The sequence below is a fragment of the Lepidochelys olivacea genome (genome assembly GCF_965140295.1).
Source record: "Lepidochelys olivacea isolate rLepOli2 genome assembly, chromosome: 24".
NCBI lineage: Eukaryota > Metazoa > Chordata > Testudines > Cheloniidae > Lepidochelys > Lepidochelys olivacea.
The window spans coordinates 18,348,312-18,419,856 of NC_140434.1; the positions used below are offsets into that span (position 1 = coordinate 18,348,312).

General features: G+C 49.9%; 2 pseudogenes across 2 annotated transcripts; both read right to left on the minus strand.

The window, feature by feature from the left end:
• Positions 1–8,060: 8,060 nt before the first annotated feature.
• Positions 8,061–27,945, minus strand: LOC311512495 (annotated as a pseudogene). The gene is made up of 9 exons: positions 27,852–27,945; positions 26,215–26,331; positions 25,705–25,854; positions 25,294–25,437; positions 23,019–23,212; positions 12,872–12,926; positions 12,361–12,513; positions 12,031–12,174; positions 8,061–8,221 (listed from the first exon to the last, which is right to left on the minus strand). The product of its transcript is annotated as an uncharacterized misc_RNA (transcript).
• Positions 27,946–59,843: 31,898 nt separating this feature from the next.
• Positions 59,844–64,697, minus strand: LOC311512496 (phospholipase A2 inhibitor and Ly6/PLAUR domain-containing protein-like; annotated as a pseudogene). Its single transcript has 5 exons — positions 64,604–64,697; positions 62,984–63,100; positions 62,474–62,626; positions 62,138–62,281; positions 59,844–60,004 (listed from the first exon to the last, which is right to left on the minus strand). The product of its transcript is annotated as a phospholipase A2 inhibitor and Ly6/PLAUR domain-containing protein-like (transcript).
• Between the last annotated feature and the right edge of the window lie 6,848 nt (positions 64,698–71,545).

Consider the following 71,545-nt stretch of genomic DNA (forward strand, 5'->3'; position numbering starts at 1 on the left):
GTCTCCTAGCGGGATTAGGAGAATATGCAGTCGCCTACCTTGATGACGTGGCCATATTTTCAGATTCCTGGGCAGAACACCTGGAACATCTACAAAAAGTCCTTGAGCGCATAAGGGAGGCAGGACTAACTGTTAAGGCTAAGAAGTGTCAAAGAGGCCTAAACAGTGTGACTTACCTTGGGCACCAGGTGGGTCAAGGAACTATCAGCCCCCTACAAGCCAAAGTGCATGCTATCCAAAAATGGTCTGTCCCAAAGTCAAAGAAACAGGTTCAATCCTTCTTAGGTTTGGCTGGTTATTACAGACGATTTGTACCGCAATAGAGCCAAATCGCCACCCCACTGAGAGACCTAACCAAAAAGAAACTGCCAAATGCCGTTCAGTGGACCAAAAAGTGTCAGGAGGCCTTTAACCAGCTTAAAGCGACACTCATGTCTGACCCTGTACTAAGGGCCCCAGACTTTGACAAACCGTTCCTAGTAACCACAGATGCGTCCGAGCGTGGTGTGGGAGCAGTTTTAATGCAGAAAGGACCGGATCAAGAATTCCACCCTGTAGTGTTTCTCAGCAAAAAACTGTCTGAGAGGGAAAACAACTGGTCAGTCAGTGGAAAAGAATGTTTCGCCATTGTCTACGTCCTGGAAAAGCTACGCCCATACTTTTGGGGACGGCGTTTCCACCTGCAAACCGACCATGCTGCAATACAGTGGCTTCATACCGCTACGGGAAATAACAAAATACTTCTTCGGTGGAGTTTAGCTCTCCAAGATTTTGATTTCGACATCCAACACATCTCAGGAGCTTCTCACAAAGTGGCTGATGCACTCTCCCGTGAAAGTTTCCCACAATCAACTGGTTAAAATCGTCCTTGAGATGTGGAAAAGATTGTTAGTCTTTATGTACTTGGTAGTATATTTAGAGGTGCATGTGTCTTATTAACTCTGTTTTTCCTAAAGCTCCAGGAAGAAATAACAAGGGAGCGTTTCACCCTAGCTGAGATTTGGGGGGCGTGTCATAAATATAAAGGGAAGGGTAAACCCCTTTAAAATCCCTCCTGGCCAGAGGAAAAATCCTCTCACCTGTAAAGGGTTAAGAAGCTAAAGGTAACCTCACTGGCACCTGACCAAAACGACCAATGAGGAGACAAGATATTTTCAAAAGCTGGGAGGAGGGAGAAAAACAAAGGGTCTGGCTCTGTCTGTATGCTGCTTTTGCCGGGGATAGAAAAGGAATGGAGTCTTCGTACTTTTAGTAAGTAATCTAGCTAGGTATATGTTAGATTATGATTTCTTTAATTGGCTGAGAAAAGAATTGCTTGCTGGGGGCTAAGATTCACGATGTGACGGAGAGACTGCTGAGACTCATCAAGGCCTCGGATCGCTACCCCTTCCTGCTTCTCCATGTGGGCACCAACTATACTGCCAAGAATGACCTTGAGCAGATCACTGCGGACTATGTGGCTCTGGGAAGAAGGATAAAGGAGTTTGAGGCGCAAGTGGTGTTCTCGTCCATCCTCCCCGTGGAAGGAAAAGGCCTGGTTCGGGACCGTCGAATCGTGGAAGTCAACGAATGGCTACGCAGGTGGTGTCGTAGAGAAGGCTTTGGATTCTTTGACCATGGGATGGTGTTCCATGAAGGAGGAGTGCTGGGCAGAGACGGGCTCCACCTTACGAAGAGAGGGAAGAATATCTTTGTGAGCAGCCTGGCTAACCTAGTGAGGAGGGCTTTAAACTAGGTTCACCGGGAGAAGGAGACCAAAGCCCTGAGGTAAGTGGGAAAGTGGGATACCGGGAGGAAGCACAGGCAGGAATGTCTGTGAGGGGAGGGCTCCTGCCTCACACTGAGAATGAGGGGCGATCAGCAGGTTATCTCAAGTGCTTATATACAAATGCACAAAGCCTTGGAAACAAGCAGGGAGAACTGGAGGTCCTGGCGATTTCAAGGAACTATGACGTGATTGGAATAACAGAACCTTGGTGGGATAACTCACATGACTGGAGTACTGTCATGGATGGTTAAAAGCTGTTCAGGAAGGACAGGCAGGGTAGAAAAGGTGGGGGAGTAGCACTGTATGGAAGGGAGCAGTATGACTGCTCAGAACTCCGGTACGAAACTACAGAAAAACCTGAGTGTCTCTGGATTAAGTTTAGAAGTGTGAGAAACAAGAGTGATGTAGTGGTGGGAGTCTGCTATAGACCACCAGAGCAGGGGGATGAGGTAGATGAGGCTTTCTTCCGGCAGCTCACAGAAGCTACTAAATCGCACTCCCTGGTTCTCATGGGTGACTTTAATTTTTCTGATATCTGCTGGGAGAGCAATACAGCGGTGCATAGACAATCCAGGAAGTTTTTGGAAAGCGTAAGAGACAATTTCCTGGTGCAAGTGCTAGAGGAGCCAACTAGGGGGGGCTCTTTTCTTGACCTGCTGCTCACAAACAGGGAAGAATTAGTAGGGGAAGCAAAAGTGGATGGGAATCTGGGAGGCAGTGACCAGGAGTTGGTTGAGTTCAGGATCCTGACACAGGGAAGAAAGGTAAGCAGCAGGATACGGACCCTGGACTTCAGGAAAGCAGACTTCGACTCCCTCAGGGAACGGATGGGTAGGTGAAGGGTTAATGTCTAGCTATTCCACCTGGAAGCAGGCGAGGCACACCCTGACTGTTTCCTAGGAGCAATGCACACATTGCTCTATCCAAGGACAAGGGCTAGATATGAACCCTGAGAACTTGATTGCTTGGACAGCAACTGTGGGAGGTTTCTTTAGCCTGGGCTCAAGGCCTGAGAACCAGGATTGTAGTAGATAGAGGATGGTAACTAAGCATATGAATCAACGTCATACATTCCTTTGTGTAGCAGTGTGTAATGCTTAGGGGGAGAAATATAATAAAAGGAGAAGGTGGAAGGCGGGGGGGCAGAACAGCCCATCTCCGCTGACCAGCCTGTTTGCTTGCATAAAGCTGTGTTCTGTCTCATCACTGAACCGCAACAGGTAGGATCCCCTGGGGGACTAACATGAAGGGGAAAGGAGTCCAGGAGAGCTGGCTGTATTTCAAGGAATCCCTGTTGAGTTACAGGGACAAACCATCCTGATGTGTCGAAAGAATAGTAAATATGGCAGGCGACCAGCTTGGCTTAATGGTGAAATCCAAGCAGATCTTAAACATAAAAAAGAAGCTCACAAGAAGTGGAAGGTTGGACATATGACCAGGGAAGAGTATAAAAATATTGCTCGGGCATGTAGGAATGAAATCAGGAGGGCCAAATCGCACCTGGAGCTGCAGCTAGCGAGAAATGTTAAGAGTAACAAGAAGGGTTTCTTCAGGTATGTTGGCAACAAGAAGAAAGCCAAGGAAAGTGTGGGCCCCTTAATGAATGAGGGAGGCAACCTAGTGACAGCGGATGTGGAAAAAGCTAATGTACTCAATGCTTTTTTTGCCTCTGTCTTCACGAACAAGGTCAGCTCCCAGACTGCTGCGCTGGGCATCACAGCATGGGGAGTAGATGGCCAGCCCTTTGTGGAGAAAGAGGTGGTTAGGGACTATTTAGAAAAGCTGGACGTGCACAAGTCCATGGGGCCGGACAAGTTGCATCCGAGAGTGCTGAAGGAATTGGCGGCTGTGATTGCAGAGCCATTGGCCATTATCTTTGAAAACTCGTGGCGAACCGGGGAAGTCCCGGATGACTGGAAAAAGGCTAATGTAGTGCCAATCTTTAAAAAAGGGAAGAAGGAGGATCCTGGGAACTACAGGCTAGTCAGCCTCACCTCAGTCCCCAGAAAAATCATGGAGCAGCTCCTCAAAGAATCAATCCTGAAACACTTACATGAGAGGAAAGTCATCAGGAACAGTCAGCACGGATTCACCAAGGGAAGGTCATGCCTGACTAATCTAATCGCCTTCTATGATGCGATTACTGGTTCTGTGGATGAAGGGAAAGCAGTGGATGTATTGTTTCTTGACTTTAGCAAAGCTTTTGGCACGGTCTCGCACAGTATTCTTGTCAGCAAGTTAAAGAAGTAAGGGCTGGATGAATGCAATATAAGGTGGGTAGAAAGTTGGCTAGATTGTCGGGCTCAAAGGGTAGTGATCAATGGCTCCATGTCTAGTTGGCAGCCGGTGTCAAGTGGAGTGCCCCTGGGGCCGGTTTTGTTCAATATCTTCATAAATGATCTGGAGGATGGTGTGGATTGCACTCTCAGCAAATTTGCTGATGATACTAAACTGGGAGGAATGGTAGATACGCTGGAGGGCAGGGATAGGATACAGAGGGACCTGGACAAATTGGAGGATTGGACCAAAAGAAATCTGATGAGGTTCAATAAGGATAAGTGCAGGGTCCTGCACTCAGGATGGAAGAACCCAATGCACCCAATTTGATTACCCTGGAAGGTATTTACCATCCTGATTTTACAGGGGTGATTCTTTCACCTTTTCTTTCATTCAAATTCTTCTTTTAAGAACCTGTTTGCTTTTTCATTGTTCTGAAGATCCAAGGGTTTGGGTCTGTGTTCACTTGTACAAATTGGGGAGGATTCTTATCAAGCCTTCCCCAGGACTTGGGGTGATATTTTGGGGGAAGACATATCCAAGTGGGCTCTTTCCCTGGTCTTTGTGTAAGACGCTTGGTGGTGGCAGCGTACGGTTCAAGGACAAGGCAAAGTTTGTACCTTGGGGAAGTTTTTAACCTAAGCTGGTAAGAATAAGCTGAGGGGGTCTTTCCTGCGGGTCCCCACATCTGTACCCTCGAGTTCAGAGTCGGGAAGGAACCCTGACAGGGCCACACTGGGTCAGACCAAAGGTCCATCTAACCCAGTATCCTGTCTTCCGACAGTGGCCAATGCCAGGTGCCCAGAGGGAATGAACAGAACAGGTAATCAAACATCAAGTGTTCCATCCCCTGTCATCCATTCCCAGCTTCTGGCAAACAGAGGCTAAGGACACCATCCCTACCCAGCCTGGCTAATAGCCATTGATGGCCCTATCCTCCATGAATTTATCTAGCTCTTTTTTGAACCCAGTTTACTTTTGGAATTTGCACATTCCTCTGGCAAGGAGTTCCACAGGTTGATGGTGCATTATGTGAAAAAACACTTCCCTTTGTTTTTTTAAACCTACTGCCTCTTAATTTCATTTGGTGGCCCCTAGTTCTTGTGTTATGAGAAGGAGTAAATAACACTTCCTTATCTACTTTCTCCACACCACTCATGATTTTCTAGACCTCTCTCCTATCCACCCTTGTCCGTCTCTTTTCCAAGCTGAAAAGTCCCACTCTTATGAATCTCTCCTCACGGAGCTGTTCCATCCCCCTAATAATTTTATGACCCTTTTCTGAATCTTTTCTGAATACAGTGGATGTATTGTTTCTTGACTTTAGCAAAGCTTTTGACACGGTCTCCCACAGTATTCTTGTCAGCAAGTTAAGGAAGTATGGGCTGGATGAATGCACTATAAGGTGGGTAGAAAGTTGGCTAGATTGTCGGGCTCAACGGGTAGTGATCTATGGCTCCATGTCTAGTTGGCAGCCGGTATCAAGTGGAGTGCCCCAGGGGTTGGTCCTGGGGCCGGTTTTGTTCAATATCTTCATAAATGATCTGGAGGATGGTGTGGATTGCACCCTCAGCAAATTTGCGGATGATACTAAACTGGGAGGAGTGGTAGATACGCTGGAGGGGAGGGATAGGATACAGAGGGACCTAGACAAATTGGAGGATTGGGCCAAAAGAAATCTGATGAGGTTCAATAAGGATAAGTGCAGGTTCCTGCACTTAGGACGGAGGAACCCAATGTACAGCTACAGACTACGGACCGAATGGCTAGGCAGCAGTTCTGCGGAAAAGGACCTAGGGGTAACAGTGGATGAGAAGCTGGATATGAGTCAGCAGTGTGCCCTTGTTGCCAAGAAGGCCAATGGCATTTTGGGATGTATAAGTAGGGGCATAGCGAGCAGATCGAGGGACGTGATCGTTCCCCTCTATTCGACATTGGTGAGGTCTCATCTGGAGTACTGTGTCCAGTTTTGGGCCCCACACTACAAGAAGGATGTGGATAAATTGGAGAGAGTCCAGCGAAGGGCAACAAAAATTATTTGGGGTCTGGAACACATGACTTATGAGGAGAGGCTGAGGGAGCTGGGATTGTTTAGCCTGCAGAAGAGAAGAATGAGGGGGAATTTGACAGCTGCTTTCAACTACCTGAAAGGGGGTTCCAAAGAGGATGGCTCTAGACTGTTCTCAATGGTAGCAGATGACAGAACGAGGAGTAATGGTCTCAAGTTGCAGTGGGGGAGGTTTAGATTGGATATTAGGAAAAACTTTTTCACTAAGAGGGTGGTGAAACACTGGAATGCGTTACCTAGGGAGGTGGTAGAATCTCCTTCCTTAGAGGTTTTTAAGGTCAGGCTTGACAAAGCCCTGGCTGGGATGATTTAACTGGGAATTGGTCCTGCTTCAAGAAGGGGGTTGGACTAGATGACCTTCTGGGGTCCCTTCCAATCCTGATATTCTATGATTCTATGATTCTATGATTTTCCAATTCCGATATCTCTTTTATACGCTGAGGTGACCACATCTCCACACAGTTTTCAAGAATGGGAGTAGCATGGATTTATATAGGGGCAATATGACATTTACTGTCTCATTATCTCTCCCTTTCTTAATGATTCCCAACATTCTGTTCTCTTTTTTGACATGCACTGCGTACTGTGAACTATCCACTGTGACTCCAAGATCTCTTTCTTGACTGGGAACAGCTAATTTAGACTCCATGTCTGGTTTTGGAAGCAAGTAGCTTTAAGTGAGGGGAAACTTGGGCTATGCAAGACACATCAGACTGCCACAAGGGGTACAGCGGTCTGGAAAGGTCGAGAGCCCCTGGCCGAGATCAAAGGCATGGCGAAGGTAGAACAGTGTGTTTGGAGTTTCAATTTCATGAAAACCAATGGGCCGTGGTATGGTTTTCCCTTCCCCGTCTGCTGTTTTCGCGGAGTAACAACCATTCACCCTGAGCACAGCCCTGGGACTCACTGACCCAGCAGAGACGGTGGAGGGATGCTAAGGAGGAACTTTCGCACCAGGAAAGTGCTGAGTCCAAAGGCAGGGGCCATCGTGTGTGCTGACTGCCGCGTTCCTCCCTCCCTCATCGAAGGCAAAGCCCACGTGGGTGGGGGCCCTGCCAGCTTGTTCTCTGGGAGAAGAAGCTGTAAGGATGGATTCAGGGAAGGATCCTGCCTCGCTGGGCTGGCTGGACTCTTACAGGGACCAGAACCAGATGCAAAGCAGGGATCCCCGGAGACGGTCTGGGGGCACCTGAAAAGACTTGGGAGAATGGCAGGTTCTTCCATCACCGCCACCGTTTGGAATTACAGAATGCGACTCATCTGGGCATGAATTTTACCGCCTTTAACCCCTTGTGACCCTCATTTCCTTTCCTTAGCTCACGAACCTTTAGCCAGTTTCCTACAGACCTGGCTGCCAGGGTTGCCTTTGGAGGAGGATCTGGGGTCCCGTGGCTCTGGGGTAAGTGACCGGTCTCCTGGGGCTGGGAACAACCTGGGTGGGCTGGTTTGGGGTGTACGTGACCTTTCCTCACAAAGTCCGGCTTGTCTGAGAGTATCTGAGGGGACTGGCTGTGACTCCGGGGTCAGACGGGGGCAGCGATCCAGGAGTTCACGCTGGGTGAAATCTGCTCACAGAGCACCACCGGTTGGGGGGATCTGCCCTGTTTCCTGACACCTTCCCTGAGCCCGGCACTCCCAGTGGAGCCGCTCCAGAGAGCGGGACGAACTGAGCCCTGCAAAATCAACCTAGAAGGACATTTCTCCCCTCCAGGGCGTTCCCGCCCGCCTGGACAGCTGGGTGAGCCACGGCCTCTCCTTCCCACAGCCCTCCTTCCCCAGGGAAGATCAGAGATCATGGGGGGTACTTTCCCCACAACTCGCTTTATTCAGCCAATGCACAAAAGGAACCCGCAATCTCCCCCAAAGAGAAGCAGCAGCCAGTGGCTGCTGAAGGGAGGTGCACTGCAGCCCGGCACGCAGCAGAAGGGAAGGACGCTAGTCCGGGACTCAGGGCTCCCCGATGCCTCCACCGGCCCTGGGAGCTGGGTAGCACTCGGCCCAGATCAACATCTCCACCATGCCCTGGGAGTATTTCTTCACCCCCACTCTCTTCACGCAGGCGCCAGGCGAGCCACATCCAGCCGCAATCTTTATCACGGTGATGTCACCTGTACGGGGGGAGACAGACATGATCAGGGGCTCCCACATCCCCCCCCCGACCCCCATGAGGTCTCTCACACACTCCCCTCCCAGCAGGACTGCACCCGGCTCTGCAGGCAGAGTGGGGTCTAGTGCTCACAGCAGGGGGCCTGGAACAACGTGAGAACATAACAGAGGAACGGCCCCCCTGGGTCACCCCAAAGGTCCATCTAGCCCAGTATCCTCTGGCCAATGCCAGGTGCCCCAGAGGGAAGGAACAGAACAGGGAACCATCCAGTGATCCATCCCCTGTCGCCCATTCCCAGCTCCTGGCAAACAGAGGCTAGGGCCACCATCCCTGCCCATCCTGGCTATAGCCACAGATGGACCTGTCCTCCAGGAACTTCTCTAGTTCCTGTTTGAACCCTTCGCCTTCACAAGATTTCCCGGCAATGACTTCCACAGGTTGACTGTGCGTTGTGTGAAGCAGTACTTCCTTTTGTTTTTTTAAACCTGCTGCCCGTTCATTTCATTTGGTGGCTCCTAGTTCATATGTTAGAAAGAGTAATAACACTTTCTTCACACCCTTCAACCTTTTACAGAACTCTTTCCTATCCCCCCTTAGCCATCTCTTTTCCAGGATTAAAAGTCCCACTCTTATTAATCTCTCCTCATATGGCAGCCGTTCCATCCCCCTCGTCATTTTGGTTGGGCTTTTCTGAAGCTTTTCCAATTCCAGTAGATCTTTTTGGAGACAGGGCGACCACATCCGCACTCAGTGTTCAAGCTGTGGGCGTCCCATGGATTTATATTGAGGCAACACGATTTTTTCTGTCCTATTCTCTGTCCCTTTCTTAATTATTCCCAGCATTCTGTTTGCTGTTTTCACAGCCGCTGCACATGGAGTGGATGATTTCAGAGAACTATCCATAGTGACTCCAAGATCTTTCTTGAGTGGTAAATTTGACCCATCATTGTGTATGTCTAATTGGGATTATGTTTGCCCATGTGCATTATTTAGCATTTATCAATATTGAATTTCCTCTGCCGTTTTGTTGCCCAGTCACCCTGTTTTGAGAGACCCTTTAGTACTTCTTCACAGTAAGCTTTGGACTTAACTATCTTGAGTAGGTTTGTATCTTCTGCAAATTTTGCCACCTCACTATTTACCCCTTTTTCCAGAACATTTCGGAATATGGTGAATAGCTAATGTACTCAATGCTTTTTTGACTCTGTCTTCAGGAACAAGGTCAGCTCCCAGACTGCTGCGCTGGGCATCACAGCATGGGGAATAGGTGGCCAGCCCTCTGTGGAGACAGAGGTGGTTCGGGACTATTTAGAAAAGCTGGACATGCACAAGTCCATGGGGCCGGATGCATTGCATCCGAGAGTGCTAAAGGAGTTGGTGGATGTGATTGCAGGGCCATTGGCATTATCTTTGAAAACTCGTGGCGAATGGGGGAAGTCCCGGATGACTGGAAAAAGGCTAATGTAGTGCCCATCTTTAAAAAAGGGAAGAAGGAGGATGCTGGGAACTACAGGCCAGTCAGCCTCACCTCAGTCCCTGGAAAAATCATGGAGCAGGTCCTCAAGGAATCAATCCTGAAGCACTTACATGAGAGAAAAGTGATCAGGAACAGTCATCATGGATTCGCCAAGGGAAGGTCATGCCTGACTAATCTAATCGCCTTCTATGATGAGATTACTGGTTCTGTGGATGAAGGGAAAGCAGTGGATATATTGTTTCTTGACTTTAGCAAAGCTTTTGACACGGTCTCCCACAGTATTCTTGCCAGCAAGTTAAAGAAGTATGGGCTGGATGACTGCACTATAAGGTGGATAGAAAGTTGGCTAGATTGTCGGGCTCAACAGGTAGTGATCAATGGCTCCATGTCTAGTTGGCAGCCGGTATCAAGTGGAGTCCCTCAAGGGTCAGTCCTGGGGCCAGTTTTGTTCAATATCTTCATAAATGATCTGGAGGATGGTGTGGATTGCACTCTCAGCAAATTTGCGGAGGAGTGGTAGATAAATTAGGAGGAGTGGTAGATACGGTGGCAGGTAGGGTTAGGATACAGAGGGCCCTAGACAAATTGGAGGATTGGGCCAAAAGAAATCTGATGAGGTTCAATAAGGATAAGTGCAGGGTCCTGCACTTAGGACGGAAGAACCCAATGCACAGCTACAGACTAGGGACCGAATGGCTAGGCAGCAGTTCTGCGGGAAAGGACCTAGGGGTGACAGTGGACGAGAAGCTGGATATGAGTCAGCAGTGTGCCCTTGTTGCCAAGAAGGCCAATGGCATTTTGGGATTTATAAGTAGGGGCATAGCCAACAGATCGAGGGACGTGATCGTCCCCCTCTATTCGACATTGGTGAGGCCTCATCTGGAGTACTTTGTCCAGTTTTGGGCCCCACACTACAGGAAGGATGTGGATAAATTGGAGAGAGTCCAGCGAAGGATGATTAGGGGTCTGGAGCACATGACTTATGAGGAGAGGCTGAGGGAGCTGGGATTGTTTAGTCTACAGAAGAGAAGAATGAGGAGGGATTTGATAGCTGCTTTCAACTACCTGAGAGGTGGTTCCAAAGAGGATGGTTCTAGACTATTCTCAGTGGTAAAAGATGACAGGACAAGTAGTAATGGTCTCAAGTTGCAGTGGGGGAGGTTTAGGTTGGATATTAGGAAAAACTTTTTCACTAGGAGGGTGCTGAAACACTGGAATGCGTTAACTAGGGAGGTGGTAGAATCTCCTTCCTTAGAAGGTTTTAAGGTCAGGCTTGAGAAAGCCCTGGCTGGGATGATTTAATTGGGGATTGGTCCTGCTTTGAGCAGGGGGTTGGACTATATGACCTCCTGAGGTCCCTTCCAACCCTGATATTCTATGATTCTATGAATAGGACTGGGCCCAGTGCAGATCCCTGGGGGACTCCCACTTTTTACCTCTCTCCGTTCTGAAAACTGACCATTTCTTCCTACCTGTTTTTCCCTATCTTTTAACAAGTTACTGAGCCATGAGAGGATTTTATCCCATGACAGCTCACGTTTCTGAAGAGCCTTTGGTGAGGGACCTTTTCAAAGGCTTTCTCAAAATCTAAGTACACTGTATCCACTGGATTCCCCTTGTTCACACGCTTGTTGACCCCCTCAGAGAATTCTAGTAGATTGGTGAGGCGTGATTTCCCTTTACCGAAACCATGTTGATCCTTCCACAACAAATTATGTTCATCTATGTGGCTGACAATTCTCTTCTTTCCTGTAGTTTCAATGAGCTTGCCCTGTACTAAAGTCAGACTTATTGGCCTGTAGTTGAAAGGATCACCTCTGGAGCCCTTTTTAAAAATTGGCGTGTCATTAGACGTCCTCCAGCCAGTTGGGACAGAAGCTGATTTAAATGCTAAGTTACAAACCACAATAAGTCGTTCTGTAATTTGACATTTGAGTTCCTTCCGATCTCTTGGGCGAAACCCATCTGGACCTGGTGACTTATTACTGTTTAATTTATCAATTTGTTGCAAAACCTCCTGTAATGACTCCTCAATCTGGGACAGTTCCTCAGATTTGTCATGAAAACAGAATGGTTCCGGTTTGGGAATCTCCCCCCCAGCCTCAGCCGTGAAGACCGATGCACAGAATTCATTTAGTTTCCCCGCAGTGGTTTTATCCTCCTTGAGTGCTCCTTTGGCATCTCGGCAAGTAGGACTCCTGGGTTCTCTCTGCAACTCTGCCAGGGGAGTGGAGTCTAGTGGGTCAGAGCAAGGGGGCCTGGGACTAAGCCAGGACACCTGGGCTCCACCTCGTGCTCTGTGTTTAGACCCCTCCCACATCTGGAGGACTTACCCAGTGTTAATATCCCAGATTCCTCAACACAATGGTCCTCGGCTCCGGTGCAGGCCAAGAGCTTGTTGTCCTGACAGTTTCCTCCCCACAGGTTGAAGCATGACGGGCACTGCCGGCCGTTGGGGACGGAGCTCACAGTTGGCACTGAGAACAATCAGACACACACAGTCAGCCAGGGGTGGGGAGTCACTACACGCTGGGCTCGATCCCACCTCAGGGAAGGGAGTGGGGTCTAGTGGTTAGAGCAGGGGGGCTGGGAGCCAGGACTCCTGGGTTCTCTCCAGGCGGGTGTGGCCGGAGCAGGGCTCTAGGTTTGCAGCAGACACACACCTGGGATGGCCCCAGCGTTGCAGCCGTCAGTGTCACAGCAGGCGATGTTCGCCCACACGGTGACATTGTACGCGTAGGTCAGCGAGAAGGGGCCAGGCTCACAGTTCTTGGGCTCCAGGCACGATTTAGCCGTGTAGGACAAGGAGAATCCCTCTGTGGAAGAGAAACAGAGCATCACCTCTGAACTCCAAAATGGACCCCCAGCTGCTCCATCCTCCCCTTCTGTTCCATCCACCCCACGCCCAACTAATCTCATCTTCCCCCTCACCCGGATAAAATCCTGTCTTCTTTCTGATCCAGGCCCAACAGCCACCCACTGCAATTCCCCATCTCATCCCGTCCCCTGTCTATGACATTATCTTTCCAGACTGAGCAGTCCCTGCTCCTGGAGAAGAGCGGAGCCTATTGGTTAGAGTAGGGGGAGGGGCTGGGAGCCAGGAATCCTGGGTTCGACCCCTGGCTTCAGGAGGACAATGGTGTCTATACTTAGTAGAAATCTTCTTTCACTCACCCAGTCTGAACTCTGCCACGACGGTGATGCAGGTCCCTTCCGAGGGGGCACAGGGCTGCAGGGAGCCGGAGCACGATTGCTCTTTAGACTCACACACCTCGCATTGCAGAGCGCTCCCTGGAGGTTGGAAAAAATCCCTTCTCAGTGCAAACCCCAGCTCCACACCCCTCCTCAGACAGTGCCCGTGGGCGAAATACCACCAGCAACCAAGAGGTGGCGCTGTGGGAGTTGTTACCACCAATGCCTCCTCACTGAACGTGTGGGCAGGCAGATCTTGGAGAAATGCCACCTGCTTTTGCAGCAGTTCTGCCCAGTTCCATTTAACTCTCTGGATGGGGAAAGGCATCTTGCTAGCTGGTCATTTGTATCTGACTCAATGCTGCAGACAAGTCTGTTTGCTGCCTGAGTGTCTGTGGCTAGAATACATTTTCAGGTGCTGATGTGGCTATCTGGGGTGCAGCTTCTGCCTGTGAACAAACCCCACACGTCTGTGTAGACAGAAAAACAAGAATTCGGCTGCTCTGAAGAGGGGTTTCTGCCTGGCTTTGCGGTGAACCTTTCACACACACACACACACCCCGCCGTCACTCTCTGCTCCAGGCCTCTGCCTCTCAGCCACACTCGACTTTAGTCCACTTTTCATGGCTGATCCTGCTAATTCTCTTATTCAGAATACGATTGACGCTTGTTAAGCCTTTGGATAGATGGCTGTGCACCTCCAGCCAGCGATCCCAGGAGCATCAACTCTTTCCTTTCCAGAGCGTGGGGGCCTTTAATTTATGACGTGAGCGTAAGGTAGTTTTAAGAAAGAAAGAAAGAAAGAAAGAAAGAAAGAGATTTTCCCACTTTGGTTTTTTTAGAGCTTTCATGTGGAAACATCAATTAAACCTCAGAACGCCTTCCCCTGCCCCTTCTATGTCCCTAGATGGTAGCAAAGTGATATTCTCCCCATCTAAGAAATAGGGAAACTGAGGTAGAAAAAAGATGTGTTCAATTCAGGCTTAGAACCAAGAAGACAGCCGAGAAGTCCTCACTCCTGACTCCCAGCCCACTCTAACCCACGAGATCCCACACCTCTTTCAGAGCCACGGACAGAACCCGGGAGTCCTGATTTGCAGCCATCTCTGCTCAAACTCACTACACCCCAGCCCTCTTCCACAGCTGGGGAATGATCTGAGGAGTCCTGGCTCCCAGCCCCCACCCGTTGCACCCGCATTCCCCTTTCAAACCCGGGGAATGAAGCCAGGAGTCCTGGCAGGAATCTCAGCGCTGACAGGCAGGGGAACATTTCTAGGCAGGACGACATGTGGACGGGGGTGCTGCTCCTCATCGGGATGACCCCAAGCTTGGGCGAGAGCTGGAGGAGGAACGAGAAGAAGCAAGGACAGAGGGACTCAGACCCGCTGGCCAGGCCCCTAGCGTGGGCTGTGGTAGTCCTAGGCTCCAATCCCTGTTCTCCCCGATTCAGCCAGGGGAATGTGACTCCGGGTTTTCCTCTCGCTGGTTTTACCCACAAATTCCATCCTGACCCCAGAATCCACCATCGACAGCAGCACGTTCCCCAAGTGAATGCCCGACCCCACCACCCAGTTCCCTCTGCCCGGGGATGGATGGGACTCACCTGTGGCCAGGAGAGCGGACAGCAGGCAGAGGGGCAGAGCCACCCACATGGTGCCTGGATGTTAGCTGCGGTGAGCAGAACAGCAAGGAAGCATCTGGCTGTGGTTTTATCCGGCAGGTTGGCAAATACCTGCCCCCTGGGGGATCGGCTGGGGCTGCCCCATGACATCCTGGTGGACCCGGAGATGGGAGATTTCACAACCCTGCATGTGACATTGGCTGATCAGGTGATGCAATGTGTCTTGAGGCCAATTCCCTTGTGCGTTAGTGGAGATCAGTGGTTCTCAGCCAGGGGTCCGTGTACTCCAGGGGTACACACAGGTCTTCCATGGGGTACATCAGCTTATCTTGATGTTTGCCTCATTTTACAACAGGCCAGATATAAAGCACTAGTGAAGTCAGTACGAGCTAAAATTTCCTGACACAATGACTTGTTTGTGCAGCTCTATGTACTATCCACTGAACTGTAAGAACAATATTTATATCCCAGTGGAGTTATCTTATAATTACACGGTGGAATTGAGAAAGGAAGTTATTTGTCAGTCACAATGTGGCTGTGACACTTATGTATTTTTAGAATAACATAAGAAAGGACCTGTCATAAATATAAAGGGAAGGGGAAACACCTTTCTGTCCCCGGAGCTATAAAATCCCCATGCCCCGTGGAAAAACACTTTCACCTGTTGTCATAAATAGAAAGGGAAGGGTAAACTCCTTTATAATCCCTCCTCTCCAGAGGAAAAATCCTCTCACCTGTAAAGGGTTAAGAAGCTAAAGGTAACCTCGCTGGCACCTGACCAAAATGACCAATGAGGAGATAAGATACTTTCAAAAGCTGGGAGGAGGGAGAAAAACAAAGGGTCTTTGTCTGTCTGTGTGATGCTTTTGCCGGGGACAGAACAGAAATGGACTCTTAGAACTTAGTAAGTAATCTAGCTAGTTATGTGTTAGGTTATGATTTCTTTAAATGGCTGAGAAAATAGCTGTGCTGAACAGAATGGATATTCCTGTCTGTGTGTCTTTTTGTAACTTAAGGTTTTGCCTAGAGGCATTCTCTCTGTTTTGAATCTAATTCCCCTGTAAGGTATTTGCCATCCTGATTTTACAGAGGTGATTCTTTTCTACTTCTATTAAAAGTTTTCTTGTAAGGAAACTCAATGCTTTTTCATTGTTCTAAGATCCAAGGGTTTGGGTCTGTGGTCACCTATTCAAATTGTTGAGGATTTGTACCAAACCTTCCCCAGGAAGTGGAGTGCAAGGGTTGGGAGGATTTGGGAGGGAAAGACGTGACCAAACTACGTTTCCCAGTAAACCCAGTTAAAGTTTGGTGGTGGCAGTAGAAATCTAGGGGCAAAGGACAAAATTAATTTGTACCTTGGGGAAGTTTTAACCTAAGCTGGTGAAAGTAAGCTTAGGAGGTTTTCATGCAGGTCCCCACATCTGTACCCTAGAGTTCGGAGTGGGGAAGCAACCTTGACATGGTGGCGGGGGGGGGGGGGGGTTAGGATTTTGATTTTTTTTTAGAAGGAGCACAGATTTGAACACGAAATTTTTTTTCCTTTGGGGCTGCTGATAAGCAGGTTACCAAGTAGTTGGAGGTTTTTTGCTTTGATTTGGGGCCAGAGCAGAGACAAAGGGAATTGTCTTTTTCTGTAGGCTGACAATCACTCTCAGAGAGAGAGGTGCCACAAGTCCTCCTTTTCTTTTTGCGAATACAGACTAACACGGCTGCTACTCTGAAACCTGTCAGAGAATAGGTATCCTATTCCAGTACAGCAAAATTTTACAGCCAAGTTTTGTTTGTTTATTTCCAAACCTCGGGTGTAAAGTTAGTTAAAAACAGAGAGGGTAGGATGACAGAATCCACGGCTCAAGAAACGCTGGAATTTCAGGCTGAGGAAAAACAAAAGGAACATGAAAGACAGATAGAACTCATGCGGCTGGAGAAGGAGGTACAGGAGGCTGCCCACAGGAGGGTAATGGAGGCAAGGAAGTATGTGGAGGAGGAGAAGGAAAAAGAGAGGAAGCATGTGGAGGAGGAGAAGGAAAAAGAGGAAGCATGAACTGGAGATGGAGAAGGTAAAGACTCAGCAGAATATACCAACAAACCCTAGCAATCCTTCTCCAGGTACCACTTCCCATCCCAGAAAGTTCCCCACCTACAAGGCAGGCGATGATACCGAGGCTTTCTTAGAAAACTTCAAAAGGGCCTGGCTTGGGTACAGCATCTCTACAGACCAATACATGGTAGAGCTGAGGCCGCAGCTCAGTGGACCCTGAGCTGAGGTGGTGGCAGAAATGCCTAAAGAACACATGAACAAGTACGAACTGTTTAAATCCAAGGCGAGAGTTAGAATGGGGATAACACCCAAGCATTCTCGTCGGAGGTTCAGAGCCCTAAGGTGGAAACCAGACATGTTATTTACCCGACATGCCTACCACATTGTGAAACACTGGGATGCCTGGATATCAGGAGCAAGTGTTGAATCTCCAGCAAATTTGCCCTTCCTAATGCAAATGGAACAATTATTAGAGGGTGTTCCTGAGGAAATAGAAAGATACATCCTAGATGGGAAGCCCAAAACTGTAATCGAGGCAGGAGAGATTGGAGACAGATGGGTGGAGATGGTAGAGAAGAAAAAAACTGGTCGCAGTTGGAGCGGAGACCAGAAGGAACAACCCCAGACCACACCCTATTTCCGGGGGCTGCCCAAGGCCCCACCTACCTCCCAAAGAACCCTCCAAACACTTTATCGTCCCACCACCCCGTTCTCCAGCAACCCACCTCACCCCAGTGACCCGTCAGCTGGACGATGTTTTAAATGTAACGATCTGGGGCATGTAAAGGCCAACTGCCCCAAGAACCCCAACAGATTACAGTTCATTGCACCGGAATCACACCAAAGATCCGCAGGCCCAGATACCTCCCAGATACCCTTGGAGTGGAGGAAAACTGTGAGTGTGGGCGGGAAGAAGGTCACCGCGTGGAGGGACACCGGAGCACAAGTGTCAGCTATCCATGCTTCCTTAGTGGACCCCAATTTAATCAACCCAGAGATCCAAGTGACGATTCAACCCTTCAAGTCCAACTCTTTCAATTTGCCTACAGCCAAGTTGCCTGTCCAGTACAAGGGCTGGTCAGGAACGTGGACTATTGCAGTCGATGATGATTATCCCATCCCCATGCTGTTGGGGGAAGACTTGGCCAATCATATGAAGCGGGCCAAGAGGGTGGGAATGGTCACCCGCAGCCAGGCTAAACAAGCCGTGAGGCCTAGCTCTGTTCAGGAAACTTCTATCAGGACCCGGTCAGAGGTGATGGACCCGGACCCCAGGCCAATGTCTGCAACAGCAGTAGTGGATCCAGTCCCAGAGACCCAGACAGAACCAGTCCCAGAACTGGAACCAGAAGAACAACCAGCACCAGACCCATTGCCAGCACTGAATCCAGTACTTGCAACCTCAACACCAGAGGGCCCCACCGAACCTGAACCGGCAGCAGCCCTTAACCCTACATAAGAGGCTCAGCAGGAGCCTGAACCTCAACATAGTGTCCCAGCGGAGAGCGGTTCACAGTCAACGGAAACAGCCCCATCCCCTACATCGCTTCCAGAGGGACCAAGCATAGGTCCACAATCTAATGAGGAACTGATGTCTCCAGCATCAAGGGAACAGTTCCAGATCGAACAGGAAGCGGATGAAAGCCTCCAGAGAGCTTGGATGGCAGAATGAAGTAACCCACCGCCTCTCAGCTCTTCTAATCGATCCAGGTTTGTTGTAGAAAGAGAACTTTTATACAAGGAAACTCTTTCTGGTGGACACCAGGAAGTCTGACATCCTCAGAGACAGTTGGTAGTTCCAACTAAATACCGGGCCAAGCTCTTGAGCTTAGCCCACGATCACCATAGTGGCCATGCTGGGGTGAACAGGACCAAAGACCGTTTTGGGGGGTCATTCCACTGGGAGGGAATGGGCAAGGATGTTTCTACCTATGTCCGGTCTTGTGAAGGATGCCAAAGAGTGGGAAAACCCCAAGACCAGGTCAAAGCCCCTCTCCAACCACTCACCATCATTGAAGTTCCATTTCAGTGAGTAGCTGTGGATATTCTGGGTCCTTTTCTGAAAAAGACACCCAGAGGGAAGCAGTACAGACTGACTTTCATGGATTTGGCCACCCGATGGCTGGAAGCAGTAGCTGTAAGCAACCCCAGGGCTAAAAGTGTGTGCCAGGCACTAGCAGACATTTTTGCCAGGGTAGGTTGGCCCTCCGACATCCTCACAGGTGCAGGGACTAATTTACTGGCAGGAACTATGGAAAACCTCTGGGAAGCTCATGGGGTAAATCACTTGGTTGCCACTCCTTACCACCATCAAACAAACAGCATGGTGGAGAAGTTTAATGGGACTTTGGGGGCCATGATCCGTAAATTCGTAAATGGGCACTCCAATGATTGGGACCTAGTGTTGCAGCAATTGCTCTTTACCTACAGAGCTGTACCACATCCCAGTTTAGGGTTTTCCCGATTTGAACTTGTATATGGCCATGAGGTTAAGGAGCCATTACAGTTGGTGAAGCAGCAATGGGAGGGATTTACACCTTCTCCAGGAACTAACATTCTGGACCTTGTAACCAACCTACAAAACACCCTCCGAACCTCTTTAGCCCTTGCTAAAGAAAACTTACAGGATGCTCCAAAAGAGCAAAAAGCCTGGTATGATAAACATGTCAGAGAGCGTTCCTTCAAAGTAGGGGACCAGGTCATGGTCTTAAAGGCACTCCAAGCCCATAAAATGGAAGCATCGTGGAAAGGGCCATTCACGGTCCAGGAGCGCCTGGGAGCTGTTAATTTTCGCATAGCATTCTCCACCTCCAACCGGAAGCCTAAGGTGTACCATATTAATTCTCTAAAGCCCTTTTATTCCAGAGAATTAAAGCTTTGTCAGTTTACAGCCCAGGGAGGAGAGGACGCTGAGTGGCCTGAAGATGTCTACTATGAAGGGAAAAGTGCTGGTGGTGTGGAAGAGGTGAACCTCTCCATGACCCTTGGGCGTATGCAGCGACAGCAGATCCAGGAGCTGTGCACAAGCTATGCGCCGATATTCTCATCCACCCCAGGACAGACTGAACGGGCATACCACTCCATTGACACAGGTAATGCTCACCCAATTAAAGTCCAACCTTACCGGGTGTCTCCTCAAGCTAAAACTGCTATAGACCGGGAGACCCAGGATATGTTACAGAGTGCATGGGCATCTCCAGTGGTTCTAGTTCCCAAACCAGATGGGAAGATACGTTTTTGCGTGGACTACCATAAGCTAAATGCTGTAACTCGCCCAGACAACTATCCAATGCCACGCACAGATGAACTATTAGAGAAACTGGGGCGGGCCCAATTCATCTCTACCTTGGACTTAACCAAGGGATACTGGCAGGTACCGCTAGATGAATCCGCCAAGGAAAGGTCAGCCTTCATCGCACATCTCGGGCTGTATGAATTTAATGTCCTCCCTGTCGGGCTGTGGAATGCACCCGCCACCTTCCAAAGACTTGTAGATGGTCTCCTAGCGGGATTAGGAGAATATGCAGTCGCCTACCTTGACGATGAGGCAGTATTTTCAGATTCCTGGGCAGAACACCTGGAACATCTACAAAAAGTCCTTGAGCGCATAAGGGAGGCAGGACTAACTGTTAAGGTTAAGAAGTGTCAAAAAGGCCTAAACAGAGTGACTTACCTTGGACACCAGGTGGGTCAAGGAACTGTCAGCCCCCTACAGATCAAAGCGAATACTATCCAAAAGTGGCCTGTCCCAAAGACAAAGAAACAGGTTCAATCCTGCTTAGGCTTGGCCGGTTATTACAGACGATTTGTACCGCAATACAGCCAAATCACCACCCCACTGAGAGACCTAACCAAAAAGAAACAGCCAAATGCCGTTCAGTGGACCAAAAAGTGTCAGGAGGCCTTTAACCAGCTTAAAGCGACACTCATGTCTGACCCTGTACTAAGGGCCCCAGACTTTGACAAACCCTTCCTAGTAACCAGAGATGCGTCCGAGCGTGGTGTGGGAGCAGTTTTAATGCAGAAAGGACCGGATCAAGAATTCCACCCTGTAGTGTTTCTCAGCAAAAAATGTCTGAGAGGGAAAGCAACTGGTCAGTCAGAGAAAAAGAATGTTTCGCCATTGTCTACGTCCTGGCAAAGCTACGCCCATACATTTGGGGACGGCGTTTCCACCTGCAAACCTACCATGCTGCACTACAGTGGCTTCATACCGCTACGGGAAATAACAAAACACTTCTTCGGTGGAGTTTAGCTCTCCAAGATTTTGATTTCGACATCCAACACATCTCAGGAGCTTCTCACAAAGTGGCTGATGCACTCTCCCGTGAAAGTTTCCCACAATCAACTGGTTAAAACCGTCCTTGAGATGTGGAAAAGATTGTTAGTCTTTATGTACTTGGTAGTATATTTAGAGGTGCATGTGTCTTATTAACTCTGTTTTTCCTAGAGCTCCAGGAAGAAATCCTAGCCACCATTTCACCCTAGCTGAGATTTGGGGGACGTGTCATAAATATAAAGGGAAGGGTAAACCCCTTTAAAATCCCTCCTGGCCAGAGGAAAAATCCTCTCACCTGTAAAGGGTTAAGAAGCTAACGGTAACCTCGCTGGCATCTGACCAAAACGACCAATGAGGAGACAAGATACTTTCAAAAGCTGGGAGGAGGGAGAAAAACAAAGGGTCTGTGTCTGTCTGTATGCTGCTTTTGCCGGGGATAGAAAAGGAATGGAGTCTTCGTACTTTTAGTAAGTAATCTAGCTAGGTATATGTTAGATTATGATTTCTTTAATTGGCTGACAAAAGAACTGTGATGAATAGAATGACTATTCCCGTCTGTGTGTCTTTTTTGTAACTTAAGGTTTTGCCTAGAGGGAATCTCTATGTTTTGAATGTAATTACTCTGTAAGGTATCTACCATCCTGATTTTACAGAGGTGATTCCTTTACTTCTATTAAAAGTCTTCTTGTAAGAAAACTTAAAGCTTTTTCATCTTTCTAAGATCCAAGGGTTTGGGTCTGTGGTCACCTATGCAAACTGGTGAGGATTTTTACCAAACCTTCCCCAGGAAGTGGGGTGCAAGGGTTGGGAGGCTTTTGGGGAAAGACGTGTCCAAACTACATTTCCCAGTAAACACAGATAAAGTTTGGTGGTGGCAGTAGAAATCCAAGGGAAAGGGTAAAATTAATTTGTACCTTGGGGAAGTTTTAACCTAAGCTGGTGAAGGTAAGCTTAGGAGGTTTTCATGCAGGTCCCCACATCTGTACCCTAGAGTTCAGAGTGGAGAAGGAACCTTGAGAATGGCGTAGGGATGCTAACGAAGAACTTTAGCACCAGAAAAGTGCTGACCCCAAAGGCAGGGGCCATCGCGTGTGCTGACCACCGCGTTCCTCCCTCCCCCAATCGAAGGCACAGCCCACGTGGGTGGGGGCCCTGCCACCTTGTTCTCTGGGAGAAGAAGCTGTATGGATGGATTGAGGAAACCCTGCCTCTCTGGGCTGGCTGGACCGTTACACGGACCGGAACCGAATGCAAAGCTGGGATCCCTGGGGACCGTCTGGGGACACCTGAAAAGACGGGGGCAGCGATCCAGGAGTTCACAGAGGTTTAGATTGGATATTAGGAAAAAATTTTTCACTAAGAGGGTGGTGAAACACTGGAATGCGTTACCTAGGGAGGTGGTAGAATCTCCTTCCTTAGAGGTTTTTAAGGTCAGGCTTGACAAAGCCCTGGCTGGGATGATTTAACTGGGAATTGGTCCTGCTTTGAGCAGGGGGTTGGACTAGATGACCTTCTGGGGTCCCTTCCAACCCTGATATTCTATGATTCTATGATTCTATGAGAGCACCACCGGTTGGGGGGATCTGCCCTGTTTCCTGACACCTTCCCTGAGCCCGGCACACCCAGTGGAGCCGCTCCAGAGAGAGCGGGACGAACTGAGCCCTGCAAAATCAACCTAGAAGGACATTTCTCCCCTCCAGGGCGTTCCCACCCGCCTGGACAGCTGGGTGAGCCACGGCCTCTCCTTCCCACAGCCCTCCTTCCCCAGGGGAGCTCAGCCAGCCGGTGCCTTTCCACAGGCCACGGGCCTTGCCTTTGGGGAGGGGGTCTAGGTAGGACTCCTGGGTTCCATTCCCTGGCCCTGCAAGGGGAGAGGGGTCCAGTGGTTAGAGCAGGGGGCTTGGGAGCCAGGACTCCTGGGCTCTATCCCTGGCTTTCAGAAGGGAGTATGGTCTGGTGCGTTACAGGGTGGGGTACTGGGAGTCAGGACTCCCGGGTTCTCTTCCTGCCAGCATCACTTGTGCACAGACAGGGGTTGCGGGGGGGGGAGCCGGTACGGGACGGTCAGGGGACAAGGAGCTAGGGGGGTACTTTCCCCACAACTCGCTTTATTCAGCCAATGCACAAAAGGAACCCGCAATCCCCCCAAAGAGAACCACCAGCCGGAGGCTGCTGAAGGGAGGTGCACTGCAGCCCAGCACGCAGCAGAAGGGGAGGACGCCAGGGCAGGGCTCAGGGCTCCCCCGGCCCTGGGAGCTGGGTAGCACTTGGCCTGGAAGAGCCACTCCAGAACGCCCTTGGCGTATTTCTTCTCTCCCGCTCTCTTCACACAGGCGCCAGGGGAGGCACATCCAACCGCAGCCTTCTTCAGGGTGATGCCAGCTGGACGGGGGGAGACAGACGTGATCGGGGGCTCCCACATTCCCCCCCCCCGACCCCGAAGAGATCTCTCACACACTCCCCTCCCAGCAGGACTGCACCAGGCTCTGCAGGCAGAGGAGTCTAGTGCTCTGAGCAGGGGGCTTTAACTACGTGAGAACATAACAGAGGAACGGCCCTCCTGGGTCACACCAAAGGTCCATCTAGCCCAGTATCCTCTGGCCAATGCCAGGTGCCCCAGAGGGAATGAACAGAACAGGGAATCATCCAGTGATCCATCCCGTCGCCCATTCCCAGCTCCTGGCAAACAGAGGCTAGGGCCACCTTCCCTGCCCATCCTGGCTGTAGCCACAGATGGACCTGTCCTCCAGGAACTTCTCTAGTTCCTGTTTGAACCCTTCGCCTTCACAACATCCCCCGGCAATGAGTTCCACAGGTTGACTGTGTGTTGTGTGAAGCAGTACTTCCTTTTATTTGTTTTAAATCTGCTGCCTCTGGTGACCCCTCGTTCTTATGTTAGGAGGAGTAAATAACACTTCCTTATACACTTCCTCCACACCCTTCAACCTTCTCTAGACCTCAATCATATCCCCCCTTAGCCGTCTCTTTTCCAGGTTGAAAAGTCCCACTCTTATTAATCTCTCCTCATGTGGCAGCCGTTCCATCCCCCTCATCATTTCGGTTGGGCTTTTCTGAAGCTTTTCCAATTCCAATATCTCTTTTTTGAGATGGGGCGACCACATCCGCACGCAGAGGCAACATGCTATTGTCTGTTTTATTCTCTGTCTTTTACTTAATGACTCCCAGCATTCTGCTCGCTTTCTTCACCGCAGCTGCACATGGGGTGGATGATTTCAGAGAACTCTCCGCAATGACTCCAAGATCTTTCTTGAGTGGTAAATTCGACCCATCATTGTGTATGTCTACTTGGGATTACGTTTGCCCATGTGCATTACTTTGCATTTATCAACCTTGAATTTCATCTCCCGTATTGTTGCCCAGTCTCCCAGTTCTGAGCGATCCTTTACTACCACTTCGCTGTCTGCTTTGGACTTAACTATCTTGAGTAGGTTTGTATCTTCTGCAAATTTTGCCACCTCACTATTTACCCCTTTTTCCAGAACATTTTGGAATATGGTGAATAGCACTGGGCCAAGTGCAGATCCCTGGGGGACTCCCACTATTTACCTCTCTCTGTTCTGAAAACTGACCATTTCTTCCTACCCTTTTTTCCCTATCTTTTAACCAGTTACTGAGCCATGAGAGGATTTTATCGCATGACAGCTCACTTTGCTTAAGAGCCTTTGGTGAGGGAGCTTTTCAAAGGCTTTCTGAAAATCTAAGTACACTATATCCACGGGATCCCCCTTGCCACAGGCTTGTTGAACCTTTCAGAGAATTCTAGTAGATTGGTGAGGCATGATTTCCCTTTACGGAAACCATGTTGACCCTTCCCCAACAAATTATGTTCATCTGTGTGGCTGACAGTTCTCTTCTTTCCTATAGTTTCAATGAGTTTGCCCTGTACTGAAGTCAGACTTATTGGCCTGTAGTTGCTGGGATCATCTCTGGAGCCCTTTTTCAAAATTGGCATGTCATTAGCCATCCTCCAGCCATTTGGGACAGAAGCTGATTTAAATGGTAGGTTACAAACCACAGTTAGTAGTTCTGTAATTTGACATTTGAGTTCTTTCCGAACACCTGGGCGAATCCCATCTGATCCTGGTGACTTATTACTGTTTAATGTATCAATTTGTTGCAAAACCTCCTGTAATGTCTCCTCAATCTGGGACAGTTCCTCAGATTTGTCACCACAAAAGAATGGCTCAGGTTTGGGAATCTCCCTCCCATCCTCAGCTGTGAAGACCGATGCACAGAATTCATTTAGTTTCTCCGCAGTGGCCTTATCCTCCTTGAGTGCTCCTTTGGCATCTCGGCAAGAAGGAATCCAGAGTTCTCTCTGCAACTCTGTCAGGGGAGTGGAGTCTAGTGGGTCAGAGCAAGGGGCCCTGGGACTGAGCCAGGACACCTGGGCTGCACCTCGTGCTCTGTGTTCAGACCCCTCCCACATCTGGAGGACTTACCCAGTTCAAATATCCCAGATTCCTCAACACAATGGTCCTCGGCACCAGTGCAAGCCAAGGGCTCGTTGTCCTTACAGCTTCCTGTCCACAGTGTGAAGCACGATGGGCACTGCCGGCCGTTCGGGATGGAGCTCACAGTTGGCACTGAAAACAGTCAGACACACACACAGTCAGCCAGGGGTGGGGAGTCACCACACGCTGGGCTCGATCCCAGCTCGGGGAAGGGAGTGGGGTCTAGTGGTTAAAGCAGGGGGGTTGGGAGCCAGGACTCCTGGGTTCTGTCCCCAGTTGTAGGAGGGGAGTGGGGTCCAGCGGTTAGAGGTGGGGGGTGGGGTTGGGAGCCAGGACTCCTGGGTTCTCTCCAGGCAGGTGTGGCTGGAGCAGGGCTCTAGGTTTGCAGCAGACACACACCTGGGATGGCCCCAGCATTGCAGCCGTCGGTGTCACAGCAGGCAATGTTCGCCCGCACAGTGACATTGTGCGCGTAGGTGACCGAGAAGGGACCAGGCTCACAGTTCTTGGGCTCTAGGCACGATTTAGCCGTGTAGTACAAGGATCCCTCTGTGGAAGAGAAACAGAGCATCACCTCTGAGCTCCCCAATGGACCCCCAGCTGCTCCATCCTCCCCTTTTGTTCCATCCACCCCACCCCCAGCTAATCTCATCTTCCCCCACCACGCACAATAAAATCCTGTCTTCTGTCTGATCCAGGCCCCACAGCCACCCACTGCAATTCCCCATCTCATCCCATCCCACGTCTCTGATATTATCTTTCCAGACTGAGCAGTCCCTGCTCCTGGAAAGGAGCGGAGTCTATTGGTTAGAGTAGGGGGAGGGGCTGGGAGCCAGGACTCCTGGGTTCGACCCCTGGCTTCAGGAGGACAATGGTGTCTACACTTAGTGGGAATCTTCTTTCACTCACCCGGCCTGAACCTTGCCACGACAGTGACGCAGGTCCCTTCCGAGGGGGCGCAGGGCTGCAGGGGGCCGGAGCACGATTGCTCTTCGGACACACACACCTCGCATTGCAGAGCGCTCCCTGGAGGTTGGAAAAATCCCTTCTCAGTACAAACCCCGGCTCCCCACCCCTCCCAGGCAGTGCCCGTGGGTGACATACCACCAGGAACCAAGAGGTGGCGCTGTGGGAGTTGTTACCACCAATGCCTCCTCACTGAACGTGTGGGCAGGCAGATCTTGGAGAAATGCCACCTGCTTTTGCAGCAGTTCTGCCCAGTTCCATTTAACTCTCTGGATGGGGAAAGGCATCTTGCTAGCTGGTCATTTGTATCTTACTCAAAACCACAGATAAGTCTGTTTGCTGCCTGAGTGTCTGTGGCTACAATACATTTTCACCTGCTGACGTGGCTATCTGGGGTGCAGCTTGTGCCTGCGAACAAACCCCACACGTCTGTGTAGTCAAAAAAACAAGAATTCGGCTGCTCTGAAGAGGGGTTTCTGCCTGGCTTTGCGGTGAACCTTTCTCACACACGCACACACACCCCGCCGTAACACTCTGCTCCAGGCCTCTGCCTCTCAGAGTTACGTCAGCTCAGCCACACTTGACTTCACCCCACTTTTCATCGCTGATCCTGCCAATTCTCTTCTTCAGAATACAATTGACGCTTGTTAAGCCTTTGGATTGATGGCTGTTCGTCTCCAGCCAGCGATCCCAGGAGCATCAACTCTTTCCTCTCCAGAGCGTGGGGGCCTTTAAATTCATTACGTGAGCATAAGGTAGTTTTAAGAAAGAAAGAAAGGAAGAAAGAAAGAAACATTGATTTTCCCACTTTGGTTTTTTTAGAGCTTTCATGTGGAAACATCAATTAAACCTCAGAACGCCTTCCCCTGCCCTTTTATGTCCCTAGATGGTTGCAAAGTTATATTATCCCTATCAAAGAAATATGGAAACTGAGGTAGAAAAAAGATGTCTTCAATTCAGGGTTAGAACCAAGAAGACAGCTGAGAACTCCTCACTCCTGACTCCCAGCCCACTCTAACCCACGAGATCCCACTCCTCTTTCAGAGCCACGGACAGAACCCGGGAGTCCTGATTTGCAGCTATCTCTGCTCAAACTCACTACACCCCAGCCCGCTTCTACAGCTGGGGAATGAGCCCACAAGTCCTGGCTCCCAGCCCCCACCTGTTGCACCCCCATTCCCTTTCAAACCCGGGGAATGAAGCCAGGAGTCCTGGCAGGAATCTCAGCGCGGACAGGCAGGGGAACATTTCTAGGCAGGACGACATGTGGACGGGGGTGCTGCTCCTCATCAGGATGACCCCAAGCTCGGGCGAGAGCTGGAGGAGGAACGAGAAGAAGGAAGGACAGACGGACTCAGACCCGCTGGCCAGGCCCCTAGCGTGGGCTGTGGGAGTCCCAGACTCCAATCCCTGCTCTCCCCGAGTCAGCCGGGGGACGTGGCTCCAGGTTTTCCTCTTGCTGGTTTTACCCACAAATTCCATCCTGACCCCAGAATCCACCATCGACAGCAGCACTTTCCCCAAGTGAATTCCCGACCCCACCACCCGGCTCCCTGTGCCCGGGGACGGATGGGACTCACCTGTGGCCAGGAGAGCGGACAGCAGGCAGAGGGGCAGAGCCACCCACATGGTGCCTGGATGTTAGCTGCAGTGAGCAGAACAGCGAGGAAGCATCTGGCTGTGGTTTTATCCGGCAGGATGGCAAATACCTGCCCCCTGGGCGATCGGCTGGGTCTGCCCCATGACATCCTGGTGGACCCGGAGATGGGAGATTTCACAACCCTGCATGTGACTTTGGCTGATCAGGTGATGCAATGTGTCTTGAGGCCAATTCCCTTGTGCGTTAGTGGAGATCTGTGGTTCTCAGCCAGGGGTCCTTGTACTCCAGGGGTACACACAGGTCTTCCAGGGGGTACATCAGCTTATCTTGATGTTTGCCTCATTTTACAACAGGCCAGATATAAAGCACTAGTGAAGTCAGTACGAGCTAAAATTTCTTGACACAATGACTTGTTTGTGCAGCTCTATGTACTATCCACTGAACTGTAAGAGCAATATTTATATCCCAGTGGAGTTATTTTATAATTACATGGTGGAACTGAGAAAGGAAGCTATTTGTCAGTCACAATGTGGCCGTAACACTTATGTATTTTTAGAATAACATAAGAAAGGACCTGTCATAAATATAAAGGGAAGGGGAACCACCTTTCTGTCCCCGGTGCTATAAAATCCCCCATGGCCAGTGGAAAAAACACTTTCACCTGTTGTCATAAATAGAAAGGGAAGGGTAAACTCCTTTATAATCCCTCCTCTCCAGAGGAAAAAATCCTCTCACCTGTAAAGGGTTAAGAAGCTAAAGGTAACCTCGCTGGCACCTGACCAAAATGACCAATGAGGAGATAAGATACTTTCAAAGGCTGGGAGGAAAGAGAAAAAACAAAGGGTCTGTGTCTGTCTGTGTGATGCTTTTGCTGGGGACAGAACAGGAATGGACTCTTAGAACTTAGTAAGTAATCTAGCTAGGTATGTGTTAGATTATGATTTCTTTAAATGGCTGAGAAAATAGCTGTGCTAAATAGAATGGATATTCCTGTCTGTGTGTCTTTTTGTAACTTAAGGTTTTGCCTAGAGGGATTCTCTCTGTTTTGAATCTAATTCCCCTGTAAAGTATTTGCCATCCTAATTTTACAGAGGTGATTCTTTTCTACTTCTATTAAAAGTCTTCTTGTAAGGAAACTCAATGCTTTTTCATTGTTCTAAGATCCAAGGGTTTGGGTCTGTGGTCACCTATGCAAATTGGTGAGGATTTTTACCAAACCTTCCCCAGGAAGTGGGGTGCAAGGATTGGGAGGATTTGGGGGGAAAGACGTGTCCAAACTACGTTTCCCAGTAAACCCAGCTAAAGTTTGGTGGTGGCAGTAGAAATCTAGGGGCAAAGGACAAAATTAATTTGTACCTTGGGGAAAGTAAGCTTAGGAGATTTTCATGCAGGTCCCCACATCTGTACCCTAGAGTTCAGAGTGGGGAAGCAACCTTGACATGGTGGCAGAGTGGTGGGATTAACCTGAAATCATTTTGAGATCAATTTGAGATTTTTTTGAACCAGAAAAACGGATTTTAAAAAGGAAATATTTTTTTTCCTTTGGGGCTACTGGAAAGGAGGTCCAACTGAAAGCAACTAGTTTTTTCTCCGCTTTGGGGCCAGAGCAGAGACAAAAGGGGATTATCTTTGTGAATTGCAGGTTTTCTTTGCCTGGAGGCAGAGTAGTTAATCTCCTGCAGAGAAATTCACAGTCTTCGAAAACCTGAGGTTTTTTCCCCCTAAAACTAAATGGGGGGGGGTGTTCTTCCCGTTTTCCTGGAGACAAAAGTGGCAGGGGGTTTTTTTTTTTAGGATTTTGATTTTTTTTTCGAAGGAGCACAGATTTGAACATGAATTTTTTTTTCCTTTGGGGCTGCTGATAAGCAGGTTTCCAAGTAGTTGGAGGTTTTTTGCTTTGATTTGGGGCCAGAGCAGAGACAAAAGGAATTGTCTTTTTCTGTAGGCTGACAATCACTATCAGAGAATAGGTATCCTATTCCAGCACAGCAAAATTTTACAGCCAAGTTTTGTTTGTTTGTTTATTTCCAAACCTCGGCTGTAAAGTTAGTTAAAAACAGAGAGGTTCGGATGACAGAATCCACGGCTCAAGAAACGCTGGAATTAGCCAGATTTCAGGCTGAGGAAAAACAAAAGGAACATGAAAGACAGATAGAACTCATGCGGCTGGAGAAGGAGGTACAGGAGGCTGCCCACAGGAGGGAAATGGAGGCAAGGAAGCATGTGGAGGAGGAGAAGGAAAAAGAGAGGAAGCATGAACTGGAGATGGAGAAGGTAAAGACTCAGCAGAATATACCAACAAACCCTAGCAATCCTTCTCCAGGTACCACTTCCCATCCCAGAAAGTTCCCCACCTACAAGGCAGACGATGATACCGAGGCCTTCTTAGAAAACTTCAAAAGGGCCTGCCTTGGGTACAGCATCCCTACAGACCAATACATGGTAGAGCTGAGGCCGCAGCTCAGTGGACAATTAGCTGAGGTGGCGGCTGAAATGCCTAAAGAACACATGAACAAGTATGAACTGTTTAAATCCAAGGCGAGAGTCAGAATGGGGATAACACCCAAGCATTCTCGTCGGAGGTTCAGAGCCCTAAGGTGATAACCAGACGTGTCATTTACCCGACATGCCTACCACATTGTGAAACACTGGGATGCCTGGATATCAGGAGCAAGTGTTGAATCTCCAGTAAATTTGCCCTTCCGAATGCAAATGGAACAATTCTTAGAGGGTGTTTCTGAGGAAGTAGAAAGATACATGCTAGATGGGAAGCCCAAAACTGTAATCGAGGCAGGAGAGATTAGAAACAGATGGGTAGAGGTGGCAGAGAAGAAGAAAACTGGTCGCAGTTGGAGCGGAGACCAGAAGGGACAACCCCAGACCACACCCTATTGCCAGGGGCCGCCCAAGGCCCCACCTGCCTCCCAAAGAACCCTCCAGACACCTTATCGTCCCACCACCCCGTTCTCCCGCAACCCACCTCACCCCAGTGACCCGTCAGCTGGACGATGTTTTAAATGTAACGAGCTGGGGCATGTAAAGGCCAACTGCCCCAAGAACCCCAACAGATTACAGTTCATTGCACCGGAATCAAACCAAAGATCCACAGGCCCAGATACCCTTGGAGTGGAGGAAAACTGTGAATGTGGGCGGAAAGAAGGTCGCCGAGTGGAGGGACACCAGAGCACAAGTGTCAGCTATCCATGCTTAATTGGTGGACCCCAATTTAATCAACCCAGAGATCCAAGTGACAATTCAACCTTTCAAGTCCCACTCTTTCAATTTGCCTACAGCCAAATTGCCTGTCCAGTACCAGGGCTGGTCAGGAATGTGGACATTTGCAGTCTATGATGAATATCCCATCCCCATGCTGTTGGGGGAAGACTTGGCCAATCATGTGAAGTGGGCCAAGAGGGTGGGAATGGTCACCCGCAGCCAGGCTAAACGAGCCGTGAGGCATAGCTCTGTTCAGGAAACTTCTATCAGGAGCCGGTCAGAGGTGATGGACCTGGACCCCAGGCCAATGTCTGCAACAGCACTAGTGGATCCAGTCCCAGAGACCCAGACGGAACCAGTCCCAGAACCAGAACCAGAGGAACAACCAGCACCAGACCCATTGCCAGCACTGAATCCAGTACTTGCAACCTCAACACCAGAGGGCCCCACCGAACCTGAACCAGCAGCAGCCCATAACGCTACACAAGAGGCACAGCCAGAGCCTGAACCCCAACATAGTGTCCCAGCGGAGAGCGGTTCACAGTCACCGGAAACAGCCCCATCCCCTACATTGCTTCCAGAGGGACCAAGCATAGGTCCACAATCCAATGAGGAACTGATGTCTCCAGCATCAAGGGAACAGTTCAAGACCGAACAGGAAGCGGATGAAAGCCTCCAGAGAGCTTGGACGGCAGCACGGAGCAACCCACCGCCTCTCAGCTCTTCTATTCGATCCAGGTTTGTTATAGAAAGAAGACTTTTATACAAAGAAACTCTTTCTGGTGGACACCAGGAAGACTGGCATCCTCAGAGACAGTTGGTAGTTCCAACTAAATACCGGGCCAAGCTCTTGAGCTTAGCCCACGATCACCCTAGTGGCCATACTGGGGTGAACAGGACCAAAGACCATTTGGGGGGGGGGCATTCCACTGGGAGGGAATGGGCAAGGATGTTTCTACCTATGTCCGGTCTTGTGAAGGATGCCAAAGAGTGGGAAAACCCCAAGACCAGGTCAAAGCCCTTCTCCAACCACTCCCCATCATTGAAGTTCCATTTCAGTGAGTAGCTGTGGATATTCTGGGTCCTTTTCTGAAAAAGACACCCAGAGGGAAGCAGTACAGACTGACTTTCATGGATTTTGCCACCCGATGGCCGGAAGCAGTAGCTCTAAGCAACCCCAGGGCTAAAAGTGTGTGCCAGGCACTAGCAGACATTTTTGCCAGGGTAGGTTGGCCCTCCGACATCCTCACAGGTGCAGGGAGTAATTTCCTGGAAGGAACTATGGAAAACCTCTGGGAAGTTCATGGGGTAAATCACTTGGTTGCCACTCCTTACCACCATCAAACAAACGGCATGGTGGAGAAGTTTAATGGGACTTTGGGGGCCATGATACGTAAATTCGTAAATGAGCACTCCAATGATTGGGACCTAGTGTTGCAGCAGTTGTTCTTTGCCTACAGAGCTGTACCACATCCCAGTTTAGGGTTCTCCCCATTTGAACTTGTATATGGCTCTGAGGTTAAGGGGCCATTACAGTTGGTGAAGCAGCAATGGGAGGGATTTACACCTTCTCCAGGAACTAACATTCTGGACTTTGTAACCAACCTACAAAACACCCTCCGAACCTCTTTAGCCCTTGCTAAAGAAAACTTACAGGATGCTCAAAAAGAGCAAAAAGCCTGGTATGATAAACATGCCAGAGAGCGTTCCTTCAAAGTAGGGGACCAGGTCATGGTCTTAAAGGCGCTCCAGGCCCATAAAATGGAAGCATCGTGGGAAGGGCCATTCATGGTCCAGGAGCTCCTGGGAGCTGTTGCTTACCTCATAGCATTCCCCATCTCCAACCGAAAGCCTAAGGTGTACCATCTTAAATCTCTAAAGCCCTTTTATTCCAGAGAATTAAAGCTTTGTCAGTTTCCAGCCCAGGGAGGAGACGACGCTGAGTGGCCTGAAGGTGTCTATTACAAAGGTTAAACTATTGGTGGTGTGGAAGAGGTGAACCTCTCCATGACCCTTGGGCTTATGCAGTGACAGCAGACCAAGGAGCTGTGCACAAGCTATGCGCCGACGATCTCATCCACCCCAGGACTGACTGAACGGGCATACCACTCCATTGACACAGGTAATGCTCACCCAATTAAAGTCCAACCTTACCGGGTGTCTCCTCAAGCTAAAACTACTATAGACCGGGAGATCCAGAATATGTTACAGTGTGCATGGGCATCTCCAGTGGTTCTAGTTCCCAAACCAGATGGGAAGATACGTTTTTGTGTGGACTACCATAAACTGAATGCTGTAACTCACCCAGAAATCTATCCAATGCCACGCACAGATGAACTGGGGCGGGCCCAATTCATCTCTACCTTGGACTTAACCAAGGGGTACTGGCAGGTACCGCTAGATGAATCCACCAAGGAAAGGTCAGCCTTCATCGCACATCTCGGGCTGTATGAATTTAATGTCCTCCCTTTCGGGCTGCGGAATGCACCCGCCACCTTCCAAAGACTTGTAGATGGTCTCCTAGCGGGATTAGGAGAATATGCAGTCGCCTACCTTGACGATGTGGCCATATTTTCAGATTCCTGGGCAGAACACCTGGAACATCTACAAAAAGTCCTTGAGCGCATAAGGGAGGCAGGACTAACTGTTAAGGTCAAGAAGTGTCAAATAGGCCTAAACAGAGTGACTTACCTTGGACACCAGGTGGGTCAAGGAACTGTCAGCGCCCTACAAGCCAAAGTGGATGCGATCCAAAAGTGGCCTGTCCCAAAGTCAAAGAAACAGGTTCAATCCTTCTTGGGCTTGGCTGGTTGTTACAGACGATTTGTACCAAATCGCCGCCCCACTGAGAGACCTAACCAAAAAGAAACCGCCAAATGCTGTTCAGTGGACCAAAAAGTGTCAGGAGACCTTTCACCAGCTTAAAGCGACACTCATGTCTGACCCTGTACTAAGGGCCCCAGACTTTGACAAACCATTCCTAGTAACCACAGATGCGTCCGAGCGTGGTGTGGGAGCAGTTTTAATACAGAAAGGACCTGATCAAGAATTCCACCCTGTAGTGTTTCTCAGCAAAAAACTGTCTGAGAGGGAAAACAACTGGTCAGTCAGTGAAAAAGAATGTTTCGCCATTGTCTACGTCCTGGAAAAGCTACGCCCATACGTTTGGGGACGGCGTTTCCACCTGCAAACCGACCATGCTGCACTACAGTGGCTTCATACTGCTACGGGAAATAACAAAACACTTCTTCGGTGGAGTTTAGCTCTCCAAGATTTTGATTTCGACATCCAACACATCTCAGGAGCTTCTCACAAAGTGGCTGATGCACTCTCCCGTGAAAGTTTCCCACAATCAACTGGTTAAAACCGTCCTTGAGATGTGGAAAAGATTGTTTGTCTTTATGTACTTGGTAGTATATTTAGAGGTGCATGTGTCTTATTAACTCTGTTTTTCCTAGAGCTCCAGGAAGAAATCCTAGCCACCATTTCACCCTAGCTGAGATTTGGGGGACGTGTCATAAATATAAAGGGAAGGGTAAACCCCTTTAAAATCCCTCCTGGCCAGAGGAAAAATCCTCTCACCTGTAAAGGGTTAAGAAGCTAACGGTAACCTCGCTGGCATCTGACCAAAACGACCAATGAGGAGACAAGATACTTTCAAAAGCTAGGAGGAGGGAGAAAAACAAAGGGTCTGGCTCTGTCTGTATGCTGCTTTTGCCGGGGATAGAAAAGGAATGGAGTCTTCGTACTTTTAGTAAGTAATCTAGCTAGGTATATGTTAGATTATGATTTCTTTAATTGGCTGACAAAAGAACTGTGATGAATAGAATGACTATTCCCGTCTGTGTGTCTTTTTTGTAACTTAAGGTTTTGCCTAGAGGGAATCTCTATGTTTTGAATGTTATTACTCTGTAAGGTATCTACCATCCTGATTTTACAGAGGTGATTCCTTTACTTCTATTAAAAGTCTTCTTGTAAGAAAACTGAATGCTTTTTCATCTTTCTAAGATCCAAGGGTTTGGGTCTGTGGTCACCTATGCAAACTGGTGAGGATTTTTACCAAACCTTCTCCACGAAGTGGGGTGCAAGGGTTGGGAGGTTTTTGGGGAAAGACGTGTCCAAACTACGTTTCCCAGTAAACACAGATAAAGTTTGGTGGTGGCAGTAGAAATCCAAGGGAAAGGGTAAAATTAATTTGTACCTTGGGGAAGTTTTAACCTAAGCTGGTGAAGGTAAGCTTAGGAGGTTTTCATGCAGGTCCCCACATCTGTACCCTAGAGTTCAGAGTGGAGAAGGAACCTTGAGAATGGCGTAGGGATGCTAACGAAGAACTTTAGCACCAGAAAAGTGCTGACCCCAAAGGCAGGGGCCATCGCGTGTGCTGACCGCCGCGTTCCTCCCTCCCCGAATCGAAGGCACAGCCCACGTGGGTGGGGGCCCTGCCACCTTGTTCTCTGGGAGAAGAAGCTGTATGGATGGATTGAGGAAACCCTGCCTCTCTGGGCTGGCTGGACCGTTACACGGACCGGAACCGAATGCAAAGCTGGGATCCCTGGGGACCGTCTGGGGACACCTGAAAAGACGGGGGCAGCGATCCAGGAGTTCACAGAGGTTTAGATTGGATATTAGGAAAAAATTTTTCACTAAGAGGGTGGTGAAACACTGGAATGCGTTACCTAGGGAGGTGGTAGAATCTCCTTCCTTAGAGGTTTTTAAGGTCAGGCTTGACAAAGCCCTGGCTGGGATGATTTAACTGGGAATTGGTCCTGCTTTGAGCAGGGGGTTAGACTAGATGACCTTCTGGGGTCCCTTCCAACCCTGATATTCTATGATTCTATGATTCTATGAGAGCACCACCGGTTGGGGGGATCTGCCCTGTTTCCTGACACCTTCCCTGAGCCCGGCACTCCCAGTGGAGCCGCTCCAGAGAGAGCGGGACGAACTGAGCCCTGCAAAATCAACCTAGAAGGACATTTCTCCCCTCCAGGGCGTTCCCACCCGCCTGGACAGCTGGGTTAGCCACGGCCTCTCCTTCCCACAGCCCTCCTTCCCCAGGGGAGCTCAGCCAGCCGGTGCCTTTCCACAGGCCACGGGCCTTGCCTTTGGGGAGGGGGTCTAGGTAGGACTCCTGGGTTCCATTCCCTGGCCCTGCAAGGGGAGAGGGGTCCAGTGGTTAGAGCAGGGGGCTTGGGAGCCAGGACTCCTGGGCTCTATCCCTGGCTTTCAGAAGGGAGTATGGTCTGGTGGGTTACAGGGTGGGGTACTGGGAGTCAGGACTCCCGGGTTCTCTTCCTGCCAGCATCACTTGTGCACAGATAAGGGTGGGGGGGGGCGGTACAGGACGGTCAGGGGATAAGGAGCTAGGGGGGTACTTTCCCCACAACTCGCTTTATTCAGCCAATGCACAAAAGGAATCCGCAATCTCCCCCAAAGAGAAGCAGCAGCCCGTGGCTGCTGAAGGGAGGTGCACTGCAGCCCGGCACGGAGCAGAAGGGGAGGATGCCAGGCCGGGGCTCAGGGCTCCCCGATGCCTCCACCGGCCCTGGGAGCTGGGTAGCACTTGGCCTGGCTCAGGATCTCCGGCACGCCCTGGGCGTATTTCTTCACCAACGCTCTCTTCACGCAGGCTCCAGGGGAGCCACATCCAGCCGCAGTCATCCTCAGTTTGATGTCACCTGGACAGGGGAGAGACGTGATCGGGGGCTCCCAATTCTCCCCCCCGACCCTCATGAGGTCTCTCACACACTCCCCTCCCAGCAGGACTGCACCCGGCTCTGCAGGCAGAATGGGGTCTAGTGCTCAGAGCAGGGGGCCTGGAACAACGTGAGAACATAACAGAGGAACGGCCCTCCTGGGCCACCCCAAAGATCCATCTAGCCCAGTATCCTCTGGCCAATGCCAGGTGCCCCAGAGGGAATGAACAGAGCAGGGAATCATCCAGTGATCCATCCCCTGTCGCCCATTCCCAGCTCCTGGCAAACAGAGGCTAGGGCCACCTTCCCTGCCCATCCTGGCTAATAGCCACAGATGGACCTGTCCTCCAGGAACTTCTCTAGTTCCTGTTTGAACCCTGTTATAGTCTGCACCTTCACAACTTCCCCCGGCAATGAGTTCCACAGGTTTCTTGTGCGTTGTGTGAAGCAGTACTTCCTTTGGTTTGTTTTATACCTGCTGCCTGTGGTGACCCCTCGTTCTTATGTTAGGAGGAGTAAATAACACTCCTTCTCTACTTCCTCCACACGCTTCAACCTCGATCGTATGCCCCCTTAGCCGTTTCATTTCAAGGTGAAGTTACTGAGACATGAGAGGATTTTATCGCATGACAGCTCACTTTGTTTAAGAGCCTTTGGTGAGGCATGCTTTCTGAAAATCTAAGTACACTATATCCACGGGATGCCCCTTGTCCACACGCTTGTTGACCCCCTCAGAGAATTCTAGTACACTGGTGAGGCGTGATTTCCCTTTACCAAAACCATGTTGACCCTTCCCCAACAAATTATGTTCATCTATGTGGCTGACAGTTCTCTTTTTTCCTATAGTTTCAATGAGTTTGCCCAGTACCGAAGTCAGACTTATTGGCCTGAAGTTGCCGGGATCACCTCTGGAGCCCTTTTTAGAAAATTGGAGTGTCATTAGCCGTCCTCCAGCCAGTTGAGACAGAAGCTGATTTAAATGGTAGGTTACAAACCACAGTTCGTTGTTCTGTAATTTGACGTTTGAGTTCCTTCCGAACTCTTGGGCGAATCCCATCTGGTCCTGGTGACTTATTACTGTTTAATTTATCAATTTGTTGCAAAAACTCCTGTAATGACTCCTCAATCTGGGACAGTTCCTCAGATTTGTCACCAAAACGGAATGGCTCAGGTATGGGAATCTCCCTCCCAGCCTCAGCCGTGAAGACCGATGCACAGAATACATTTACTTTCTCTGCAGTGGCCTTATCCTCCTTGGGTGCTCCTTTGGCATCTCAGCAAGTAGGACTCCAGGGTTCTCTCTGCAACTCTGCCAGGGGAGTGGAGTCTAGTGGGTCAGAGCAAGGGGGGCTGGGACTGAGCCAGGACACCTGGGCTCCACCTTGTACTCTGTGTTCAGACCCCGCCCCCATCTGGAGAACTTATCCAGTGTTAATATCCCAGATTCCTCAACATAATGGTCCTCGGCGCCGGTGCAGACCAAGAGCTCCTTCTCCTTCTCCTGCCAGCCATCTGCCCCCATTTTGAAGAATGACGGGCACTGCCGGCCGTTGGGGACAGAGCTCACACTTGGCACTGACAACAGTCAGACACACACAGTCAGTCAGGGGTGGGGATTCACCACACGCTGGGCTCGATCCCAGCTACGGGAAGGGAGTGGGGTCTAGTAGTTAGAGCAGGGGGGCTGGGAGCCAGGACTCCTGGGTACTCTCCAGGCAGGTATGGCCAGAGCACGGCTCTAGGTTTGCAGCAGACACACACCTGGGATGGCCCCGGCGTTGCAGCCGTCGGTGTCACAGCAGGCGATGTTCGCCCGCACGGTGACATTGTGCGCGTAGGTGAGCGAGAAGGGGCCGGGCTCACAGTTCTTGGGCTCCAGGCACGATTTACCCGTGTAGGAGAAGGAGTTTCTCTCTGTGGAAGGGAAACAGAGCATCACCTCTGAGCTCCCCAATGGACCCCCAGCTGCTCCATCCTCCCCTTTTGTTCCATCCACCCCACCCCCAACTAATCTCATCTTCCCCCCCCATCCCCGATAAAATCCTCTCTTCTGTCTGATCCTGGGCCCACAGTCACCCACTGCAATTCCCTTCTCATCCCATCCCCTGTCTATGACATTACCTTTCCAGACGGAGCAGTCCCTGCTCCTGGAGAGGAGCACAGTCTATTGTTTAGAGTAGGGGGAGGGGCTGGGAGCCAGGACTCCTGGGTTCGACTCCTGGCTTCAGGAGGACAATGGTGTCTACACTTAGTAGGAATCTTCTTTCACTCACCCAGCCTGAACTCAGCCACGACAGTGACGCAGGTCCCTTCCGAAGGGCCCAGAGCTGCAGGGGGCCGGCGCATGATTGCTCTTCGGAAGCACACACCTCGCATTGCAGGGTGCTCCCTGGAGGTTGGAAAAATCCCTTCTCAGTACAAACCATGGCTCCCCACCCCTCCCCAGGCAGTGCCCGTGGGCGAAATACCACCACCAACCAACTGTGGAAGTTGTTACCATCAATGCCTCCTCACTGAACGTGTGGGCAGGCAGATCTTGGAGAAATGCCACCTGCTTTTGCAGTAGTTCTGCCCAGTTCCATTTAACTCTCCGGATGGGGAAAGGCATCTTGCTAGCTGGTCATTTGTATCTTACTCAAAACCACAGACAAGTCTGTTTCCTGCCTGAGTGTCTGTGGCTAGAATACATTTTCAGCTGCTGACGTGGCTATCTGGGGTGCAGGTTGTGCCTGCGAACAAACCCCACACGTCTGTGCAAACAGAAAAAAAAGAATTTGGCTGCTCTGAAGAGGTGTTTCTGCCTGTGAACCTTTGCGGTGAACCTTTCACACACACACACATTCACACACACACACCCCGCTGTCACTCTCTGCTCCAGGCCTCTGCCTGGGATTGTTTAGTCTGCAGAAGAGAAGAATTAAGGGGGATTTGATAGCTGCTTTCCACTTCCTGAGAGGTGGTTCCAGAGTGGATGGTTCTAGACTATTCTCAGTGGTGGAAGAGGACAGGACAAGGAGTAATGGTCTCAAGTTGCAGTGTGGGAGGTTTAGGTTGGATATTAGGAAAAACTTTTTCACTAGGAGGGTGGTGAAACACTGGAATGTGTTACCTAGGGAGGTGGTAGAATCTCCTTCCTCAGAAGTTTTTAAGGTCGGGCTTGAGAAAGCCCTGGCTGGGATGATTTAATTGGGGATTGGTTCTGCTTTGAGCAGGGGGTTGGACTAGATGACCTCCTGAGGTCCCTTCCAACCCTGATATTCTATGATTCTATGATTCTAATTACCCTGTAAAGTATCTACCATCCTGATTTTCCAGAGGTGATTCCTTTACTTCTATTAAAGGTCTTCTTGTAAGGAAACTGAATGCTTTTTCATCGTTCTAAGATCCAAGGGTGTGGGTCTGTGGTCACCTATGCAATTGGTGAGGATTTTTACCAAACCTTCCCCAGGAAGTGGGGTGCAAAGGTTGGGAGGATTTTGGGGGGAAAGACATGTCCAAACTACGTTTCCCAGTAAACCCAGTTAAAGTTTGGTGGTGGCAGTGGAAATCCCGGGGCAAAGGATAAAATTAATTTGTAGCTTGGGGAAGTTTTAACCTAAGCTGGTGAAAGTAAGCTTACGAGGTTTTCATGCATGTCCCCACATCGGTACCCTAGAGTTCAGAGTGGGGAAGGAAACTTGACATACTGCATTCCAGCCGAGTTATTTTGTAATGGTGGAAATGAGAAAGGAAGCAATTTGTCAGCAGCAGTGTGGCCGTGACATTGTCCATTTTTATGGATGGTTTTGTGAGCAAGTCGTTTTTAGGTGAGGGGAAACTTGGGGTACCCAAGACACATCAGACTGCTGCAAGGGGTACAGCTGTCTGGAAAGGTCGAGTGTCACTGGCCTAGATCAAAGGCATAGCAAAGGTAGAACACTGTGTTTGGAGTTTCGATTTCATGAAAACCAATGGACCATCGTATGGATTTCCTTTCCCTGTCTCCTGTTTAATAGAATAACAACCATTCACCCTGAGCACAGCCCTGGGACTCACTGACCCAGCAAAGACGCCCGGCGATGCTAATGAAGAACTTTAGCACCAGAAAAGTGTCGACTCCAAAGCCGGGGACCATCCTGTCCTGTCAACTCTCTTCTTCCGAATTTGATTGGCCAAGTTCACCCTTGCCACTGATGCCTTCACACCTCCATCATGCATGCAAAAACTCTGGACTGGCTGAAGAGATCCCATGATCGTTAACTCTTTCCTGTCTAGAGCTTGGGAGAGTTACAGTTCAGTCAGTGAACATAAGTTTTTAATTGAAGGAGGAGAGAAAGAAAACCAATTCATCCACTTTGGTTTTTTCCAGAGCTTTCCTCTGGAAACATCACTTCAACCTCCAAATGCCTTCCCTCGCTTTTGCCAGGGTCCCAGGTGGGAGGAAGGGAACATTATCCCCAATCTTATAAACAGGGAAACTGAGGCAGAAAGAGGCAGTGTCAGACTCAGAGCCACGAATACAGCCAAGGAGTCAGATTTCAGAGTAGCAGCCGTGTTAGTCTGTATCCCCAAAAAGGACGGGAGTACTTGTGGCACCTTAGAGACGAACCAATTTATATGAATTTGTTAGTCTCTAAGTTGCTACAAGTACTCCTGTTCTTTTAAGCAAGGAGTCCTAATTGCTGCTGGCTTCCAGCCTATTCTAGACCCACCCCCTCCCTGACTTGGGGATAGAACCCAGGAGTCCTGGCTCCCAGAAATCAGACCATGTGAGTCAGTGCAATGGTGCAACAGTGTCCCCTCCTGGCCAAGCAGGGCGCGGTCCTGGCTCACCCAGCTCAGCGCGGCCCTCACGCTAGTCCCTGTGCCCAGGAATCTGCAAAACCCTCTCTGCTGCTCAGCCCTTTTCTCCCTGCACTCCTTGGGCCAGCGTGGGGTACATACACCCCAGAAGAGACCCCCCCACTCCCTCCCAGAGCCTGGGAATGATCCCAGGAGTCCTGGCAGGAATCTCAGTGCAGGGGGCAGGGGAACATTTCCAAGTAGGATGACAAGGGTGGGGGACGGTTTTCCTGGCTCCTGAGAATTGTCTGTGATTTCCAAACGTTTCCTGCTCCTCATCGGTGCTCGGCTCCATGTGCCTAGGGGCGGATGGGACTCCCCTGTGACCAGGTGAGCAGACAGCAGGCAGAGGGGTTGGGGCGCCCACATGGTGGCCGGGCATTTTCTGCAGTGACCAGAGCAGGCAGGCAGGCAGGTTCAGAGTATCAGAGAACCATAGAAGATCAGGGTTGGAAGAGAGCTCAGGAGGTCATCTAGTCCAAACCCTGCTCAAAGCAGGACCAACCCCAACGAATTCATCCCAGCCAGAGCTGTGTCAAGCTGGGCCTTAAACACTTCAAAGGATGGAGATTCCACCCCCTCAGAAACGACTCAGAAGAACGCAGACCGCAACAAACATCGATATGATGCTAGAGTGCGTTCCCAGGAACTCCAGCCGGGGGACAGAGTCCTGCTGCGAAATTTGGGTATTGCCGGCAAACACAAGATAGCTGACGGATGAAAGGCAATACCTTACCTGGTGATGGGAAAGCTGGGAGATCTGCCAGTCTACAAGATCAAACCTGAAGACGGTCCAGGGCAAATAAAGACAGTGCATAGAAACCTTTTGCTCCCTGTGGGGGAATTGGTAAGCACCCCTTATGAGATGGGCCATGACAGGGCAGTCGGCCAGAACAGAAGAGCTAGACCAAAGCTGCCATCCAACACAGACAGCGGGACCCGGGCAGCTAACTTACCCCTATTCTGCACATCTGAGAGTGAGTCTGAGGAGAAAGACACAACCCTGGTGTATCCTGGGATGGAGACAAGATTTCAGTCTCGATCAGCTGAACGAAATGAAAGTTCTCCCTCTTCCGCCCTAAACCCCATAGCGGAATTATTTAGGCCCATTTCCGACACCCCTGTGCCGCTGATGACACACACAGGTTATTGGACAGTGGACACACAGGTAGAGGATGTCCTGGGCACCTTGGACCCTCCAGCGTTAGAACTAGGAGTGCAGGGGCCTATGCCAGTAGCCAAGGGACCCTCAAAGGAAGCCTCTCCATCCATCACTCAAGAGGATGTTCCCCCTACCTCGGCAACAGAGATTCTCAATAGACGAGACAAGGTGATAAGACCAGTAAAATGGTTAACTTATGATGCACCTGGGGTGACTAGTGAGGAGCCAATACATTTAGCACACAGGATTGTGGAAGCTCAAGTGGGCTTCCTGAGGCCCTTTGGAGGAAACCAATGAGTTGGTATAAAGGGAGTGTGATTTGTCGGGACGACAAATTCTCGGCTGGGTGGAGGATGTAAGCAGAGCCAGGATGAGCTCCACCCTGACATCTGGTGGTGAGGTGTGGCAAGTTGTGGAAAAGAACTTCAGGGGCCGATCTCATTTGCATAGGCACATCCACCCCGCCTAGAATGAGGCCATAGCTGCCCAAATGGTCACTTTGGCTGTTGTGGGATCCCCAGTGTCTCTGTTATTGGGGCAGGAAGAATAACTTGCTATTACCCTGATTATGGGAACTGTGCTTGGAACTGTACTTGGCCATTTGTTATGATGGAGGGACTCACCATCAACAAAGTAGCAGTCGCTAGGGAAGGGACATGGGTGCCAAAACTCTGTGACTGGAGAGAGGCTTGAGACAGGTATTAGTACCTGGTGGTGTGGGCCCGAAACACCAGTTGCACCTCTGTCTGTCTCTCTCCACTGTGGAATGTCAGAGCTAATTTTGGGTCTATTAAGAGTCTTGCTACAGGTACTGTGCTGAATTCACTTTGGCCTTATGGTGCACCAGCACTAAGGCTCCCACTACTTTGAGCTGGAATCACTGAGCGCTGTGTCAAGTAGTGGGGAGCCGGAAGATCTAGAGTGCAGCGGTGCTGATCGTGGACAGGCTGGCGGAGCCGTTTGTGAGACAGCGAGGCGAGCTGTGCGGAGCGGAGCTGTTCGTGAGACGGCGAGCTGTGCAGAGCAGAGCCGTTCGTGGCGGAGCGGAGCCGTTCGTGAGATGGTGGAGTGGAGCGGAGCCCTGTGGGGCAGTCAGCTTCAGGTCACGTAAGGTGCCCCTTACCTCTTTCCCCCACACACAGGCACATTTTTAGCCAGACTGGGGAGTAACACTCTGCAGATGAACTTTTGAACTCTGGGGCTGGACTTTTTGGACTTTGGGTGATTTGTGGATTGCTGGACTCAAGACGTTTGGGTTCTGGGACTCAAGAACCCGAGGGAAAGGATGTGGCCCAATTTGCTGGGGTGGGTCTTTGCTCATGGTTTGGTTAATGAACACTAGTTGTGGTGTTTTCCCAATTTAATGCTGATGTCGTTTACCTCATGTTATTAAAGATTCTCTGCTACACCGAGACTCTGTGCTTGCAAGAGGGGAAGTATCGCCTCTTTGAGGTGTCCAGGGGGTGTGTAAGATTTTCCCAGGTCACTGTGTGGGGGCTCGAGCCAGTTTTCCATTTGCTTTGATGAGAGGGAACCACTGTGTACTGAACCCGGCCCTTGCTGCTATCAACTTGGCCTGGCAGAAGGGTTACATACGCATCATAACCTTTGGAACTGTGCGCTAGGAACGTGTAGTCCCGGAACTCTTTGCCAATAAAGGTCTTAACAAATATTGAAAGACATTCGTCACCCTTAAATTCCCAGGATTTTTCTGGCTTTAGGGACATCGCAAAAATGTAATTGGGCACATGCAACCCAGTCTCCTGCGTACATTGAAAATCATAAAAAATATACTTTTCTGAGGATTCGGGCTTCCTAAGGCTGTCCATAAAACAGAGGTGACTGTCTATATCTCCAACGACCAAACCCTGACCCTGCTTACAGCGCCTCCCTTTACACCGGTGCCGCTTGTCCACGTACGACGGACACTGATCACACAAAGTTTTAGACAGGCATTCAACTGGTTTTTTTTGATGCACAGTTGACATGTCTGTCTAAACACTCTTTGGGCCGACAAAACAGTCTACAGCTAGGACACCTCAGGAGCACCCCCACGCCAGAACCCCATAGTAATGTTCATCATGCAACAGGATGAAATAAGTCTTAGGGTAAAACCCCAGCCACCTTTCACTGCATACAGCACCACCTCCTAAATGCTGTTCAAACTTTGCTACGTCACTGAGCAGAACCTTCTCTGGATCTGACCACCCCAGTTTCTCATGCAACTTTCTAGCCTCTGCTAACAATTCCGCATCCGTAGGTTTATGACCGGCCATGACGGACAAGAGCCCACCCGCAAAACATAGAAATTGGTACCAGTGTAAGTCAGCTCTACTAAACATTGTCTCTTTTTTGGAATAATTTGACTACTAAGGATAGAATTTAAAACTCTTCGAGCGCCCCCACCCCTATTTTTTACAACTGTCACAATGAGGCGCAATGTCCCATCGACATGCAATTCTCTATCGCTCTGTAGCAGCTTTGAGGTCTGGTTTAAGAAATCCTCAGCGGACAGCTCATCCCTACTTCTTCTGACTGAAAACAAAGGGTCAGTTCAATGATGGCTCTCTAAACATAACTGTACATAATCATCAGGGCCTACCCTACCATTAATGTCATCGAGAACTAGCTGTATCCCTCTGTGTATGGCTTCAACAACCTCTTCAGCTTCAGCTGAATTTATTTCCTCAAGATTGACAAAACAAAACTCCTCACAATACACTGACCCCCCAAATCTAGGTAATTCACGTTGCCAACTTCTCACTCTCTCCATATAGATCTCTGCATTTTCAGGGTTACTTGGGGGTTCCTCTACAGAACCATCAGTGGCATCTTCTACATCCCATACTAATTGAGAGTCAGACTCTGAGACGCCTCTGTGAGGGTCATTGGGAGTAGATGGGGCCCCCGTCTAGAGAGCCCTCTGGGGAATTTTCTAAACCAGAGTCTGATTTCGCCTCCCCATTTTCAGACATGCCAGTTGATGCCCCCTACCGGAGGCTCTCATCTTTTTGGGTTTTTTTCCTCATTACCTCTTTAGCCCTTCTTAAAATTTTTACAGCGACCCTGGCCTGGATCTTTTTGGCAGCCATCTGTTTATCCCCCAAGCGCTGTCCGCCCTTTTGTTTACACATGAGCTGACGTGCACCCTTCAGGGTACCCCTTTCCACACCTAGTCATGCCTGATCAGAGCCACCCTTTCCAGACCCCCTTTCTTTTAGGCCCCCTGAGGATTCAGCATCCATCAGTTTTCTGAACAAAGCATCGTATTTTTTCCAAATCTTTTGAGAATGCTGTTGTTTTAGACCCCCCGAGGATACAGCGTCCATCAGTTTTCTGAATGAAGCATCAAACTCTTCCAAAATACGAGAATATGGGGGATCTGTGACAAGCTTATGGTTTTGGGAGAATGGCTTATCAATCCTTGGTTTTTTGTTCACAACCCCGAGAGCGCCTGCTCCGGGTTTGGAATGTGTGTGTTTCTGGGCACATTCAGAGCCCCTAGCGTGCGTGCTCTGGGTTTGTGAACGTGGGCGTTTTCGCTCACAGTTTTCTCAGGGCTCGGTGTGGCGGTGGCCGCTGAGGAACTGGAGTTGTGTTTGCATGGGTGTTTTTTACCAGAGTGTTTTGTCCTTGGCTTTGACGTAAATGAGGTTTGGACTGGCCTGATGCTTCATCTGCTCTCTTGTGCTGTTTTGCCTTGTTAAAGGTCTCAAAGCAGATTCCTGGTTCTTTGGTGGTTCTCGGGGTTGTGTCCTGGTAGCTCCCACTACAGCCTTGTCAGAAGGGCTGCACCTGACTGATTGGGACGGGGGGAAAAATGCATTTTGTACAAAAACATAACTTTGCCAGCTTTCTCACCCACACCTATGTATTTACTTAAAATACAAAACCTCATAAATTAACCAGACTGTCAAGGTTCCTCCCCCACTCTGAACTCTAGGGTACAGATGTGGGGACCTGCATGAAAAACCTCCTAAGCTTATCCTTACCAGCTTAGGTCAAAACTTCCCCAAGGTACAAAATATTCCACCCGTTGTCCTTGGACTGGCCGCTACCACCACCAAACTAATACTGGTTACTGGGGAAGAGCTGTTTGGACGCGTCCTTCCCCCCAAAATACTTCCCAAAACCCTGCACCCCACTTCCTGGACAAGGTTTGGTAAAAAGCCTCACCAATTTGCCTAGGTGACTACAGACCCAGACCCTTGGATCTTAAGAACAATGAACAATCCTCCCAACACTTGCACCCCCCCTTTCCTGGGAAATGTTGGATAAAAAGCCTCACCAATTTGCATAGGTGACCACAGACCCAAACCCTTGGATCTGAGAACAATGAAAAAGCATTCAGTTTTTTACAAGAAGACTTTTAATAAAAAATAGAAGTAAATAGAAATAAAGAAATCCCCCCTGTAAAATCAGGATGGTAGATATCTTACAGGGTAATTAGATTCAAAAACATAGAGAACCCCTCTAGGCAAAACCTTAAGTTACAAAAAAGATACACAGACAGAAATAGTTATTCTATTCAGCACAATTCTTTTCTCAGCCATTTAAAGAAATCATAATCTAACACATACCTAGCTAGATTACTTACTAAAAGTTCTAAGGCTCCATTCCTGGTCTATCCCTGGCAGAAACCAGCATACAGACAGACACAGACCCTTTGTTTCTCTCCCTCCTCCCAGCTTTTGAAAGTATCTTGTCTCCTCATTGGTCATTTTGGTCAGGTGCCAGCGAGGTTACCTTTAGCTTCTTAACCCTTTACAGGTGAGAGGAGCTTTCCCCTGGCCAGGAGGGATTTCAAAGGGGTTTACCCTTCCCTTTATATTTATGACACAGACTAATAAGCAAAATATATTTACCCAGCTTCATCCATCCATCCGTCACTGATACTGATGAATTTTTCTTTTCAGTTGTCTCTTTCCTTTTTCTTTTGAGGTTGTTTACCCCCTCACGTTTTGACCGTACTGTAAAGCAAACAACATTCTAATAAGACACATGAAACTATCTAGTAAACTTTAAAATCAAAAAATATTCATTAGGGTGTTTTTTCTATTTAAAAAAGTCATAGCTTTAAAACAAAATAATCCATTTCAGGGTGTACAAGCAACACAGGTTTTGAGTTTATTTCTACCGCTTTAAAAACAACCCCCACAAATATATATATATATATATATATAATACATTTTAAAATACATCTCATTTTGCAAAGTAAAAACCCTGTTAATTGGAAACACACCATCACCATCACTTTGTAGACATATACTTTTTAAAAACCACCTATGTTTTACACATACACACACACACAGAGCAGTTTAAAACCCTGTTTGCAACAAAATACTTTTCAATAAAACCACATGCTTTTAAAGAGACCCCTGGTTGTTCTGTCCCCCGCCCCAGCCATGTGTGCTTGGAGCCTTTGGGTTAAAAAACAAGCCAAAATGTTAGTTAGTATTAGCCCCCAAATCCCTATTCATCCTATATAATACCTGAAGTTATTAAGCAAAACTACAGTTAAAATGTTTTTTTTTTTACCTTGGCCTGGTGATGAACTGCAACTTAAAGTTACTGGCTCCATGCTAAACAGATCACACTGCAATAAAGATAGGCACCATTATTTACTAAGACAGCATGGCCAAAGCATGGCATTATCTAATAAATATATATTTTTTTTCAGAGTTAAAAACAGGGAACATACCTCCTCTTGCAGTCCAGCAGCAATTCAAGAGAGTTTCTGTTGAAAGAGAAAGTCTCCAAGCTATCTGAGGTTTTTAGACCATCCTAACTCTTTTGTTTCAAAATAGTTAGCAGGTTGATTGGATCACCCCTCCCTAGCATTCCCTTTTGTGATCTGGGGGGAATAAGTTTTCTGCACAATTGGCCTGCTTTTCTTTTTTAAGTTCAAATACATATTTTTCCCCCACCCCTGTAGGGCCTTCTTACAATAACCGTTTCAAGTGAGAGACCCTTTGCAGATATCAATGAATGTCTTGGGGCTTGTGTTTTTTGTTGTTGTTGTTTTTTTTAAACATGTGTCTTTCATGCTTAAAGTTGGGTGGGGTGGGGTGCTTTCTAGAAAAAGTGCCCCATGGCCTTCACCCCACTCCTGGGTCATATTTAAACTGGCCTATAGCGTTCTGCCAACTCCAGGGGTTATATTTAAACTGTCCAATAGCATCTGCGAACTCCTGAGGTTTTATTTCATTTCATATTAATCAGAACTCACCATCCTCACCCACCCATCTCCCTGACGATGGGTGCACCCCCCCCCGCATCAAAATTAACCCTATGGCCACAAGGGTGAGTAATCACAGTCACTCTGGCTATTCAGTGAGGGGGGTGGTTAAACCCATTCAGTTCAACAGGATAAGTCAGCTCTATTGTCCTCAACCACATGTCTGAACAATCCCTGTTTGTTTTATTGTAAACACGTTTTTAGGATATTTTTTCCCCTTCCACAACATACATTTCAGCTTTTTTTTTTTTTTTTTTTTTTTTTTGCTGTCAGTGGGTCTTTCTCTTACACAAAAGACACAAGAGCGAGGTGCTCACAAACAATTTTTTATTTAAAAGACATACAGCTCCTTTAAAACAAACCACAATACTCCATTAAAAAAAAAAAGAAAGAAAGAAAGAAAGAAAGAAAACCTTTAAACTCCCTTAAGGGCCAGAGCCGTTTTAACAGAAATACAGAGAGTCATAAAGCCCTTTTCAATAGATTTTATTTTGAATTTACAGCTACCAAGTTTTATATCGCATGTTTGGCCCCTCGCCATTTTCTAACTTAATCCTTATAGATTTCTTACAAATAGCCATTTTCTTAAGCAGGGTTCTGTAACTTTTTGTGCGGACCAGCTGGTCAATATAACTGTCTAAGCAGGCATCTTCCGGTTTGGCCATTTTCTTTAAAACACAGCCAGGGTCTCCACTGAATTGCACAGCATTTATCAAGGTCACCCCTTGCGCTAAATGTTCTTGGGTTAGACACAGACAGTGCGTAGCATAACCTATGGCAATCACAGTGGTTAATAAGCTTTCCAAACCCAGCTCAGCACACAGGCCCCGGAGCTGGCAGTTTATATCCACTGAAGTCCAAGTCACACAGTCATGGTGCCGCTGGCCTGGCACATCTATGACACAGCCCTCAAAATCTTCAAAAAGCTTTTCCCTGAGACAGTGATTAAGAACAGCATAAACAGCAACGCGTACAATAGTCCGCATGACTTTTTTACGCTCACGACGTGACACTGGCTCAGTCAGTTCCATGCCAAGCCTCCTCCTAAACTCCTCCTAGCCGTCATCCTCGGAGTCCTCTTCAACATTTTGTATCGGCGTTGAGCAAAAACAAGGGGGGCCCAGTTCATCCTTGCCGCTTGGTGCAACGCTGTCCAGGGTCTCCGGGTCCTCTAGAACGGCATCATCGAGCTGTCGAGAGATTTTTTTCAAAAAAGGAACAGCGTAAGCACCCCACTGCTTGGTTTTTGATTTACACAATCCCTGGTTCCTAGCCCCCCATTACACACCCCCACCCCGACCGTCACCTCTTAAACATTCATTTACCTGAGCCACATCCTTTGCAGTCACCTTGTCTGCCCGTAACTCCCCCAAGCCATGATCACCTTCCACCTCTCGGGGGGTGGACAACAAGAGGCCATCACGCTCATCGCGGTGCCTCACAAGCAGCCGGGTTTCGGGGTCCCGTGTGTGCATCAACGGTTGGGCCAAAGGGCTCCCCTCAGTTGCCCCCGTCTCCTCCTTGGAACTCTTGCTGATGTAACGCTTTCTCTGCGGTTTGTCGAAGGCCCTTGGGGCTAAAACAAAGTCCGAAGTTCCCACAGGGGTGGTGAAGGAGTCCATGTTTCCACGATTTCTAAAACACGAGCTCTTGGTAAAAGACAGCCTCTTCTGCCCGACGCTGGGACTTATGGGGTGATGGTGCTGCGTTCTGATTGGCAGAGGGGGTCATATGCCCCTCTTCTGGGCGGTTCACCCCATCCCAGAACCTGCCCTATTTTGGTCAAATCTGCTCTCGGGGCGGCCTGATTGGCAGACGTTGGTGGGAGGAGGAGTTGTTAGAGGGGTCACACTAATCATTTCCAGATGGGTCACCCTGCCCCCGGAACTCATCCTGATTGGTCAGATCTCCTCTTGGTCCTATAGGGACAAAACCCCTCCTGATTGGTAGAGGGTGGGAGGAGGAGTTGTTAGAGGGGTCACAAGACCCACTTCCGGGGAGGACATACTGCCCTGAAACTCGCCCTGATTGGTCAAATCTCCTATTGGGGGAAGTCCTACTGGGGCAAAACCTCTCCTGGTTGGTAGAGGGCAGTGGGAGAACTTGTTAGAGGGGTCACATGACATACCTTGCTTCCGGTCTTGTGGCAGCCTTGACCCCGGAAGTAATACCCCATTGGGGTGGGACTTCCGGTGGGAGCCAGAGGTCAAGGGCTAAGTGGTCAATGGGCGGAGTTAGGGTTTGATTGACTGTAGGGCCATTATACTACTAACCTCACTGGCACCTGACCAAAATGACCAATGAGGAGATAAGATACTTTCAAAAGCTGGGAGGAGGGAGAAAAACAAAGGGTCTGTGTCTGTCTGTGTGATGCTTTTGCTGGGGACAGAACAGGAATGGACTCTTAGAACTTAGTAACAGGTTTCAGAGTAACAGCCGTGTTAGTCTGTATTCGCAAAAAGAAAAGGAGGATTTGTGGCACCTTAGAGACTAACCAATTTATTTGAGCATAAGCTTTCGTGAGCTACAGCTCACTTCATCGGATGCATACTGTGGAAACTGCAGCAGATATTATATACACACAGAGATCATGAAACAACACCTCCTCCCACCCCACTGTCCTGCTGGTAATAGCTTATCTAAAGTGATCATCAAGTTGGGCCATTTCCAGCACAAATCCAGCACAGTGATCCATCCCCTGTCGCCCATTCCCAGCTTCTGGCAAACAGAGGCTAGGGCCACCATCCCTGCCCTATAGCCACAGATGGACCTGTCCTCCAGGAACTTCTCTCGTTCCTGTTTGAACCCTGTTATAGTCTTCGCCTTCACAACATCCCCCGGCAATGAGTTCCACAGGTTGACTGTGCGTTGTGTGAAGCAGTACTTCCTTTTGTTTGTTAAAAACGTGCTGCCTGTGGTGACCCCTCGTTCTTATGTTAGGAGGAGTAAATAACACTTCCTTATTTCCTTCCTCCACACCCTTCAACCTTCTCTAGACCTCGATCATATCCCCCTTAGCCGTCTCTTTTCCAGGCTCAATAGTACCACTCTTATTAATCTCTCCTCATATGGCAGCCGTTCCATCCCCCTCATCATTTTCGTTGGGCTTTTCTGAAGCTTTTCCAATTCCCTTATCTCTCTTCTGAGAGGGGGCGACCACATCCGCATTCAGTGTTCTACTTGTGGGCATCCCATGGATTTATATTGAGGCAACACGCTCTTTTCTGTCCTATTCTCTGTCCCTTTATGAATGATTCCCAGCATTCTGTTCACTTCTTTCACGGCTGCTACAAATGGAGTGGATGATTTCAGAGAACTCTCCACAATGACTCCAAGATCTTTCTTGAGTGGTAAAATTTGACCCATCATTGTATATGTCTACTTGGGATAACGTTTGCCCATGTGCATTACTTTGCATTCATCAACATTGAATTTCATCTGCCGTTTTGTTGCCCAGTCACCCTGTTCTGAGAGACCCTTTAGTACCTCTTCACAGTCTGCTTTGGACTTCACTATCTTGAGTAGCTTTGTATCTTCTGCAAATTTTCCCACCTCACTATTTACCCTTTTTTCCAGAACATTTCGGAATATGGTGAATAGGACTGGGCCCAGTGCAGATCCCTGGGGGACTCCCACTATTTACCTCTCTCCCTTCTGAAAACTGACCATTTCTTCCTACCCTTTTTTCCCTATCTTTTAACCAGTTACTGAGCCATGAGAGGATTTTATCCCATGACAGCTCACTTTGCTTAAGAGCCTTTGGTGAGGGACGCTTTCTGAAAATCTAAGTACACTATATCCACGGGATCCCCCTTGTCCACACGCTTGTTGACCCCCTCAGAGAATTCTAGTACATTGGTGAGGCGTGATTTCCCTTTACCGAAACCATGTTGACCCTTCCCCAGCAAATTATGTTCATCTATGTGGCTGTCAGTTCTCTTCTTTCCTATAGTTTCAATGAGTTTGCCCAGTACCGAAGTCAGACTTATTGGCCTGTTGTAGCTGGGATCACCTCTGGAGCCCATTTTAGAAATTGGCGTCTCATTAGCCATCCTTCAGCCATTTGGGACAGAAGCTGATTTAAATGGTAGGTTACAAACCACAGTTAGTAGTTCTGTAATTTGACGTTTGAGTTCCTTCCGAACTCTTGGGCAAATCCCATCTGGTCCTGGTGACTTATTACTGTTTAATTTATCAATTTCTTGCAAAAACTCCTGTAATGACTCCTCAATCTGGGACAGTTCCTCAGATTTGTCACCAAAACAGAATGGCTCCGGTTTGGGAATCTCCCTCCCAGCCTCAGCTGTGAAGACTGATGCAGAGAATTCATTTACTTTCTCCGCAGTGGCCTTATCCTCCTTGGGTGCTCCTTTGGCATCTCAGCAAGTAGGACTCCAGGGTTCTCTCTGCAACTCTGCCAGGGGAGTGGAGTCTAGTGGGTCAGAGCAAGGGGGGCTGGGACTGAGCCAGGACACCTGGGCTCCACCTCGTACTCTGTGTTCAGACCCCGCCCCCATCTGGAGGACTTACCCAGTGTTAACACCCCATAATCCTCAACACAATGGTCCTCGGCGCCGGTGCAGGCCAAGAGCTCCTTCTTCTTCTGCCAGTGATCTGCCCCCGATTTGAAGAATGACAGGCACTGCCGGCCGTTGGGGACGGAGCTCACAGTTGGCACTGAGAACAGTCAGACACACACAGTCAGCCAGGGGTGGGGAGTCACCACACCCTGGGCTCAATCCCAGCTCAGGGAAGCGAGTGGGGTCTAGTGGTTAGGGATGGGGGCTTTGGGCTGGCACCCAGGACTCCTGGGTTCTCTCCAGGCAGGTGTGGCCAGAGCAGGGCTCTAGGCTTGCAGCAGACACACACCTGGGATGGCCCCGGCGTTGCAGCCGTCGGTGTCACAGCAGGCGATGTTCGCCCGCACAGTGACATTGTGCGGGTAGGTCAGCGAGAAGGGGCCGGGCTCACAGTTCTTGGGCTCCAGGCACGACTTACCCGTGTAAGAGAAGGAGTTTCCCTCTGTGGAAGGGAAACAGAGCATCACCTCTGAGCTCCCCAATGGACCCCCAGCTGCTCCATCCTCCCCTTTTGTTCCATCCACCCCACCCCCAACTAATCTCATCTTCCCTCCGACCCCCGATAAAATCCTCTCTTCTGTCTGATCCAGGCCCCACAGCCACCCACTGCAATTCCCCATCTCATCCCATCCCCCGTCTATGACATTACCTTTCCAGACTGGGCAGTCCCTGCTCCTGGAGAGGAGCAGAGTCTATTGGTTAGAGTAGGGGGAGGGGCTGGGAGCCAGGACTCCTGGGTTCCACCCCTGGCTTCAGGAGGACAATGGTGTCTACACTTAGTAGGAATCTTCTTTCACTCACCCAGCCTGATCTCTGCCATGACAGTGATGCAGGTCCCTTCCGAGGGGGCGCAGGGCTGCAGGGGGCCGGAGCACGATTGCTCTCTGGACGCACACACCTCGCATTGCAGAGCGCTCCCTGGAGGTTGGGAAAATCCCTTCTCAGTACAAACCCCGGCTCCCCACCCCTCCCCAGGCAGTGCCCGTGGGCGAAATACCACCAAGAACCAAGAGGTGGCGCTGTGGGAGTTGTTACCACCAATGCCTCCTCACTGAACGTGTGGGCAGGCAGATCTTGGAGAAATGCCACCTGCTTTTTCAGCAGTTCTGCCCAGTTCCATTTAACGCTCCGGATGGGGAAAGGCATCTTGCTAGCTGGTCATTTGTATCTTACTCAACACTGCAGACAAGTCTGTTTGCTGCCTGAGTGTCTGTGGCTAGAATTCATTTTCATCTTCTGACGTGGCTATCTGGGGTGCAGCTTGTGCCTGCGAACAAACCCCACACGTCTGTGTAGGCAGAAAAACAAGAATTCAGCTGCTCTGAGGAGGGGTTTCTGCCTGGCTTTGCGGTGAACTTTTCACACACACACACACACACCCCGCCGTCACTCTCTGCTCCAGGCCTCTGCCTCTCAGAGTTACGTCAGCTCAGCCACACTCGACTTCAGCCCACTTTTCATCGCTAATCCTGCCAATTCTCTTCTTCAGAATATGATTGACGCTTGTTAAGACTCTGGATAGATGGCTGTGTGCCTCCAGCAAGTGATCCCAGGAGCATGAACTCTTTCCTCTCCAGAGAGTGGGGGCCTTAGAATTCATAATGTGAGCATAAGGCTTTTTAAGAAAGAAAGAAAGAAAGAAAGAAAGAAAGAAAGAAAGAAAGAAAGAAAGAAAGAAAGAAAGAAAGAAAGAAAGAAAGAAAGAAAGAAAGAAAGAAAGAAAGAAAGAAAGAAAGAAAGAAAAATTTTCCCACTTTGGTTTTTTTCGAGTTTTCATGTGGAAGCATCAATTAAACCTCAGAACGCCTTCCCCTGCCCCTTCTATGTCCCTAGATGGTAGCAAAGTGATCTTATCCCCATCTAAGAAATAGGGAAACTCAGGTAGAAAAAAGATGTGTTCAATTCAGGGTTAGAAGAAAGATAACAGCCGAGAAGTCCTCACTCCTGACACCCAGCCCACTCTAACCCACGAGACCCCACTCCTCTTTCCGAGCCACGGACAGAACCTGGGAGTCCTGATTTGCAGCCATCTCTGCTCAAACTCACTACACCCCAGCCCTCTTCCACAGCTGGGGAATGAACCCAGGAGTCCTGGCAGGAATCTCAGTGCTGGTGGGCAGGGGAACATTTCCAAGCAGGATTACAAGTGGACGGGGGTGGTGCTCCTCATCAGGATGACCCCAAGCCTGGGCGAGAGCTGGAGGAGGAATGAGAAGAAGGAAGGACAGACGGACTCAGACCCGCTGGCCAGACCCCTAGCGTTGGCTGTGGGAGTCCCAAGCTCCAATCCCTGCTCTCCCCGAGTCAGCCGGGGGACGTGGCCCCGGGTTTTCCTCTCACTGCTTTTACCCACAAATTCCATCCTGACCCCAGAATCCGCTATCGACAGCGGTACGTTCCCCAAGTAAATTCCCGACCCCCCCACCCGGCTCCCTGTGCCCGGGGACGGACGGGACTCACCTGTGGCCAGGAGAGCGGACAGCAGGCAGAGGGGCAGAGCCACCCACATGGTGCCCGGGTGTTTGCTGCAGTGAGCAGAACAGCGAAGAAGGATCTGGCTGTGGTTTTATCCGGCAGGATGGCAAATACCTGCCCCTTGGGGGATCGGCTGGGGCTGCCCCATGACATCCTGGTGGACCCGGAGATGGGAGATTTCACAGCCTTGCATGTGACACTGGCTGATCAGGTGATGCCAATGTGTACTGATGCCAATTCCCTTGTGCATTAGTGGAGATCAGTGGTTCTCAGCCAGGGGTCCGTGTACTCCAGGGGTACACACAGGTCTTCCGGGGGGTACATCAGCTTATCTTGATGTTTGCCTCATTTTACAACAGGCCAGATATAAAGCACTAGTGAAGTCAACGCGAGCTAAAATTTCCTGACACAATGACTTGTTTGTGCAGCTCTATGTACTGTCCACTGAAATGTAAGTGCAATATTTATATCCCAGTGGAGTTATTTTATAATTACACAGTGGAACTGAGAAAGGAAGCTATTTGTCAGTCACGATGTGGCCGTGACACTTATGTATTTTTAGAATAACATAAGAAAGGACCTGTCATAAATATAAAGGGAAGGGGAACCACCTTTCTGTCCCCGGTGCTGTAAAATCCCTCGTGGCCAGAGGCAAAACACTTTCACCTGTAAAGGGTTAAGAAGCTAAGGCAACCTTGCTGGCACCTGACCCAAAATGACCAATGAGGAGACAAGATACTTTCAAATCGGGAGTGAGGGAAACAAAGGGACTGCTTATCTGTGTGATCTTTTGCTGGAACAGCTCAGGAATGGAGTCTCAGAACTTCTGTTAGTTAGTAAGTAATCTAGCTAGAAATGTGTTAGATTTCCTTTTGTTCAATGGCTGGTAAAATAAGCTGTGCTGGAGGGAATGAATATTCCTGGTTTGGTGTCTTTTTGTAACTTAAGGTTTTGCCAAGAGGATTCTCTATGTTTTGAATTTGATTACCCTGGAAGGTATTTACCATCCTGATTTTACAGGGGTGATTCTTTCACCTTTTCTTTCATTCAAATTCTTCTTTTAAGAACCTGTTTGCTTTTTCATTGTTCTGAAGATCCAAGGGTTTGGGTCTGTGTTCACTTGTACAAATTGGGGAGGATTCTTATCAAGCCTTCCCCAGGAAAGGGGGTGTAGGACTTGGGGTGATATTTTGGGGGAAGACGTCTCCAAGTGGGCTCTTTCCCTGGTCTTTGTGTAAGACGCTTGGTGGTGGCAGCGTACGGTTCAAGGACAAGGCAAAGTTTGTACCTTGGGGAAGTTTTTAACCTAAGCTGGTAAGAATAAGCTGAGGGGGTCTTTCCTGCGGGTCCCCACATCTGTACCCTCGAGTTCAGAGTGGGGAAGGAACCCTGACAGGGCCACACTGGGTCAGACCAAAGGTCCATCTAACCCAGTATCCTGTCTTCCGACAGTGGCCAATGCCAGCTGCCCAGAGGGAATGAACAGAACAGGTAATCAAACATCAAGTGTTCCATCCCCTGTCATCCATTCCCAGCTTCTGGCAAACAGAGGCTAAGGACACCATCCCTACCCAGCCTGGCTAATAGCCATTGATAGCCCTATCCTCCATGAATTTATCTAGCTCTTTTTTGAACCCAGTTTACTTTTGGACTTTGCACATTCCTCTGGCAAGGAATTCCACAGGTTGATGGTGCATTATGTGAAAAAACACTTCCCTTTGTTTTTTTAAACCTACCGCCTCTTAATTTCATTTGCTGGCCCCTAGTTCTTATGTTATGAGAAGGAGTAAATAACACTTCCTTATCTACTTTCTCCACACCACTCATGATTTTCTAGACCTCTCTCCTATCCCCCCTTGTCCGTCTCTTTTCCAAGCTGAAAAGTCCCACTCTTATGAATCTCTCCTCACGGAAGCTGTTCCATCCCCCTAATAATTTTATGACCCTTTCCTGAATCTTTTCCAATTCCGATATCTCTTTTATACGCTGGGGTGACCACATCTCCACACAGTTTTCAAGAATGGGAGTAGCATGGATTTATATAGGGGCAATATGACATTTATTGTCTCATTATCTCTCCCTTTCTTAATGATTCCCAACATTCTGTTCTCTTTTTTGACATGCACTGCGTACTGTGAACTATCCACTGTGACTCCAAGATCTCTTTCTTGACTGGGAACAGCTAATTTAGACTCCATGTCTGGTTTTGGAAGCAAGTAGCTTTAAGTGAGGGGAAACTTGGGCTATGCAAGACACATCAGACTGCCACAAGGGGTACAGCGGTCTGGAAAGGTCGAGAGCCCCTGGCCTAGATCAAAGGCATGGCGAAGGTAGAACAGTGTGTTTGGAGTTTCGATTTCATGAAAACCAGTGGGCCGTGGTATGGTTTTCCCTTCCCCGTCTGCTGTTTTAGCGGAGTAACAACCATTCACCCTGAGAACAGCCCTGGGACTCACTGACCCAGCAGAGACGGTGGAGGGATGCTAATCAGGAACTTTAGCACCAGGAAAGTGCTGAGTCCAAAGGCAGGGGCCATCGTGTGTGCTGACCAACGCGTTCCTCCCTCCCCGCATCGAAGGCAAAGCCCACGTGGGTGGGGGCCCTGCCAGCTTGTTCTCTGGGAGAAGAAGCTGTAAGGATGGATTCAGGGAAGGATCCTGCCTCGCTGGGCTGGCTGGACTCTTACAGGGACCGGAACCGGATGCAAAGCGGGGATCCCTGGAGACGGATTGGGGGCACCTGAAAAGACTTGGGAGAATGGCAGGTTCTTCCATCACTGCCACCGTTTGGAATTACAGACTGCGACTCACCCGGGCATGAATTTTACCTGCTTTAACCCCTTGTGACCCTCATTCCCTTTCCTTAGCTCACGACCCTTTAGCGAGTTTCCTACAGACCTGGCTGCCAGCGTTGCCTTTGGTGGAGGATCTGGGGTCCCGTGGCTCTGGGGTAAGTGACCGGTCTCCTGGGGCTGGGAACAACCTGGGTGGGCTGGTTTGGGGTGTACGTGACCTTTCCTCACAAAGTCCGGCTTGTCTGAGAGTCTCTGAGGGGACTGGCTGTGACTCCGGGGTCAGACGGGGGCAGCAATCCAGGAGTTCACACTGGGTGAAATCTGCTCACAGAGCACCACCGGTTGGGGGGATCTGCCCTGTTTCCTGACACCTTCTCTGAGCCCGGCACTCCCAGTGGAGCCGCTCCAGAGAGCGGGACGAACTGAGCCCTGCAAAATCAACCTAGAAGGACATTTCTCCCCTCCAGGGCGTTCCCGCCCGCCTGGACAGCTGGGTGAGCCACGGCCTCTCCTTCCCACAGCCCTCCTTCCCCTGGGGAGCTCAGCCAGCCGGTGCCTTTCCCCGGCAATGGGCCTTGCCTTCCGGGAGGGGGTCCAGACAGGACTCCTGGGTTCCATTCCCTGGCCCTGCAAGGGGAGAGGGGTCCAATGGTTAGAGCAGGGGGCTTGGGAGCCAGGACTCCTGGGCTCTATCCCTGCCTTTCAGAAGGGAGTGGGGTCTGGTGGGTTACAGGGTGTGGTACTGGGAGTCAGGACTCCCGGGTTCTCTTCCTGCCAGCATCACTCGTGCACAGATAGGGGCGGGAGGCGCCCGGTAGGGGGCGGTCAGGGGACAAGGAGCAAGGGGGGTGCTTTCCCCAGAACTCGCTTTATTCAGCCAATGCACAAAAGGAACCCGCAATCCCCCCAAAGAGAACCACCAGCCGGAGGCTGCTGAAGGGAGGTGCACTGCAGCCCGGCACACAGCAGAAGGGGAGGATGCCAGGCCGGGGCTCAGGGCTCCCTGATGCCTCCACCGGCTCTGGGAGCTGCGTAGCACTTGGCCTGGCTCAGGATCTCCGGCACGCCCTGGGCGTATTTCTTCACCAACGCTCTCTTCACGCAGGCGCCAGGGGAGCCACATCCACTCGCAATCATCCTCAGTTTGATGTGACCTGGACAGGGGGAGAGACGTGATCGGGGGTTCCCAATTCCCCCCACCCCCGCGACCCTCATGAGGTCTCTCACACACTCCCCTCCCAGCAGGACTGCACCCGGCTCTGCAGGCAAACTGGGGTCTAGTGCTCAGAGCAGGGAGCCTGGAACAACATGAGAACAGAAGAGGAATGGCCCTCCTGGGTCACCCCAAAGGTCCATCTAGCCCAGTATCCTCTGGCCAATGCCAGGTGCCCCAGAGGGAATGAACAGAACAGGGAATCATCCAGTGATCCATACCCTGTCGCCCATTCCCAGCTTCTGGCAAACAGAGGCTAGGGCCACCTTCCCTGCCCATCCTGGCTAATAGCCGCAGATGGACCTGTCCTCCAACAACTTCTCTAGTTCCTGTTTGAACCCTGTTATAGTCTGCGCCTTCACAACTTTCCCCGGCAATAAGTTCCACAGGTTTCTAGTGCATTGTGTGAAGCAGTACTTCCTTTGGTTTATTTTATACCTGCTGCCTGTGGTGACCCCTCGTTCTTATTTTAGGAGGAGTAAATAACACTTCCTTATTTCCTTCCTCCACACCCTTCAACCTTCTTTAGACCTCGATCATATCCCCCCTTAGCCGTCTCTTTTCCAGGCTCAATAGTACCACTCTTATTAATCTCTCCTCATATGGCAGCCAATCCATCCCCCTCATCATTTTGGTTGGCATTTTCTGAAGCCTTTCCAATTCCAATAGATCTTTTTTGAGACAGGGCGACCACATCCGTCCGCAGTGTTCAAGCTGTGGGCGTCCCATGGATTTATATTGAGGCAACACGATCTTTGGGGTTAGATCTCTGTCCTATTCTCTGTCCCTTTATGAATGACTCCCAGCATTCTGTTTGCTTTTTTGACGGCCACTGCACATGGAGTGGATGATTTCAGAGAACTCTCCACAGTGACTCCAAGATCTTTCTTGAGTGGTAAATTTGACCCATTATTGTGTATGTCTACTTGGGATTACGTTTGCCCATGTGCATTACTTTGCATTTATCAACACTGAATTTCCTCTGCCATTTTGTTGCCCAGTCACCCAGTTCTGAGAGACCCTTTAGTACCTCTTCACAGTCTGCTTTGGACTTCACTATCTTGAGTAGCTTTGTATCTTCTGCAAATTTTGCCACCTCACTATTTACCCCTTTTTCCAGAACATTTCGGAATATGGTGAAAAGCACTGGGCCCAGTGCAGATCCCTGAGGGACTCCCACTATTTACCTCTCTCCATTCTGAAAACTGACCATTTCTTTCTACCCTTTTTTCCCTATCTTTTAACCAGTTACTGAGCCATGAGAGGATTTTATCCCATGACAGCTCACTTTGCTTAAGAGCCTTTGGTGAGGGACGCTTTTTGAAAATCTAAGTACACTATATCCATGGGATCCCCCTTGTCCACACTCTTGTTGACCCCCTCAGAGAATTCTAGTACACTGGTGAGGCGTGATTTCCCTTTACCGAAACCATGTTGATCCTTCCACAACAAATTATGTTCATCTATGTGGCTGACAGTTCTCTTCTTTCCTCTAGTTTCAATGACTTTGCCCTGTACTGAAGTCAAACTTATTGGCCTGTAGTTGCCGGGATCACCTCTGGAGCCCTTTTTCGAAACAGGCGTGTCATTAGCCATCCTCCAGCCAGTTGAGACAGAAGCTGATTTAAATGGTAGGTTACAAACCACAGTTAGTAGTTCTGTAATTTGACGTTTGAGTTCCTTCCGAACTCTTGGGTGAAACCCATCTGGTCCTGGTGACTTATTACTGTTTAATTTATCAATTTCTTGCAAAAACTCCTGTAATGACTCCTCAATCTGGGACAGTTCCTCAGATTTGTCACCAAAGCAGAATGGCTCCGGTTTGGGAATCTCCCTCCCAGCCTCAGCCGTGAAGACTGATGCAGAGAATTCATTTACTTTCTCCGCAGTGGCCTTATCCTCCTTGGGTGCTCCTTTGGCATCTCGGCAAGTAGGACTCCTGGGTTCTCTCTGCAACTCTGCCAGGGGACTGGAGTCTAGTGGGTCAGAGCAAGGGGGGCTGGGACTGAGCCAGGACACCTGGGCTCCACCTCGTACTCTGTGTTCAGACCCCGCCCGCATCTGGAGGACTTACCCAGTCTTAATTTCCCAGATTCCACAACACAATGGTCCTCGGCGCCGGTGCAGGCCAAGACATCCTTCTCGTTCCAGTTATATGGCCCCACTCTGAGGAACGACTGGCACTGCTGGCCGTTGGGGACGGAGCTCACAGTTGGCACTGAGAACAGTCAGACACACACAGTCAGCCAAGGGTGGGGAGTCACCACACATTGGGCTCAATCCCAGCTCGGGGAAGGGAGTGGGGTCTAGTGGTTAGGAATGGGGGCTTTGGGCTGGGAGCCAGGACTCCTGGGTACTCTCCAGGCAGGTATGGCCGGAGCAGGGCTCTAGGTTTGCAGCAGACACACACCTGGGATGGCCCCGGCGTTGCAGCCGTCGGTGTCACAGCAGGCGATGTTCGCCCGCACGGTGACATTGTGTGGGTAGGTCAGCGAGAAGGGGCCGGGCTCACAGTTCTTGGGCTCCAGGCACGATTTACCCGTGTAGGAGAAGGAGGATCCCTCTGTGGAAGGGAAACAGAGCATCACCTCTCAGCTCCCCAGTGGACCCCCAGCTTCTTCATCCTCCCATTTTGTTCCATCCACCCCATCCCCAACTAATCTCATCTCCCCTCCGACCGCCGATAAAATCCTCTCTCCTTCTGATCCAGGCCCCACAGTCACCCACTGCAATTCCCATCTCATCCCATCCCCCGTCTATGACATTATCATTCCAGACGGAGCAGTCCCTGCTCCTGGAGAGGAGCGGAGACTATTGGTTAGAGTAGGGGCAGGGGCTGGGAGCCAGGATTCCTGGGTTCGACCCCTGGCTTCAGGAGGACAATGGTGTCTACACTTAGTAGGAATCTTCTTTCACTCACCCAGCCTCATCTCTGCCACGACAGTGACGCAGGTCGCTTCCGAGGGGGCGCAGGGCTGCAGGGGGCCGGAGCACAATTGCTCTCTGGACGCACACACCTCGCATTGCAGAGCGCTCCCTGGAGGTTGGAAAAATCCCTTCTCAGTACAAACCCCAGCTCCCCACTCCTCCCCAGGCAGTGCCTGTGGACGAAATACCACCAGCAACCAAGAGGTGGCGCTGTGGGAGTTGTTACCACCAATGCCTCCTCACTGAACGTGTGGGCAGGCAGATCTTGGAGAAATGCCACCTGCTTTTGCAGCAGTTCTGCCCAGTTCCATTTAACTCTCTGGATGGGGAAAGGCATCTTGCTAGCTGGTCATTTGTATCTTACTCAAAACCACAGACAAGTCTGTTTGCTGCCTGAGTGTCTGTGGCTACAATACATTTTCACCTGCTGACGTGGCTATCTGGGGTGCAGCTTGTGCCTGCGAACAAACCCCAGACGTCTGTGTAGACAGAAAAACAAGAATTCGGCTGTTCTGAAGAGGGGTTTCTGCCTGGCTTTGTGGTGAACCTTTCTCACACACACACACACCCCGCCGTCACTCTCTGCTCCAGGCCTCTGCCTCTCAGAGTTACATCAGCTCAGCCACACTCGACTTCAGCCCACTTTTCATCGCTGATCCTGCCAATTCTCTTCTTCAGAATACAATTCACGCTTGTTAAGCCTTTGGATTGATGGCTGTTCGTCTCCAGCCAGCGATCCCAGGAGCATGAACTCTTTCCTCTCCAGAGCATGGGGGCCTTTAAATTCATTACGTGAGCATAAGGTAGTTTTAAGAAAGAAAGAAAGGAAGATTTTCCCACTTTGGTTTTTTTAGAGCTTTCATGTGGAAACATCAATTAAACCTCAGAACACCTTCCCCGCCCCTTCTATGCCCCTAGATGGTTGCAAAGTTATATTATCCCTATCAAAGAAATATGGAAACTGAGGTAGAAAAAAGATGTGTTCAATTCAGGGTTAAAACCAAGAAGACAGCTGAGAAGTCCTCACTCCTGACTCCCAGCCCACTCTAACCCACGAGATCCCACTCCTCTTTCAGAGCCACGGACAGAGCCCGGGAGTCCTGATTTGTAGCCATCTCTGCTCAAACTCACTACACCCCAGCCCGCTTCGACAGCTGGGGAATGAGCCCAGAAGTCCTGGCTCCCAGCCCCCCCCCTTTGCACCCCCATTCCCCTTTCAAACCCAGGGAATGAAGCCAGGAGTCCTGGCAGGAATCTCAGCACTGACAGGCAGGGGAACATTTCTAGGCAGGACGACATGTGAACGGGGGTGCTACTCCTCATCGGGATGACCCCAAGCTCGGGCGAGAGATGGAGGAGGAACGAGAAGAAGGAAGGACAGACGGACTCAGACCCGCTGGCCAGGCCCTAGCGTGGGCTGTGGGCGTCCCAGGCTCCAATCCCTGCTCTCCCCGAGTCAGCCGGGGGACGTGGCACCGGGTTTTCCTCTTGCTGGTTTTACCCACAAATTCCATCCTGACCCCAGAATCCGCCATCCACAGCGGCACGTTCCCCAAGTGAATTCCCGACCCCACCACCCGGCTCCCTGTGCCCGGGGACGGACGGGACTCACCTGTGGCCAGGAGAGCGGACAGCAGGCAGAGGGGCAGAGCCACCCACATGGTGCCTGGATGTTAGCTGCAGTGAGCAGAACAGCAAGGAAGCATCTGGCTGTGGTTTTATCCGGCAGGTTGGCAAATACCTGCCCCCTGGGGGATCGGCTGGGGCTGCCCCATGACATCCTGGTGGACCCGGAGATGGGAGATTTCACAACCCTGCATGTGACTTTGGCTGATCAGGTGATGCAATGTGTCTTGAGGCCAATTCCCTTGTGCGTTAGTGGAGATCAGTGGTTCTCAGCCAGGGGTCCGTGTACTCCAGGGTACACACAGGTCTTCAGGGGGTACATCAGCTTATCTTGATGTTTGCCTCGTTTTACAACAGGCCAGATATAAAGCACTAGTGAAGTCAGTACGAGCTAAAATTTCCTGACACAATGACTTGTTTGTGCAGCTCTATGTACTATCCACTGAACTGTAAGAACAATATTTATATCCCAGTGGAGTTATCTTATCATTACCCGGGGAAACTGAGAAAGGAAGCTATTTGTCAGTCACAATGTGGCCGTAACACTTAGGTAATAACATAAGAAAGGACGTGTCATAAATATAAAGGGAAGGGGAACCACTTTTCTGTCCCCGGTGCTATAAAATCCCCCATGGCCAGTGGCAAAACACTTTCACCTGTTGTCATAAATAGAAAGGGAAGGGTAAACTCCTTTATAATCCCTCCTCTCCAGAGGAAAAATCCTCTCACCTGTAAAGGGTTAAGAAGCTAAAGGTAACCTCGCTGGCACCTGACCAAAATGACCAATGAGGAGATAAGATGCTTTCAAAAGCTGGGAGGAGGGAGAAAAACAAAGGGTCTGTGTCTGTCTGTGTGATGCTTTTGCTGGGGACAGAACAGGAATGGACTCTTAGAATTTAGTGAGTAATCTAGCTAGGTATGTGTTAGATAATGATTTCTTTAAATGGCTGAGAAAATAGCTGTGCTGAACAGAATGGATATTCCTGTCTGTGTGTCTTTTTGTAACTTAAGGTTTTGCCTAGAGGGATTCTCTCTGTTTTGAATCTAATTCCCCTGTAAGGTATTTGCCATCCTGATTTTACAGAGGTGATTCTTTTCTACTTCTATTAAAAGTCTTCTTTTTAAGGATACTCAATGCTTTTTCATTGTTCTAAGATGCAAGGGTTTGGGTCTGTGGTCACCTATGCAAATTGGTGAGGATTTTTACCAAACCTTCCCCAGGAAGTCGCGTGCAAGGGTTGGGAGGTTTGGGAGGGAAAGACGTGTCCAAACTACGTTTCCCAGTAAACCCAGTTAAAGTTTGGTTGTAGCAGTAGAAATCTAGGGGCAAAGGACGAAATTAATTTGTACCTTGGGGAAGTTTTAACCTAAGCTGATGAAAGTAAGCTTAGGAGGTTTTCATGCAGGTCCCCACATCGGTACCCTAGAGTTCAGAGTGGGGAAGGAACCTTGACAGGTGTGTAGGGGAACGGATGGACAGGCGTGAAGGCAGATGGATGGATGGACAGACAGCCTCGTAGGGGAATGGATGGATGGGTGTGTGGGGGGAAGGGTGGACGTGTAGGAGGATGGACGGACGGAAGGATGGGTGTTGTCAGGGAGTCCCCGGGCGATGCTCTGGACCTGCTCCCTACGAAGCCAGGCAGGACTCTGGGGAAGTCTCCTCTCTGGGAGCAGCCTGTCTGCAGGACACACAGCTCGCCCGGCTTCCACCTTCCTGGGTCTGACCTCGGAGCATTCAGCCTCCTCTGCCATTCCATGCGCTTCTCACAGTGAGTCTGCCCAGGCGGGGTCCTGGGGAAGCCAGAGGGTCCTGTCCCCCAAATCCACAGTCAGACGGGACTCTCAGCCAGCCAGTAAAACAGAGATTTATTAGACAACAGGAACATGGTCTAAAACAGAGCTTGTGGGTGCAGAGAACAGGACCCCTCAGCCGGGTCCATTTTGGGGGGCAGTGAGCCAGACAACCCCATCTGCACTTCACTCCACTCCCCAGCCAGCCCCAAACTGAAACTCCCTCCAGCCCCACCTCCTCTGGGCTTTCCCCTTTCCCGGGCCAGGAGGTCACCTGATTCCTTTGTTCTCCAACCCTTTAGCTCTCACCTTGCAGGGGGGAAGGGCCCAGGCCATCAGTGGCCAGGAAACAGGGTGTCGGCCATTCTCTGTGTCCAGACCCCTGCACACACCTGCCCTCTCGGGCTCTGCAAGGATCATACATCCTTATCCCACCTAGATACTTAAGAACTGCCTAGGGGAAACTGAGGCACCCCCACACTATTCAGAGGAAACATTAAGAACGCTTCCACTTCCTCACAGGTGTGTCGGGGATGGATGGAGGGGCGGCACTGCACAGCCTTGCAAAGCACAGAGGGAAACTGAGGCACTCCATGGCATTGTAGAAATAGGAGCTCAATTCCCACTTTGTCGCATCCCTCTGTGCCCCAAACTGCTGCAGACACCGGCCTGTGCACCCTGCCCCTGCCAGCACCGATCCCAGGCACTGGCTTTAACGGCGGGAGTGAGATCAACCCAGCCAAGGCCACCTCCACAAGCCCTAGGCCTGCGGGGACCGTACAAGAAAGGGGGGACGCTGGCACCAGAAATTAAAATGGAAATCCTGCTTTATTTCCCTCCTCACCAGATCCTGTTACCAGTGTAGGAGAAATTCTGTGAGCAACTGTCCTGCTCAGCCACAGCCCTGCCCCGCTGGTCACAGCACCTGCCTCGGTGTCTAGGAGGCAAACGCACTGGTCAAAGGTGGGTGGCGCTGACTTTCCACCATCGGTCTCCGCACCGACCGTTTGCTGGCTGTGGGCGGGACACGCATGCCAAGGGCTCAGCACACCTGGGCTCCAGGCCCCCCTCTGCCAGCCGCCCTGTGTGACCTGGGACACACCACTAAGGCCCAGAGCTTCAAAGAGTTAGGTCCTGCTGAGGATCTGTGCCTCAGTTTCCCCCATCTGTTCAATGCGGGTGACAGCCCTGCCCCATCCCACAAGGTGGCTGTGAGGATAATACATTAAAGATGACGCAGGGTTCAGATACCATGATGATGCGTGCCAGACAAGTATTTAGCTAGACATGCTGGGGAGGGTGGAACCGGAGCAGGGCCACGGGGGAGGGAGCAGAACAGGGGTGGGACTGCAGACAGAAGGGGCGGGCGGGCCCCAGGGCCTGCACAGCCCAGCCTTCCCGGCTTCTCGCTGGCCATCATGAGCCTGAAGTAGCAATCGTCGCCGACGGAAGAACAAGAGACGTCCACCATGCAGCGTGCGGCCAGCTGCTCCCCAGGGCCGGGCAGCTGAGCTCTCACTGCTGTGACCTGCCCTGGGGTCCCGGTTGCTGTCCTGTGGATGCCGTCCCTCCCCTCGACCTCCAACCTCGACCTCCCCCACTGCAACTGGAGACCATTGCTCCTCGTTCTGTCATCTGCCACCACTGAGAACTGCCGAGCTCCTCTTTGGGACCCCCCTCAGGTAGTTGAAGGCTGCTATCAAATTCCCCCTCACTCTTCTCTTCTGCAGACGAAAGAAGCCCAGTTCCCTCAGCCTCCCCTCCTAAGTCACGTGCTCCAGCCCCCTAATCATTTTCGTTGTCCTCTGCTGGACTCTCTCCAATTTGTCCACATCCCTTCTGTAGTGGGGGGCCCAAAACTGGACCCAGTACTCCAGATGTGGCCTCACCAGTGCCAAATAGAGGGGAACAATCTCTTCCCTCCATCTGCTGGCAACGCTCCTACTGATGCAGCTCAAAATGCCGTTGGCCTTCTTGGCAACAAGGCCACCCTGCTGTCTCATAGCCAGCTTCTCATCCACTGTAATCCCCAGGTCCTTCTCTGCGGAAAGGTTGGGAAATACCTGCCCCCTGCGGGATCGGCTGGGGCTGCCCCATGACATCCTGGTGGGCCCGGAGATGGGAGATTTCACAACCCTGCATGTGACACTGGCTGATCAGGTGATGCCAATGTGTCTTGAGGCCAATTTCCTTGTGCATTCGTGGAGACCAGTGGTTCTCAGCCAGGGGTCCGTGTACCCCAGGGGTACACACAGGTCTTCCAGGGTGGTACATCAGCTCATCTTGATGTTTGCCTCATTTTACAACAGGCCAGATAAAAAGCACTAGGGAAGTCAGTACGAGCTAAAATTTCCTGATACAATGACTTGTTTGTGCAGCTCTATGTACTATCCACTGAACTGTCAGTGCAATATTTATATCCCAGTGGAGTTATTTTATAATTACACAGTGGAAATGAGAAAGGAAGCTATTTGTCAGTCACGATGTGGCTGTGACACTTATGTATTTTTATAATAACATAAGTAAGGACCTGTCATAAATATAAGGGGAAGGGGAACCACCTTTCTGTCCCCAGTGCTATAAAATCCCTCGTGGCCAGAGGCAAAACACTTTTACCTGTTGTCATAAATATAAAGGGAAGGGTAAACTCCTTTCAATCCCTCCTGTCCAGAGGAAAAACCTCTCACCTGTAAAGGGTTAAGATGCTAAAGGTAACCTCAGTAGTATGAGGGCCCTACCATCAATCAAACACTAACCCTGCCCCTTGACCCCTTAGTCCCACCACTTGACCCCCACCGGAAGTGCCGCCCCATGGTGTATTACTTCCGGGTCAAGGCTGCCGCAAGACCTGAACCAAGGTGTGTCTTGTGACACTCACCCCACCCCTTGACCCCTTAACCCCACCCCTGGACCACTGCCCCCTTCACTGGAAGTCCCGTCCCTTGGGGTATTACTTCCAGGGTCATGGCTGCCACATGACCGGAAGCAAGGTATATCATGTGACCCCTCTAACTACTCCTCCCACTTCCCGCTACCAATCAGGACAGGTTTCACCCCTGTAGGGCTTCCCCCAAGAGGAGACTTGACCAATCAGGGTGAGTTCTGGGGCGGGGTGTCCTCTCCACAAGTGGGTCTTGTGACCCCTCTAACAACTCCTCCTCCCACCCTCTACCAACCAGGAGGGGTTTTGTCCTGATAGGACCAAGAGGAGATTTGACCAATCAGGATGAGTTCCGGGGCGGGGTGACCCATCCGGAAATGATTTGTGTGACCCCTCTAACAACTCCTCCTCCCACCAACGTCTACCAATCAGGTCACCCCAAGAGCTGATTTGACCGAAATAGGGCAGGTTCTGGGATGGGGTGAACCACCCAGATGAGGGGCGTGTGACCCCTCTCCCAGTCAGAGCGCAGCACCATCACCCCATAAGTCCCAGCATCGGGCAGAAGAGGCTGTCTTTTACCAAGAGCACGTGTTTTAGAAATCATGGAAACATGGACTCCTTCACCAGCCCTGTGGGAGCTTCGGACTTTGTTTTAGCCCCGAGGGCCTTTGGACTTGTGTGGAGAAAGCGCTACATCAGCGAGAGTTCTGAGGAGGACCCTTTGGCCCAGCCATTGACGGACACACCGGAAACCGACCCCGAAACCCGGCTGCTTGTGAGGCACCGCGATGAGCGTGATGGCCTCTTGTTGTCCTCCCCCCTGGAGGTGGAAGGTGATCATGGCTTGGGGGAGTTACGGGCGGACAAGGTGAATGAAAAAGACGTGGCTCAGGTAAATGAATGTTTAAGAAGTGAGGGTCGGGGTGGGGGTGTGTAATGGGGGGCTAGGAACCAGGGATTGTTTAAATCAAAAACCAAGCAGTGGGGAGCTTACCCTGTTTCTTTTTTGAAAAAATCTCTCCACAGCTCAATGGTGCCTTTCTGGAGGCCTTTGAGAACTTACACATCGGTAGCCCCGTGGGAGTAAATGTATCTTGCATCAACTGTTTTTGCTCATGTCTGAGACACAGATCTCAGGAGGAAAAGGACAAAATGGAAGAATGAACCAGCACAGACACCCTCATGTTAGGACTCATGGCGTCCATTTTTACGGGCGGCTGTAAAAGGTTGTGTTAAAGCAGGCGATTAATAAAACTTATTTAGATGTGTTCATATGAATGTTGTCCCCCACCCACACTTGTGTTAGTAAAAGAAGGTACCAGGAACAGTCATGTCTCCACAGGCGGCTCCGTTAAAGAAAATATATTACACCCCCGGGGAAGCTGGGAGCTTTGGCGGGGTGAACCCTCTTTTTCAAGTGGCCAAAAAGCAGAGTAAAACTTCAAATAGAAGACAAGTAACAGCTTGGCTTTCAGACCAGGATGCTTATACTTTACACAAAGCGGCTCGAATACGTTTTAAAAGAAACAAGACCATTGTTTCGGATGTGGATGCGCAATGGCAGGCAGATTTGGTGGATATGCACCAGTTCTCCAGACACAACAGCAATTTTATGTACATCTTAACAGTGGTAGACATTCTATCCAAATATGCCTGGGCCTTAGGCCTAAGAGACAAGACGAGTGGTGAGGTATCCAAGGCCTTTCAAGCTATTTTTAGCGAAGGGCCTGTGCCTCAAAAATTACAAACCGATCAGGGGAAAGAATTTTTAAACAAACCCTTAAGCAGATTGTTAAAACGGCATGGCATTCCCCATTTTGTTGCTAATAATGAAGTCAAAGCAGGGGTTGTGGAGCGGTTTAACAGAACTTTAAAAACTAGGATGTGGAGATATTTTATCTAAAACCAAAGGAGCTTTTGAAAAAGGTTATGAACAGACATTTACCGATGAGATAGTCATAGTGGATGAAGCCTTAACCAGGGGTCAGAGACCTGTATACCGATTAAAAGACTACGAGGGTGAGACAGTTCCTGGATCTTTTTGCCCTGAAGAATTACAAAAAGTAAACACCAAATGAGACAGGATTTACAGGATTGAAAAAATTCTAGCAGAGAAAGGAAAAGGGAGAAAAAAGCAACTACGGGTGAAATGGTTGGGGTGGCCTGATAAGTTTAACAGCGGGGTGAAAGCTTCTCAACTCTGTGACATTTAGACACAAACAACAAACAAACAACAAAAACAAACAAAAG